The 66,656-nt window shown below is 42.3% G+C and overlaps 3 protein-coding genes across 3 annotated transcripts in view; all 3 read left to right on the top strand.

The window, feature by feature from the left end:
• The window catches only part of slc12a4 (solute carrier family 12 member 4), a 52,300-nt gene extending 49,961 nt beyond the window's left edge, over nt 1-2,339 (top strand). The window contains exons 22-24 of the mRNA XM_083759895.1: nt 55-242; nt 740-873; nt 1,434-2,339. Of these exons, the coding sequence (XP_083616021.1) occupies nt 55-242; nt 740-873; nt 1,434-1,525 (414 nt within the window). The 3' untranslated portion in view covers nt 1,526-2,339. The remainder of the gene's footprint in view (nt 1-54; nt 243-739; nt 874-1,433) is intronic.
• Nucleotides 2,340-2,407: 68 nt separating this feature from the next.
• LOC310877267 (solute carrier family 12 member 4-like) lies at nt 2,408-6,229 on the top strand (the record flags this gene model as incomplete). Its single annotated transcript, XM_083791075.1, has 5 exons — nt 2,408-2,416; nt 3,719-3,826; nt 4,014-4,201; nt 4,679-4,812; nt 5,365-6,229. The coding sequence occupies 5 exons, from the start codon at nt 2,408-2,410 to the stop codon at nt 5,454-5,456; spliced, it is 531 nt and encodes a 176-aa protein (XP_083647201.1). The 3' UTR covers nt 5,457-6,229.
• A 24,699-nt stretch (nt 6,230-30,928) lies between these two features.
• Nucleotides 30,929-48,426, top strand: LOC310877277 (uncharacterized protein; the record flags this gene model as incomplete). The annotated part of the gene is made up of 5 exons (XM_083791089.1): nt 30,929-31,060; nt 37,201-37,269; nt 39,188-39,259; nt 40,733-40,786; nt 48,335-48,426. Exons 1-5 carry the CDS (start codon nt 30,937-30,939, stop codon nt 48,424-48,426), a joined length of 411 nt encoding a protein of 136 aa, XP_083647215.1. The 5' UTR covers nt 30,929-30,936.
• Between the last annotated feature and the right edge of the window lie 18,230 nt (nt 48,427-66,656).

Consider the following 66,656-nt stretch of genomic DNA (forward strand, 5'->3'; position numbering starts at 1 on the left):
CATTGCATTCAAAGTCACTCTGGAGAAAAGAACAGTTTGCTGTGTTCTCTGCAGGCCCAGCTGGTGAAGGACAGGCACTCGTTGGTGCGTATGGGCAGCCTGTACTCTGATGAAGAGGAGGAGGTGGTGGAGCCTCCTCCGGAGAAGGTCCAGATGACCTGGACCAAGGAGAAGTGTGAGGCAGAGAGGAGAAACAAGGCCCACGCGCCAGAGAACTTCAGAGAACTCATCAGTCTCAAACCGTGAGTCTGCCTGGTTTCCTCCTATGTATTTCTTTTTAATCACTAGGTGATTTAATTGTATTTATATGAAGTGATTTAAATGAAGTAATCAGTTTGACAAGGAATTATTCTTCAAAGCTGATGCTTGTAGATTGATTTCTTAGGTAAAAGTCAATAGAGTTATAATAGTAAAAGGTGCTCCTGGATCAGACGGGATAAGAAATCAGATTAAAACAAGAAAATGACTCTCAGTCATAACTGCCAGGTGCATGCTTTCCCTTTTGAGGGAAAGCATGCACAACTGAACCCACTGGGAAGTTTGATCTCAGACTTTTCTTTGCATCCTCCTCCAAATAGAATCACACGATTCAGCAATTTGACCATTTATTTACTATAAATGCCTTGAGCTTTGCTCAAGGACATGTTAACATGTCACAGGTTTTTATACTGTTGACTTGTGTCACTGAAGATGCATCGTTCTTTCTTTCTTTCTTTGTGCCCATCTGGCGGCCCGTCAGAGACCAGTCCAACGTGCGGCGGATGCACACAGCCGTGAAGCTGAATGAGGTGATAGTCAACAAGTCCCACGACGCCCGCTTAGTTCTGCTCAACATGCCCGGACCCCCACGGAACACAGACGGAGATGAGAACTGTATCCTTTGGCACATTTACAGGAAGTATATGTTATTATTTTATGGGGTTTACAATCGAAAACTCATGTTAATATGCAATGATGGTGTCTAAATCGTGTGCCATGCGATTGCCACGTTTTGCTTCCAACCACACATTACACTGCTGTTTTTATTATTGAGCAATCAAAGGAAAGGCACTGTAAAACCCTTATGTACGTCAGAGACTGTCATAGATACACTAACATACTGCTGTAGGGCTGCAACGATGAATTGTTTTTTAGCAGTCATTATAGGAAAATTAAAATCACAGAGATTGTGGAGAATTAGGAGAGGAGACCTCTCAATATTGTGCTGTTGTCGGCCCAACAGTCCGCCTCCAAACACGTCCATTACATTGCAGGCGCTTGCTCTACCAAAAGAATTTGGCATAGCGGGTGGTTTTAGAATGGGCTATGTCCTTTCCCAAATATGTGTGGGCAAGATAGCAATTTTAGGGATAATGCAACAACACTGCCACACCTCCAGGCGCTAATATTGGAGTCTGCATAATGTTGCCATTTTTCCATAACTTTTGGCTCAGATATGGAGTTCTTGGAGGTGTTGACCGAAGGCCTGGAGAGAGTGCTGCTGGTCAGAGGGGGAGGCCGGGAGGTCATCACTATATACTCTTGACCGACTACAAGCCACTATAAGTGGGTCAACAATATTTGGCCTTGACTACACTCATTATGCCACTGGACAGAAAGGGACAGTGTTCCAGACAGTTGTGAACTCTGGGCCAGGATTCTTACAAGTTTATTCCTTTTTTTTTGTAGCATACTGGTGAACAATAGGGGACCTGACACACATTTGCCATTCTATACCTTTTTTCCCCCTGAAAAGATGACTTCAAAACCCATTCATTTCATTGTGTGAACCCGTCAAATAGAATTTCACTTGTCAGTATTTTCATTGTGGTTGGAAGAAAAGACCGTTATCTGTTATCTAGTCACGAGAAGCAATCTTGGCTAGGGCACATGTATAGTTACTGCAATGGTTTTACAGTGCTAGGGCACATGTATAGTTACTGCAATGGTTTTCAAGTGCTGCCAAATGTAGAACCTCAAACAGCTCTTGATAGCACGTTTGTATTTATTTTATTATTTATTTTGTCCGTTTTCCCCAATGAGAGAGGCTGGGAACACGGGGCTGTAGATAATGAACAAAAGGAATAAAAGATGCTCTGCAGGTGGCACACATTTCATAAAGGTCTGTAAATGTCCATGCCAGAAGTTATCAAGAGATTTTTTTTAAAGGTCAATAATTTATGGTTTTGTTTTATTGTCTATAGGAAAGAGATTTGTATACGAATATGTGAATTGTTACCTTTGTATAATAGCAATTTTTTGACCGTCTGGAGAAGTACAATCCAGGTCACCATAGAGTACAGTACAGGAAACTACTGTATGTTTTGTATGACTCAATAAAACACGGAAGGTTATCAACATCATCTGACTTTCATTTTTCCCAAACAATCTTTTTTAATTAATTACCTGAAATCAGACAATGTAAATGATGTTACAAGTACATTTTATTTAGTTCAAATAAATAATTAAAATGCAGTAGTTAAAAAATGCTGCATGTAACAGTAATCATTTTGGTACATTTATTGTACCTGCAGTGAATTTGCATTTATTAAAGTTGGTTTTGAATGATAGTAAGTATTGGACTTTACTCCACCCATCCTCACGCCTACACCTGTTTACACCTTCACCTGTTTAGACCTACACCTGTTTACATCTACACCGGTTTACACCTACACCTGTTTACATCTACACCTGTTTACATCTACACCGGTTTACACCTACACCTGTTTACATCTACACCTGTTTACATCTACACCGGTTTACACCTACACCTGTTTACATCTACACCTGTTTACATCTACACCGGTTTACATCTACACCGGTTTACACCTACACCTGTTTACATCTACACCGGTTTACACCTACACCTGTTTACATCTACACCTGTTTACATCTACACCGGTTTACATCTACACCGGTTTACACCTACACCTGTTTACATCTACACCTGTTTACATGTAGTATTGGACTTTACTCCACCCGGCTATCCTCAGCCTACACCTGTTTACATCTACACGTTTACACCTACACCTGTTTAGACCTACACCTGTTTACATCTACACCTGTTTACATGAGCTATCCTCACGTTTACATGCAACAATGTTGCACATCTTTTCCCTGCTTTTTCTTTTACTGTTTTAAGTACTTATAATGCACTGTTCAAGTGATTCATGCTATGTGGCTATTTTGTTATTTCACTTTGATATTTTGAGCACACATATTTTTCAGCCAATTAATGTGCCTGTTATTGCACTTTATTGCCTCAATACCAAGTCAAGTTGCCTCAAACATTATGGAACAACCGAGATGTAACACACTGCATGTATTTAAACCACCACAAGATGGCGCTGTAGCAACAACAGACCACCTGTTACACTCCACACTGTGCAGATCAAGTCCCACGAGACTTTGGGATGGGAGTTGAGTTGATGAATGAGATCCAAGATGGCGGAATAAACAAACCTATAAGCCTGATACAGACAGCCTCACTCACGTCCTTGCGTTTAATAATATAAGTGTGACGGACGGACTAGTTGAACAGGTGACCGGATACAGTATTTAGAACAAGTATTTACCTTTGCATGTAAGTGCATTTGTAAATCAGTTTTTCGTGTCACAGTAGTGACATTTTTATTTTTATTTTTTTGTATTGGAGGGGCTAGCAAACAAAAAAAGTGGAAATATGGATACTGTATACAAGGTTTCTTCTGTATAATGGCTTCTTGTGGACTCTTCCCAGCATGACAGTGACATCTCGGCTTACACCTACGAGAGGACCCTGATGATGGAGCAGCGCTCCCAGATGCTCAGACAGATGAGGCTGTCCAGTGCAGAACGAGACAGAGAGGTGACTCATTGATATTACAGATCGACTTCTGGGCTAAATGTGATCGACTCCCACAGTTAAATAAATTGGTCTCAAATATGGTTTTCTGGCCGTATGAGATATGCGCTCATTGTCCTGTTCCACGGCAGTTAAGCATTGCATTCAAAGTCACTCTGGAGAAAAGAACAGTTTGCTGTGTTCTCTGCAGGCCCAGCTGGTGAAGGACAGGCACTCGTTGGTGCGTATGGGCAGCCTGTACTCTGATGAAGAGGAGGAGGTGGTGGAGCCTCCTCCGGAGAAGGTCCAGATGACCTGGACCAAGGAGAAGTGTGAGGCAGAGAGGAGAAACAAGGCCCACGCGCCAGAGAACTTCAGAGAACTCATCAGTCTCAAACCGTGAGTCTGCCTGGTTTCCTCCTATGTATTTCTTTTTAATCACTAGGTGATTTAATTGTATTTATATGAAGTGATTTAAATGAAGTAATCAGTTTGACAAGGAATTATTCTTCAAAGCTGATGCTTGTAGATTGATTTCTTAGGTAAAAGTCAATAGCTCCTGGATCAGACGGGATAAGAAATCAGATTAAAACAAGAAAATGACTCTCAGTCATAACTGCCAGGTGCATGCTTTCCCTTTTGAGGGAAAGCATGCACAACTGAACCCACTGGGAAGTTTGATCTCAGACTTTTCTTTGCATCCTCCTCAAAATAGAATCACACGATTCAGCAATTTGACCATTTATTTACTATAAATGCCTTGAGCTTTGCTCAAGGACATGTTAACATGTCACAGGTTTTTATACTGTTGACTTGTGTCACTGAAGATGCATCTTTCTTTCTTTCTTTCTTTGTGCCCATCTGGCGGCCCGTCAGAGACCAGTCCAACGTGCGGCGGATGCACACAGCCGTGAAGCTGAATGAGGTGATAGTCAACAAGTCCCACGACGCCCGCTTAGTTCTGCTCAACATGCCCGGACCCCCACGGAACACAGACGGAGATGAGAACTGTATCCTTTGGCACATTTACAGGAAGTATATGTTATTATTTTATGGGGTTTACAATCGAAAACTCATGCAATGATGGTGTCTAAATCGTGTGCCATGCGATTGCCACGTTTTGCTTCCAACCACACATTACACTGCTGTTTTTATTATTGAGCAATCAAAGGAAAGGCACTGTAAAACCCTTATGTACGTCAGAGACTGTCATAGATACACTAACATACTGCTGTAGGGCTGCAACCATGAATTGTTTTTTAGCAGTCATTATAGGAAAATTAAAATCACAGAGATTGTGGAGAATTAGGAGAGGAGACCTCTCAATATTGTGCTGTTGTCGGCCCAACAGTCCGCCTCCAAACACGTCCATTACATTGCAGGCGCTTGCTCTACCAAAATAATTTGGCATAGCGGGTGGTTTTAGAATGGGCTATGTCCTTTCCCAAATATGTGTGGGCAAGATAGCAATTTTAGGGATAATGCAACAACACTGCCACACCTCCAGGCGCTAATATTGGAGTCTGCATAATGTTGCCATTTTTCCATAACTTTTGGCTCAGATATGGAGTTCTTGGAGGTGTTGACCGAAGGCCTGGAGAGAGTGCTGCTGGTCAGAGGGGGAGGCCGGGAGGTCATCACTATATACTCTTGACCGACTACAAGCCACTATAAGTGGGTCAACAATATTTGGCCTTACACTCATTATGCCACTGGACAGAAAGGGACAGTGTTCCAGACAGTTGTGGACTCTGGGCCAGGATTCTTACAAGTTTATTCCTTTTTTTTTGTAGCATACTGGTGAACAATAGGGGACCTGACACACATTTGCCATTCTATACCTTTTTTCCCCCTGAAAAGATGACTTCAAAACCCATTCATTTCATTGTGTGAACCCGTCAAATAGAATTTAACTTGTCAGTATTTTCATTGTGGTTCGAAGAAAAGACCGTTATCTGTTATCTAGTCACGAGAAGCAATCTTGGCTAGGGCACATGTATAGTTACTGCAATGGTTTTCAAGTGGTGCCAAATGTAGAACCTCAAACAGCTCTTGATAGCACGTTTGTATTTATTTTATTATTTATTTTGTCCGTTTTCCCCAATGAGAGAGGCTGGGAACACGGGGCTGTAGATAATGAACAAAAGGAATAAAAGATGCTCTGCAGGTGGCACACATTTCATAAAGGTCTGTAAATGTCCATGCCAGAAGTTATCAAGAGATTTTTTTTTTAAAGGTCAATAATTTATGGTTTTGTTTTATTGTCTATAGGAAAGAGATTTGTATACGAATATGTGAATTGTTACCTTTGTATAATAGCAATTTTTTGACCGTCTGGAGAAGTACAATCCAGGTCACCATAGAGTACAGTACAGGAAACTACTGTATGTTTTGTATGACTCAATAAAACACGGAAGGTTATCAACATCATCTGACTTTCATTTTTCCCAAACAATCTTTTTTAATTAATTACCTGAAATCAGACAATGTAAATGATGTTATAAGTACATTTTATTTAGTTCAAATAAATAATTAAAATGCAGTAGTTAAAAAATGCTGCATGTAACAGTAATCATTTTGGTACATTTATTGTACCTGCAGTGAATTTGCATTTATTAAAGTTGGTTTTGAATGATAGTAAGTATTGGACTTTACTCCACCCATCCTCACGCCTACACCTGTTTACACCTACATCTGTTTAGACCTACACCTGTTTACATCTACACCGGTTTACACCTACACCTGTTTACATCTACACCTGTTTACATCTACACCGGTTTACACCTACACCTGTTTACATCTACACCTGTTTACATCTACACCGGTTTACACCTACACCTGTTTACATCTACACCTGTTTACATCTACACCGGTTTACATCTACACCGGTTTACACCTACACCTGTTTACATCTACACCTGTTTACATCTACACCGGTTTACACCTACACCTGTTTACATCTACACCTGTTTACATCTACACCGGTTTACATCTACACCGGTTTACACCTACACCTGTTTACATCTACACCTGTTTACATGTAGTATTGGACTTTACTCCACCCGGCTATCCTCAGCCTACACCTGTTTACATCTACACGTTTACACCTAGGCTACACCTGTTTAGACCTACACCTGTTTACATCTACACCTGTTTACATGAGCTATCATCACGTTTACATGCAACAATGTTGCACATCTTTTCCCTGCTTTTTCTTTTACTGTTTTAAGTACTTATAATGCACTGTTCAAGTGATTCATGCTATGTGCCTATTTTGTTATTTCACTTTGATATTTTGAGCACACATATTTTTCAGCCAATTAATGTGCCTGTTATTGCACTTTATTGCCTCAATACCAAGTCAAGTTGCCTCAAACATTATGGAACAACCGAGATGTAACACACTGCATGTATTTAAACCACCACAAGATGGCGCTGTAGCAACAACAGACCACCTGTTACACTCCACACTGTGCAGATCAAGTCCCACGAGACTTTGGGACGGGAGTTGAGTTGATGAATGAGATCCAAGATGGCGGAATAAACAAACCTATAAGCCTGATACAGACAGCCTCACTCACGTCCTTGCGTTTAATAATATAAGTGTGACGGACGGACTAGTTGAACAGGTGACCGGATACAGTGGACGGGTCTTTGGATTTAAATAGGATATGTTGTTTCCCAGCATGCTGTTTGGTTTGGGATCCAGGCTGATCACTGCATGCTGTCTGGGAGCCAAGCTGTTGTTCCAAGGTAAGAAGCGTTTGTTTGAGAAACACGGTTTGTCCTTTAACACTGTTATTGTTTAGACATTAGAGGATTTATAGGACTGTTTATTGTTCAAACATAAGAGGATTTATAGGACTGTTTATTGTTCAAACATAAGAGGATTTATAGGACTGTTTATTGTTCAAACATAAGAGGATTTATAGAACTGTTTATTGTTCAAACATAAGAGGATTTATAGGACTTTTTATTGTTCAAACATAAGAGGATTTATAGGACTGTTTATTGTTCAAACATAACAGGATTTATAGGACTGTTTATTGTTTAAACATTAGAGGATTTATAGGACTGTTGTTTATTGTGACACTAAATGGACGACAATGTCAGGAATGTTTGTCCTTTTAGGCCTCATTCACACATAAAGAACACTAGCCCTCCAAGCAGAACCCAATGCTACTGAAGTTTCTGACATTTGTTCGACCCAGTGCATTGGGTCCTGTTGCACCACTACCATGCCACCTGGTACGCAGCCATTCTTAAACATAAACAACATGTTTAGCGCCTGTCTGCGCTCTGTGACGACATTTGTTCGTGTGAGCGTTTCTGAATATGTTTAGTATAAGTACCCATACATGCCGCTGCGAATATCTCCTGTGGCGCGGAAGCCGTTAAGTATTTTTAATCTTTGTTTGACCGATTTGGTCGCTTTGATTCTTCTCTTCCTTCCTTGTTTATTGACACCTCATTGTACCGCCTATCTGGCTAGCTAGTGGCGCTATAGCTATGACAGAGCAGATCAGAGGCAGGGACGTAGCCGCACAAGCCAACCGCACACCGGGAGGCGGTACAATAAACGGTAAACAAACAAGAAGAAATAAAGCGACCAAATCGGTCAAACAAAGATTAAAAATACTTAACGGCTTCCGCGCCACAGGAGATATTCGCAGCGGGATGTATAGGTACTTAAAGTTCCCGAATTCAGAATAACTCAAGCAAAAAAAGACCGTCACACGGCGCAGATTCAATCTTAGAGAGCATGTATACTTCCGCGTTCCGGAATTCCCATACGAAAATATAGTTATGACCAGGGACCCAACATAAAACTCATCAAAATTTCAGAAAAGCTTTATGTAGGGTCCCGAAAGGGGCTAAAAGAACACATGTTCTGTTGCCCTGCCTGTGTTTGCTGGTCGCCTCAATGCTTTTCCAATGGGAGGCACATGGTTTGACCTAGCCCCTCTCGGAACCCCCTGGGTCAGCCCAATCGATTCGTGCCGAACCGGGCTACCCGTGGGGTCCCTGTGCGTATCTGTGTTTTCATATTGAAATTATAGAACGCGGACATAAATATCGTCGGATAAGTCGTGTCTGAGTCGTTTGACGGCTTCTTTTTGTTTGAGTTATTCTGAATGTGTCAACTTATATTACATGAATTTTACAATGTATGAAATCTGGATAAAGAGTGTAATGTTGTTTTTATGTATATGTCTTACAGGTTAATCATGTGACCTTGGTGTCATGTATGACCTTGGATGGGGTCATCAGGAGATGGCTGGTATAATAGAGTGTCTACTCGGCTGAGCTGAAACGGTGTCAACGAACGCTCTTCCTGAGATTGCGAGGCGAACGGTGCTCGAGACATTATGTGCTATACAACCTTCGTGGCTCTATTAATACCGGCTATCTTCAACCGAGCGACGGAAGGCCCCCCACGGTACGTACCTGGATATCGGACAGATCCGTCTTGAACACATGACTATAGACAGAAACGAATAGTTTTCATAATCCTCATGGGGGCCCATGCCTGGTTTAGCCAGGGGAGGGCGCTGTTGGACAGTGTCTTGACTGTCTTCAGTGCGGTTGGGTGCAATTCCCCGAAAATCCTCATGGGGGGGCCCTTGCCCTCCGCCCCCCACAGACTCTATGTCACTGACTATAGAGATAGGCCCTCATTTATCAACCGTGCGTACGCCAGAATATGGGTGTACGCCGAAATTACCCACATTTTTGGCATTTACCATTTCCGCCAAAGCTTGAAATTGAACTTGACAAAGTTCAAAACTCACGTCTGGTCGGGAGCTGTCGTACGCTTTGTCCTCACCTGTTTTTCTGTCGTAGAACAGCGGAGCAGCATTGTTTGACCAGCTGAGAGGCTGTCACAGGCATCTAAACATATGTTTTCACTCCTAAAATGTATAAAACTAATAATAGCCTACATGTATGTATGTAATATATATTTTGTAAAAGCAAGTCATATGAAATTGGTTTTCCAAGTGTGCAAGCTTATTAAAATCACGCAATTAAAAACAATGCTGCAAGTCATGCTTAACCCTCTAAGACCCAGTGTTGCTTTTTAGCAACAATTTTATTTTATTTAATTACTATATATATTATTTTTTTCCTGTTCTTTTTTCACCTAACCGTCATCAGTGATGTTCATTGCAATGCCATTTCAATGCCATTGGTCCCGTGGTGGGAGTTATGCTCTGGTTTTGGTGAAATGTCAAGTAGTTCCGGTCATTTTGTGGGCGGCACTGGGGCCATGCAGTACAAGTAAATGACCTATTTCTAAAATATTAGTGCAACTTTCGTTCATTTTTTACCCCTCTATCACACGGAACTATGCTTTTTGTGTCCATATCACTACGCCAAAGAAATAGTTCCATGTGATAGAGGGCTCAAAGTTGAACGAAAGTTCTGCTAATATTAAAAAATTAGGTCAACAATACAAATGACGCTAGTTTTGTGGATTAATTTACTTTTACTGCGTGGCCCCAGTAAGTAGTAGTAAGTAGCCTTGCCGAGCCATGAGGCCCACAGGGCAGGAGCCTATCTCCTGTTTCTGTAGCGTGAGGCAGCTTGGTGTACAAGTACACCCCCTGGACATGACGCTAGTATGTCGCAGGGACTTACCCCCAATCCATCCCTTGATGCTGAGTGTCAAGCAGGGAGGCACTAGGTCCCATTTTTACAGTCTTTGGTATGACCCGGCCGGGGATCGAACCCCAACCTCCCAGTCTCAGGGCGGACACTCTAACCACAAGGCCACTGAGCGTGGCCCCAGTGCCCCCCGCAAAATGACCGGAACTACTTAATATTCACCAGAACCAGAGCAGAACTACCGCCACGGGACTCAACCAATCAGAACCAGAGCAGAACTACCGCCACGGGACTCCACCAATAAGAACCAGAGCAGAACTCCCACCACGGGCAATCAATCAAACACAGTTGCAACCACTATATTAATGGAAAGTATTTCATGCAGCTTAATTAAAAAAAAATCTGAACTATCCCTTTAAATGTCCCTTCAAAGTGAAAAATGTCATTTCCATTTTCTGTGCAAGCCTATTCAATTTGTAAATCTATTTATTCTATATTCGTAAAATGTCAATCACAAAATTGCCTCATTTTAGCCCCTCCCTCTTAAATGCAAAGTGGTCTCATACTGGGGGTAGCAGTGGTTCAGCGGTAGAGTGGCCGGTAGGTCTCATACTGGGGGTAGCAGTGGATCAGCGGTAGAGTGGCCGGTAGGTCTCATACTGGGGGTGGCAGTGGCTCAGCGGTAGAGTGGCCAGTAGGTCTCATACTGGGGGTAGCAGTGGGTCAGCGGTAGAGTGGCCGGTAGGTCTCATACTGGGGGCTGCAGTGGGTCAGCGGTAGAGTGGCCGGTAGGTCTCATACTGGGGGTTGCAGTGGTTCAGCGGTAGAGTGGCCGGTAGAACAGCCGTATGGGAACCGTGAGGTTCCCAGAGAGGTTCCCGGTTCGATCCCTGTGGTTTCCCTCAGAGTTAGGGCTGTATTTTGCGTGTCTTAAGTACCAGGCTATTCTGAGTGGCCAAAGAGCATTGACCACGCCTCCAGGTCTTAAGTTAAGTAATAAGACCTGGTACTTAAGACACGCAAAATACAGCGCTTAGTGTCCAAGTGTCCTTGAGCAAGACTCTGAACCCCTGATTTCTCCTGATGTGCAGATTGGTGCCTTGCATGATTTCCTCCGCCATCGGAGAGAGTGTGTGTGTGTGTGTGTGTGTGTAATGCACAATATATGGAAAGGTGTGTGTGTGTGTGTGTGGAGAGAGAGAGAGAATGCAGAGTGCAAACACAAATTATATGGAAATCCCTTTGCATAAAAAGCGCTATATAAATGTATAATTTACCATTACATTTTACCTCAATGTGATTTTCCTTTTAAATGAAGGTTACCATGACATGGGGCAATGTTGTGATTGACCTTATTTTATTGAATGTATTTATTTTGAGCAGTGCTATCCCCTCCTATGGGGTGCTATCCCCTCCTATGGGGTGATATCCCCTCCTATGGGGTGATATCCCCTCCTATGGGGTGCTATCCCCTCCTATGCCCAGCATTGTGTGTGCGTGTGTACCCCATCACCCATGGCGATGATTTGATTGGCTGAGGGCTAAAGGCCCTGTAGAGCAGGGTATGCTCTGCTGTTGGCCTCTGCTGGTAGAATCTCAAGCATCAGCATCAGCCCCCTCTGCTGGTAGAATCTAAAGCAGCAGCATCAAATATTTGCAAGAAAACCATAATGGGTCAAAATGGGCATATTGTTTTACAGCCCATTGGCCTTCATTGAGTTGAGTGATTGACAGCTGACATGACAAGCCTCTGTTACAGGTCTCAGGGCTGCTGAGTACCTCATTAACAAAACAGAACCTGAATAAACAGGGATAAAGACAGAGCAATGAAAAGATTTGACGTGTTGCTTTTCTTTCCACAATGTAACTGAGGGGAACCGGAAGCTGCGCTCCTTATATTGGGACCCCAGAGAACCTGGGCTAGAACAAACGTTCCGTCCTCACTGCATGTTACACTTTGCTAGTGCAATTAATTCACAGTATTAATTGTAAACCTTCATTTAAACGAAATGATTAAATAATTAAACAGACTCTTAAAACACATTAAGTTGGGTCACACTCTCCTGGCGGTGCCACACCTCCGTTGATTTACTCAACATTGGGGCTAATATTTGTCAGCCCCAGAGCCTATAGAAGGCTCTGCTCAGCCCTCTGGCCCCGTGAGGTGCACTGGCTTTTGACTAATGACAGCTCCTCTGCTGTGGATGAATTTAAAATGAATTAATGAAGTTTATTATTTACTTTCTAATCCGTTTTCTCCATGTCAGTTGAGGAAAACATGAAGTTAAGAGATTGCATATCATCCAATGGATTAAAATAACGAAAGGAAAGATACAAATATACAATTTGTGGGTTTGAAATTCTTGCTTTTTGGGGCAGAGACAGACCGACATGGCTTGGACCCATAAAGATATAAGACACAAAGCTAAGAAACTAAATGGCCAATTCAATCACATTGGAAATGGCTCAGGAGGCATCCTTTGGTTAGACATGGTTGGTGAGGGGTGCGTTAAGACGACCAAATTAAGGTTGGTGAGGGGTGCGTTAAGGGTTGGGAGAGGGTTACGGTAAGATTTAGATGTGCTGTCCCGTGGGAGGTTAGGTTAGGGTGAGGGTTTGAGATGGTTAACATCGGTAGACAACTTGACTGCGTGTGCGTGCGTTTGTCTTGATTTGTGAGTTCTCTTGGCACAGTACCATGGGTGTGTACGCATAACAAAACCATGATGCTTCTATGCAACGATTGGTATGAAAAACAACATTGAAGCTGTGCCGGCTATGGGGATTAATGTGGTTGACACGCACTGTAGGCATCCTTTGAACTTAGGTTATTGCAGATGGCCTTTCAGAGAACAGTGTCACTTGGGGACATGAGGAGACGGGATGTTCTACAAGCTAAACTAGTTTTGTGTTTGTCAACGTAGCTTAAATAGTTGTGGTGTCAATTAAGGTACTCTATGTTGTTGAGAACTATACAGATGATTGACAATGGAAACATACCTGAGATTCAAAACAGATAATTAAGTACATGATGAGTGATGCATGAAGGGTCAGGATTTAAAGGAATGCAGTGTCACAATAGTAGTTTGATTGGGGTGCCCAACCTTGATCAGAGCTGAGGAGGAGGTATGTGGATCAAGGGTTTCCATAAATTATGCTTGTTGAGTGTTGTTATGATTTAATTGTTATTGTAATTTAACACTTTGAAACACTTTCTCTCAACTGACAAAAAAATATAACTATTTACCATGCCATGTTCATGATATTATTTCCGATTACCGATTAGTGGAGAATCAAAAAGCCAGATAGCCGATATTATGAACCGATATTAATTTAAGTAAAACATTATTTTTTACAGTAACATAAATTCTAACACAATATTTCCTTTAAATGCATTGGAGAACATTAATTATTGCTTATACAAAGTTAGTGCAACAAGCACCAACATCATTTTCAGTAACAATTACCCCCCCCCCCCCCCCCCCCCCATCAAATGCAGCTTTAATTTAATTAAAGTGCAAACATGTACTGTAGCAGATTATGGAACATAGTGCTGTATGAAGTGCAGGCACAGGCTTAAAACTTTTTTTTAAACAGGGAAAAATATTCAGTTTATTTATCCAAATTGGTGATCTACAAGCCCACAGCACATTGCAGCATGACATGTTGAGAGCTTGTAGATCTGCTGCCCAAACTCCCCAAAGCCATGTGACCTTGTTGTTTTTTACCACTTTCAAGATCATAATTTTATAGCAATACAAGACAATAGCCTTGTATGTCTCAAAACACTGGCCTACAGTTAAATTATTGTCAACTAAATAAATATGAATTAGAAATTAAGACAAATACTGACAATGCTACTGATTGGTTCATTCTTCTTTGGCTTGCATTTAGTTATTGCACATAGCCAAAATGCAATAATAATAATAGGCTGGTCAGGAATCAGGATGGGGGAAAAAAGTTGTCCTTTCAGTTGGCTCGCATGCACGCACGCACACACACACGCACACAGCATGCACGCACCCACGCACGCGAGCACACACACACACACACACACACACACACACACACACACACACACACACACACACACACACACACACAGTCACACACACACACAATCAAAGAACCGTTTACAGCTGCTGTAAGTTTGCAGCGTTAGCATAGGATCTAGCGTTGGCTAATGTAGCCTTGTAGGTCTACCACTGTTACACCTTCTGTCCCTCTCAGTGTGGATTTTATTTTTGTTAATGCAAGATGAAAACAGCAATGCTTATGGTTACAAGGTTACTCCTTCTAGCCCTGGTCCTCTCTCCCTTTACTCCGTGTGTGTGGAACTGGGAGGGAGGGAGGAGGCGGAGCAGGCAGAGCGTGCTGTGCCTCGGGAAGCACCCTATGATCTGACGGACCATTGCTCCGAAGGAGCTATGATCTGACGGACCATTGCTCCGAAGGAGCAATGGTCCGAGGTGTGCTGGGGGTCGGGACCGGGTTAAGGTTAGGTTTAGGTGTCTGCCCCGGGGGAGGTTAGGGTTAGGGTGAGGGTTTGAGGTTAGGTTTAGGTGTCTGCCCCGGGGGGGGTGAGGGTGAGGGTGAGGGTTAAGGTTAGGGTGAGGGTTAAGGTTAGGTTTAGGTGTCTGCCCCGGGGTAGGTTAGGGTTAGGGAGAGGGTTAAGGTTAGGTTTAGGTGTCTGCCCCGGGGGAGGTTAGGGTGAGGGTTTGAGGTTAGGTTTAGGTGTCTGCCCCGGGGGGGGGGGGGGGTTAGGGTTAGGTTGGGGTTAGGTTTAGGTGGCTGCCCCGGGGGGGAGGGTTAGGGTTAGGGAGAGGGTTTGAGGTTAGGTTTAGGTGTCTGCCCCGGGGGGGGTTAGGGTTAGGTTGGGGTTAGGTTTAGGTGGCTGCCCCGGGGGGGGGGGAGGGTTAGGGTTAGGGAGAGGGTTTGAGGTAGGTTGTCGATCGGACCAATGGACCGTCGGCATATTGACGCAGACCCCTGTGCCTCACAGTGCCTGTGCTCTGTGTCTACTCTGTTACAGAGACACGCAGCTAAGCTATACATCTCCTTACAACCGTACTCTACCGATTCTAGGTTTGGGAACTTCCTCAGATCCTTGCGCTGCATTTTTGATAACAACATTTTTAGTTCTCTTTTGAAACAGTTAACTGAGCAGACCCGACATTCCCCACACTTGAAAACAAGGCACTGCATTGTGGGGGGGTTTAAAGCCGCCGCCGCGTCGCCGCATGCCCGAGGCGAGGATTGTTTTTTTGTTTTTTTTTCATGGCAGGGCCAAGCGGTCTACCGGTCGACCGGTCGACCACCATCGACGTAATGGGCACCCCTGCCCTATAGTAACCTCTGTTCTTTGTATCCAATAGGATTGGGGAGCAGAGCTAATCATGATGATCAGCCTAAGTGGCTCGCACCTGGGCCCGGGTGTCGACGCCCTATAAATGCCTGCTTCCAAAGTCCTTCCCCAGGTCTGTTCCTTTCATTTGCCTCCTGCACTCCACCATGCACACTTCTCAACATGTCTGTTAATCCATACAACACGCACACACATACATCTCACTCATGCATACACACTACACCACTGACTACTGATCTCCACACTTCATCTGTTCAATCATGATTTATTCCTTACATTTACTATTTTTGTTTAGTTCATAAATTCTATTTCTTTGGTCAACTGCGTCTCCCCTGTTTTTTGTTGTGTATCTTGGCACCCCCTAGGCCAGGTACATAACAGGGAACATAGGGTTTTGATAGATTGAAATATTTATTAACAGTTTGCAGAATTACAGTACATTTCAAGCACAAACTCAATACAAAAACTGTTAACTGTGAGTGGACGACCCAATTAAGCATTACACTTGTTTACAACAGGGTCCACCATGTTCAATTCATCAAAACATTTAGAGACATACAAATAGACACTTCTATATAGTTAAAGAACAGAACAGAAATTCATCATAAAGGAAGGAAAAAGGAAAAAGAAACATATACAGTGAGGGGGAAAGGTGGGGGGGGATTCAGATTTTACAGGGGCCATTTTCGAATTGCAGCCGTCCATAGGTGCCCTTTGAGAGCAGTTTTGAAGGAGGAGTGAAAATAATTTACTCCCTTGTTTGTGCTGAATCTGGTTTGTACATGGTTTGTTGCACTCCCTCTGGTGTTGTGGGTGTGGACTTCGTTTACATTAAGGAAGTATTTAGACAGGTACATGGGTATCTTGGTGGTGTATCGAATCTTGTGGACCAGACCCATTGCAAGATGCTGTACTCTGTCGTCAACCCTAAGCCATCCCAGCCTGTCAAAGTGGGCATGGGTGAGGTGGGTTCGGGGGGTGAGGCGAAGTAGGAGCCTGACCAGTTTGTTTTGGGATGTCTGGAGCCTTGTTTTAAGGGCCTTTGAGGTGCTGTGGTACCAAGAGGTGCATGCATAGTCAAAGAAACCTTGTACGAGGGCTCCTGTTAAGGTCTTAAAGGTGTTTTTGTTGACCAGTGAGGAGATCCTCGAAAGGAATCTTGTTCTTTGATTGACTTTTTTGATTACGTTGGTGGCCATTTTATCACCGGAAAGATTGGCCTCCAGGATGGAACCTAGGTAGGTAATTTCATCTTTTCGTGTGATAATATTGTCACCCACTCTAACCAAGAAGCCATCTGCCTTGCTGAGATTACTATTTGATCCGAAGAGAATGGATTCAGTTTTTCCCAGGTGTAAGGATAGTTTGTTATCACCGAGCCAGGTGCAGATTCTACCGAGTTCAGAGCTGAGGGTCTTTTCAACCTGCAGTTTGTAGGGCTGAGGGAACATAGGGCTGAGGGAACATAGGGCTGGGGGAACTTGGGTACGGTCCCCTTCTCTCTCTCCTATCTCTTTTCTCTCTCACAGTACTGGACCTGTAACAATGACTCCTCAGGTCAGTACTGGGCCTGTAACAATGACTCCTCAGGTCAGTCATCAATTAAGCCTTCTCTATCCCTCTCTTTTTGTCTTTCTCTCTCCCTATCTCTGCCTGTCTGTCTCTCTCTCTCTGTGTGTGTGTGTGTGTGTGTGTGTGTGTAATCAGAGCGTGACTGACAGATGGCAATTAATATACACACACTCAGAAGGATGCATTCCAGGCTACGTGCTCCGTACAGAAACCTGTTTATTAATTGCTATGTTGACGATGCATTCTCTTAAACTCCTGGCACGGATACTGTTACAGTATTTCTTTGATGTTTCCGCAAGAAGCATTTAGCATGCAATTATTACGTCTCATAAATCAAGTCAAGTTTAGCTTGTAGGGTGTGTGTGTGTGTATTTCTCCATTGTTGCATCCTTCTTGCTCATCAACAGAGCACACACGCATGCACGCACACACACACACACAGACACACACACACACACACACACACACACACACACACACACACACACACACACACACACACACACACACACACACACACACACACCTGGAGGAGGGTGCATTCCAGATAGGCTACGTTAGCCATAATAGTTCATAACGTTCATCCCTACAGATGTACAGAAACTTGTTCATTAACCCTAGAACTGTGGTTCTCAAAGTGGGGTCCTTGAGGGAGTTCCAGGGGGTCCCCAGCTAAATGATAGTTCCAGGGGCTCCCCAGCTAAATGATAGTTCCAGGGTGTCCCTAGCTAAATGATAGTTCCAGGGGGTCCCCAGCTAAATGATAGTTCCAGGGGGTCCCCAGCTAAATGATAGTTTGGAACAAAATGGACCCTTATGGGTCTGTACCTCCGAGAGTGTACAAATGGAACCATTTTTACACTCAGAGTTAAATTAACATTGGTTTTACAATAATATAAATTGGGGGTCCCAGAGATAGAAATGCTGTTAAATGGAGGTCTGTACATTAATTCCCAATCGAACTGGAACCTTGTGGTTGCCATCCGGTCACTACCCTGGTCCCCTGAGCCACTGGTCACTACCCTGGTCCCCTGAGCCACTGGTCACTACCCTGGTCCCCTGAGACACTGGTCACTACCCTGGTCCCCTGAGCCACTGGTCACTACCCTGGTCCCCTACGCCACTGGTCACTACCCTGGTCCCCTGAGCCATCCGGTCACTACCCTGGTCCCCTGAGCCACTGGTCACTACCCTGGTCCCCTGAGCCACTGGTCACTACCCTGGTCCCCTGAGCCACTGGTCACTACCCTGGTCCCCTGAGCCACTGGTCACTACCCTGGTCCCCTGAGCCACTGGTCACTACCCTGGTCCCCTGAGCCACTGGTCACTACCCTGGTCCCCTGAGCCACTGGTCACTACCCTGGTCCCCTGAGCCACTGGTCACTACCCTGGTCCCCTGAGCCACTGGTCACTACCCTGGTCCCCTGAGCCACTGGTCACTACCCTGGTCCCCTGAGCCACTGGTCACTACCCTGGTCCCCTGAGCCACTGGTCACTACCCTGGTCCCCTGAGCCATCCGGTCACTACCCTGGTCCCCTGAGCCACTGGTCACTACCCTGGTCCCCTGAGCCACTGGTCACTACCCTGGTCCCCTACTGGTCACTACCCTGGTCCCGTGAGCCACTGGTCACTACCCTGGTCCCCTCAGGTCACACTTTTCAACATATCTTCATATAATTGGTCCTCACTAATTTAACACTTTTCAGGAATAGAAAGCCTGCAGTTTCTATTAGCTTGGATTCCCTTTAAAGTGATAATTTCCATTTTAAAGGGATAGTTCAGATAGTGGTTGCAACTGTATTAATTGATTGCCCGAGTCCCGTGGTGGGAGTTCTGCTCTGGTTTTGGTGAAATATGAAGTAGTTCCGGTCATTTTGTGCATGGCACTGGGGCGATGCAGTACAAGTAAATGACCTATTTCTAAAATATTAGTGCAACTTTCGTTCATTTTTTACCCCTCTATCACACGGAACTATGCTTTTTGTGTCCATATCACTACGCCAAAGAAATAGTTCCATGTGATAGAGGGCTCAAAGTTGAACGAAAGTTCCGCTAATATAAAAAAAATAGGTCAACAATACAAATGACGCTAGTTTTGTGGATTAATTTACTTTTACTGCGTGGCCCCAGTAAGTAATAGTAAGTAGCCTTGCCGAGCCATGAGGCCCACAGGGCAGGAGCCTATCTCCTGTTTCTGTAGCGTGAGGCAGCTTGGTGTACAAGTACACCCCCTGGACATGACGCTAGTATGTCGCAGGGACTTACCCCCAATCCATCCCTTGATGCTGAGTGTCAAGCAGGGAGGCACTGGGTCCCATTTTTACCGTCTTTGTTATGACCCGGCCGGGGATCGAACCCCAACCTTCAGTCTCAGGGCGGACACTCTAACCACAAGGCCACTGAGCGTGGCCCCAGTGCCCCCCGCAAAATGACCGGAACTACTTAATATGCACCAGAACCAGAGCAGAACTACCGCCACAGGACTCAACCAATCAGAACCGGAGCAGAACTACCGCCACGGGACTCCACCAATCAGAACCAGAGCAGAACTACCACCACGGGACTCCACCAATCAGAACCAGAGCAGAACTCCCACCACGGGCAATCAATCAACACAGTTGCAACCACTATATTAATGGAAAGTATATCATGCAGCTTAATTAAAAACAAATCTGAACTATCCCTTTAAATGTCCCTTCAAAGTGAAAAATGTCATTTCCATTTTCTGTGCAAGCCTATTCAATTTGTAAATCTATTTATTCTATTCGTAAAATGTCAATCACAAAATTGCCTCATTTTAGCCCCTCCCTCATAAATGCAAAGAGGTCTCATACTGGGGGTGGCAGTGGTTCAGCGGTAGAGTGGCCGGTAGGTCTCATACTGGGGGTAGCAGTGGATCAGCGGTAGAGTTGGCCGGTAGGTCTCATACTGGGGGGCGGCAGTGGTTCAGCGGTAGAGTGGCCGGTAGGTCTCATACTGGGGGTAGCAGTGGATCAGCGGTAGAGTTGGCCGGTAGGTCTCATACTGGGGGCTGCAGTGGTTCAGCGGTAGAGTGGCCGGTAGGTCTCATACTGGTGGCTGCAGTGGGTCAGCGGTAGAGTGGCCGGTAGGTCTCATACTGGGGGTGGCAGTGGATCAGTGGTAGAGTGGCCAGTAGGTCTCATACTGGGGGTTGCAGTGGATCAGCGGTAGAGTGGCCCGTAGAACAGCCGTATGGGAACCGTGAGGTTCCCAGAGAGGTTCCCGGTTCGATCCCTGTGGTTTCCCTCAGAGTTAGGGCTGTATTTTGCGTGTCTTAAGTACCAGGCTATTCTGAGTGGCCAAAGAGCATTGACCACGCCTCCAGGTCTTAAGTTAAGTAATAAGACCTGGTACTTAAGACACGCAAAATACAGCCCTTAGTGTCCAAGTGTCCTTGAGCAAGACTCTGAACCCCTGATGGCTCCTGATGTGCAGGTTGGTGCCTTGCATGGTTTCCTCCGCCATCGGAGAGAGTGTGTGTGTGTGTGTGTGTGTGTGTGTGTGTGTGTGTAATGCACAATATATGGAAAGGTGTGTGTGTGTGTGTGTGTGTGTGTGTGTGTGTGTGTGTGGAGAGAGAGAGAGAATGCAGAGTGCATACACAATATATGGAAATCCCTTCGCATAAAAAGCGCTATATAAATGTATAATTTACCATTTTACCTCAATGTGATTTTCCTTTAAAATGAAGGTTACCATGACATGGGGCAATGTTGTGATTGACCTTATTTTGTTGAATGTATTTATTTTGAGCAGTGCTATCCCCTCCTATGGGGTGCTGTCCCCTCCTATGGGGTGCTATCCCCTCCTATGGGGTGCTATCCCCTCCTATGGGGGTTGCCCAGCATTGTTTGTGCGTGTGTACTGTGTACCCCATCACCCATGGCGATGATTTGATTGGCTGAGGGCTAAAGGCCCTGCGTAGAGCAGGGTATGATCTGCTGTGGGCCTCTGCTGGTAGAATCTAAAGCAGCAGCATCAGCCCCCTCTGCTGGTAGAATCTAAAGCAGCAGCATCAAATATTTGCAAGAAAACCATAATGGGTCAAAATGGGCATATTGTTTTACAGCCCATTGGCCTTCATTGAGTTGAGTGATTGACAGCTGACATGACAAGCCTCTGTTACAGGTCTCAGGGCTGCTGAGTACCTCATTAACAAAACAGAACCTGAATAAACAGGGATAAAGACAGAGCAATGAAAAGATTTGACGTGTTGCTTTTCTTTCCACAATGTAACTGAGGGAAACCGGAAGCTGCGCTCCTTATATTGGGACCCCAGAGAACCTGGGCTAGAACAAACGTTCCGTCCTCACTGCATGTTACACTTTGCTAGTGCAATTAATTCACAGTATTAATTGTAAACCTTCATTTAAACGAAATTATTAAATAATTAAACAGACTCTTAAAACACATTAAGTTGGGTCACACTCTCCTGGCGGTGCCACACCTCCGTTGATTTACTCAACATTGGGGCTAATATTTGTCAGCCCCAGAGCCTATAGAAGGCTCTGCTCAGCCCTCTGGCCCCGTGAGGTGCACTGGCTTTTGACTAATGACAGCTCCTCTGCTGTGGATGAATTTAAAATTAATTAATGAAGTTTATTATTTACTTTCTAATCCGTTTTCTCCATGTCAGTTGAGGAAAACATGAAGTTAAGAGATTGCATATCATCCAATGGATTAAAATAACGAAAGGAAAGATACAAATATACAATTTGTGGGTTTGAAATTCTTGCTTTTTGGGGCAGAGACCCATAAAGATATAAGACACAAAGCTAAGAAACTAAATGGCCAATTCAATCACATTGGAAATGGCTCAGGAGGCATCCTTTGGTTAGACATGGTTGGTGAGGGGTGCGTTAAGACGACCAAATTAAGGTTGGTGAGGGGTGCGTTAAGGGTTGGGAGAGGGTTCCGGTAAGATTTAGATGTGCTGTCCCGTGGGTGGTTAGGTTAGGGTGAGGGTTTGAGATGGTTAACATCGGTAGACAACTTGACTGCGTGTGCGTGCGTTTGTCTTGATTTGTGAGTTCTCTTGGCACAGTACCATGGGTGTGTACGCATAACAAAACCATGATGCTTCTATGCAACGATTGGTATGAAAAACAACATTGAAGCTGTGCCGGCTATGGGGATTAATGTGGTTGACACGCACTGTAGGCATCCTTTGAACTTAGGTTATTGCAGATGGCCTTTCAGAGAACAGTGTCACTTGGGGACATGAGGAGACGGGATGTTCTACAAGCTAAACTAGTTTTGTGTTTGTCAACGTAGCTTAAATAGTTGTGGTGTCAATTAAGGTACTCTATGTTGTTGAGAACTATACAGATGATTGACAATGGAAACATACCTGAGATTCAAAACAGATAATTAAGTACATGAGTGATGCATGAAGGGTCAGGATTTAAAGGAACGCAGTGTCACAATAGTAGTTTGATTGGGGTGCCCAACCTTGATCAGAGCTGAGGAGGAGGTATGTGGATCAAGGGTTTCCATAAATTATGCTTGTTGAGTGTTGTTATGATTTAATTGTTATTGTAATTTAACACTTTGAAACACTTTCTCTCAACTGACAAAAAAATATAACTATTTACCATGCCATGTTCATGATATTATTTCCGATTACCGATTAGTGGAGAATCAAAAAGCCAGATAGCCGATATTATGAACCGATATTAATTTAAGTAAAACATTATTTTTTACAGTAACATAAATTCTAACACAATATTTCCTTTAAATGCATTGGAGAACATTAATTATTGCTTATACAAAGTTAGTGCAACAAGCACCAACATCATTATCAGTAACAATTAACCCCCCCCCCCCCCCCCACACATCAAATGCAGCTTTAATTTAATTAAAGTGCAAACATGTACTGTAGCAGATTATGGAACATAGTGCTGTATGAAGTGCAGGCACAGGCTTAAAACTTTTTTTTAAACAGGGAAAAATATTCAGTTTATTTATCCAAATTGGTGATCTACAAGCCCACAGCACATTGCAGCATGACATGTTGAGAGCTTGTAGATCTGCTGCCCAAACTCCCCAAAGCCATGTGACCTTGTTGTTTTTTACCACTTTCAAGATCATAATTTTATAGCAATACAAGACAATAGCCTTGTAGCCTATGTCTCAAAACACTGGCCTACAGTTAAATTATTGTCAACTAAATAAATATGAATTAGAAATTAAGACAAATACTGACAATGCTACTGATTGGTTCATTCTTCTTTGGCTTGCATTTAGTTATTGCACATAGCCAAAATGCAATAATAATAATAGGCTGGTCAGGAATCAGGATGGGGGAAAAAAGTTGTCCTTTCAGTTGGCTCGCATGCACGCACGCACACACACACGCACACAGCATGCATGCACGCACCCACGCACGCACGCGAGCGCACACACACACACACACACACACACACACACACACAGTCACACACACACACACACAATCAAAGAACCGTTTACAGCTGCTGTAAGTTTGCAGCGTTAGCATAGGATCTAGCGTTGGCTAATGTAGCCTTGTAGGTCTACCACTGTTACACCTTCTGTCCCCCTCAGTGTGGATTTTATTTTTGTTAATGCAAGATGAAAACAGCAATGCTTATGGTTACAAGGTTACTCCTTCTAGCCCTGGTCCTCTCTCCCTTTACTCCGTGTGTGTGGAACTGGGAGGGAGGGAGGAGGCGGAGCAGGCAGAGCGTGCTGTGCCTCGGGAAGCACCCTATGATCTGACGGACCATTGCGGTCCGAGGTGCGCTGGGGGTCGGGACCGGGTTAAGGTTAGGTTTAGGTGTCTGCCCCGGGGGAGGTTAGGGTTAGGGTGAGGGTTTGAGGTTAGGTTTAGGTGTCTGCCCCGGGGGAGGTTAGGGTGAGGGTGAGGGTTAAGGTTAGGGTGAGGGTTAAGGTTAGGTTTAGGTGTCTGCCCCGGGGTAGGTTAGGGTTAGGGAGAGGGTTAAGGTTAGGTTTAGGTGTCTGCCCCGGGGGAGGTTAGGGTGAGGGTTTGAGGTTAGGTTTAGGTGTCTGCCCCGGGGGGGGGGGTTAGGGTTAGGTTGGGGTTAGGTTTAGGTGTCTGCCCCGGGGGGGGGGGGGGAGGGTTAGGGTTAGGGAGAGGGTTTGAGGTAGCTTGTCGATCGGACCAATGGACTGTCGGCATATTGACGCAGACCCCTGTGCCTCACAGTGCCTGTGCTCTGTGTCTACTCTGTTACAGAGACACGCAGCTAAGCTATACATCTCCTTACAACCGTACTCTACCGATTCTAGGTTTGGGAACTTCCTCAGATCCTTGCGCTGCATTTTTGATAACAACATTTTTAGTTCTCTTTTGAAACAGTTAACTGAGCAGACCCGACATTCCCCACACTTGAAAACAAGGCACTGCATTGTGGGGGGGTTTAAAGCCGCCGCCGCATGCCCGAGGCGAGGATTGTTTTTTTGTTTTTTTTTCATGGCAGGGCCAAGCGGTCTACCTGCGCAGCGCTTGCGATCGACTGGTCGACCACGATCGACGTAATGGGCACCCCTGCCTTATAGTAACCTCTGTTCTTTGTATCCAATAGGATTGGGGAGCAGAGCTAATCATGATGATCAGCCTAAGTGGCTCGCACCTGGGCCCGGGTGTCGACGCCCTATAAATGCCTGCTTCCAAAGTCCTTCCCCAGGTCTGTTCCTTTCATTTGCCTCCTGCACTCCACCATGCACACTTCTCCACATGTCTGTTAATCCATACAACACGCACACACATACATCTCACTCATGCATACACTCACTACACCACTGACTACTGATCTCCACACTTCATCTGTTCAATCATGATTGGTTCCTTAATTTACTATTTTTGTTTAGTTCATAAATTCTATTTCTTTGGTCAACTGCGTCTCCCCTGTTTTTTGTTGTGTATCTGGGCACCCCCTAGGCCAGGTACATAACAGGGAACATAGGGTTTTGATTGATTGAAATATTTATTAACAGTTTGCAGAATTACAGTACATTTCAAGCACAAACTCAATACAAAAACTGTTAACTGTGAGTGGACGACCCAATTAAGCATTACACTTGTTTACAACAGGGTCCACCATGTTCAATTCATCAAAACATTTAGAGACATACAAATAGACACTTCTATATAGTTAAAGAACAGAACAGAAATTCATCATAAAGGAAGCAAAAAGGAAAAAGAAACATATACAGTGAGGGGGAAAGGTGGGGGGGGATTCAGATTTTACAGGGGCCATTTTCGAATTGCAGCCGTCCATAGGTGCCCTTTGAGAGCGGTTTTGAAGGAGGAGTGAAAATAATTTACTCCCTTGTTTGTGCTGAATCTGGTTTGTACATGGTTTGTTGCACTCCCTCTGGTGTTGTGGGTGTGGACTTTGTTTACATTAAGGAAGTATTTAGACAGGTACACGGGTATCTTGGTGGTGTATCGAATCTTGTGGACCAGACCCATTGCAAGATGCTGTACTGCTGTCGTCAACCCTAAGCCATCCCAGCCTGTCAAAGTGGGCATGGGTGAGGTGGGTTCGGGGGGTGAGGCGAAGTAGGAGCCTGACCAGTTTGTTTTGGGATGTCTGGAGCCTTGTTTTAAGGGCCTTTGAGGTGCTGTGGTACCAAGAGGTGCATGCATAGTCAAAGAAACCTTGTACGAGGGCTCCTGTTAAGGTCTTAAAGGTGTTTTTGTTGACCAGTGAGGAGATCCTCGAAAGGAATCTTGTTCTTTGATTGACTTTTTTGATTACGTTGGTGGCCATTTTATCACCGGAAAGATTGGCCTCCAGGATGGAACCTAGGTAGGTAATTTCATCTTTTCGTGTGATAATATTGTCACCCACTCTAACCAAGAAGCCATCTGCCTTGCTGAGATTACTATTTGATCCGAAGAGAATGGATTCAGTTTTTCCCAGGTGTAAGGATAGTTTGTTATCACCGAGCCAGGTGCAGATTCTACCGAGTTCAGAGCTGAGGGTCTTTTCAACCTGCAGTTTGTAGGGCTGAGGGAACATAGGGCTGAGGGAACATAGGGCTGGGGGAACTTGGGTACGGTCCCCTTCTCTCTCTCCTATCTCTTTTCTCTCTCACAGTACTGGACCTGTAACAATGACTCCTCAGGTCAGTCATCAATTAAGCCTTCTCTATCCCTCTCTTTTTGTCTTTCTCTCTCCCTATCTCTGCCTGTCTGTCTCTCTCTCTCTGTGTGTGTGTGTGTGTGTGTGTGTGTGTGTGTGTGTGTGTGTGTGTGTGTGTAATCAGAGCGTGACTGACAGATGGCAATTAATATACACACACTCAGAAGGATGCATTCCAGGCTACGTGCTCCGTACAGAAACCTGTTTATTAATTGCTATGTTGACGATGCATTCTCTTAAACTCCTGGCACGGATACTGTTACAGTATTTCTTCTGTAATTTAACTTTGATGTTTCCGCAAGAAGCATTTAGCATGCAATTATTACGTCTCATAAATCAAGTCAAGTTTAGCTTGTAGGGTGTGTGTGTGTGTGTGTGTATTTCTCCATTGTTGCATCCTTCTTGCTCATCAACAGAGCACACACGCATGCACGCACACACACACACACACAGACACACACACACACACACACACACACACACACACACACACACACACACACACACCTGGAGGAGGGTGCATTCCAGATAGGCTACGTTAGCCATAATAGTTCATAACGTTCATCCCTACAGATGTACAGAAACTTGTTCATTAACCCTAGAACTGTGGTTCTCAAAGTGGGGTCCTTGAGGGAGTTCCAGGGGGTCCCCAGCTAAATGATAGTTCCAGGGGCTCCCCAGCTAAATGATAGTTCCAGGGTGTCCCCAGCTAAATGATAGTTCCAGGGGGTCCCCAGCTAAATGATAGTTCCAGGGGTCCCCAGCTAAATGATAGTTCCAGGGGCTCCCCAGCTAAATGATAGTTCCAGGGGGTCCCCAGCTAAATGATAGTTCCAGGGGGTCCCCAGCTAAATGATAGTTTGGAACAAAATGGACCCTTATGGGTCTGTACCTCCGAGAGTGTACAAATGGAACCATTTTTACACTCAGAGTTAAATTAACATTGGTTTTACAATAATATAAATTGGGGGTCCCAGAGATAGAAATGCTGTTAAATGGAGGTCTGTACATTAATTCCCAATCGAACTGGAACCTTGTGGTTGCCATCCGGTCACTACCCTGGTCCCCTGAGCCACTGGTCACTACCCTGGTCCCCTGAGCCACTGGTCACTACCCTGGTCCCCTGAGCCACTGGTCACTACCCTGGTCCCCTGAGCCACTGGTCACTACCCTGGTCCCCTGAGCCACTGGTCACTACCCTGGTCCCCTGAGCCACTGGTCACTACCCTGGTCCCCTGAGCCATCCGGTCACTACCCTGGTCCCCTGAGCCATCCGGTCACTACCCTGGTCCCCTGAGCCACCCGGTCACTACCCTGGTCCCCTGAGCCACTGGTCACTACCCTGGTCCCCTGAGCCACTGGTCACTACCCTGGTCCCCTGAGCCACTGGTCACTACCCTGGTCCCCTGAGCCACTGGTCACTACCCTGGTCCCCTGAGCCATCCGGTCACTACCCTGGTCCCCTATTGGTCACTACCCTGGTCCCCTGAGCCACTGGTCACTACCCTGGTCCCCTGAGCCACTGGTCACTACCCTGGTCCCCTGACCCACTGGTCACTACCCTGGTCCCCTGAGCCACTGGTCACTACCCTGGTCCCCTGAGCCATCCGGTCACTACCCTGGTCTCCTACTGGTCACTACCCTGGTCCCCTGAGCCACTGGTCACTACCCTGGTCCCCTGAGCCACTGGTCACTACCCTGGTCCCCTGAGCCACTGGTCACTACCCTGGTCCCCTGAGCCACTGCCGCTGCATTGAGACTTCATCTCAGAATTTTATTTAACGGATACCTTGAGATGCAGCATCTCATTTTAGAGGGGGTCCAAAACACAGTACAGTGCAGTTACACAAATAGGCAATACAGACATGTACAGATACAGTAAGCTTGCTCATCCTCTCCCACCCACTCCCCCATCCCCCCCAACTCTCTCTGGACACATTGAGAGTACAGTACAGTGACTTGAAACAGGGGTCAGAAGTAAACAGCAGTACGGGCAGTGTTAGTAGCATGAACAAGTTGTTTTGTCTGGGGCGATATGCATTGAGAGGGGCCAGACTTAATCTGCCCCCTGGGGCGATATGCATTGAGAGAGGCCAGACTTAATCTGTCTGGGGCGATATGCATTGAGAGAGGCCAGACTTAATCTGCCCCCTGGGGCGATATGCATTGAGAGAGGCCAGATTTAATCTGTCTGGGGCGATATGCATTGAGAGAGGCCAGACTTAATCTGTCTGGGGCGATATGCATTGAGACAGGCCAGACTTAATCTGTCTGGGGTGATATGCATTGAGAGAGGCCAGACTTAATCTGCCCCCTGGGGCGATATGCATTGAGAGAGGCCAGACTTAATCTGCCCCCTGGGGTGATATGCATTGAGAGAGGCCAGATTTAATCTGTCTGGGGCGATATGCATTGAGAGAGGCCAGACTTAATCTGCCCCCTGGGGTGATATGCATTGAGAGAGGCCAGATTTAATCTGTCTGGGGTGATATGCATTGAGAGAGGCCAGATTTAATCTGTCTGGGGCGATATGCATTGAAACAGGCCAGACTTAATCTTAATCTGAGAGGCCTCTCAGGTCATGGTGTGTTCCGTCCTGCTCATATGTTGCGCACGGACACACGGATATTATGTGATGATGCTGTTGTTTAGCGCAACAGATGTTACACACACACACACACACACACACACACACACACACACACACACACACACACACACACACTAACACACACACTATAGAGTTCTTCCTTATTCCTTATGAGTGGATCCCAACAGGAATTATGTCAAATATATTGAAGCGAGCCGTCTGTTTTTAACGTACGTGGCTTTCGCCTATATTTTATATATTTTTTATACAATTTACAATTTACAATTTAGGCATTTAGCAGACGCTCTTAATCCAGAGCGATTTACATTTAAGCAAGAACAAAAGCATGGGAATACATCACATAAAAGCATTTATCATGAAACATGCGTAAGCTAAGAAGGTAACAGTGGAATATCTATATGATGAAACTATACATACACTATACATAATAAACTATACATATTCACTACTATGCTATACATATGTACTATGGCGTGCTATGACTATATACAATACAATTATAGTGCTGTCTACATAACATGCTGTAAGTCTGTGTCAAATGCTGTGTCTGTGTCAAATGCTTTATAGAGCAGTGGTCCTCAACAGGTGGACCGCGGTCCACGACCGGACCGTGGCACACCTCTCTGCGGACCCTGGAGAAAAGGCCTGGGCCGCTGCTCAGCGGGAGTGACCCCCCATCTGTCTCCTCATTTCCTGTCAGCCTACTGTCTGTCCCTCCATAAAACATATAAACATATAAACATATACAAATAAAGGCGAAAGCCACAAAAAAACATTTAAAAAAAAGAATAAAGAGAAGAAAAAAAGTCACCGCAACCGCGAGTTGAATTATCTGTTGTATTCGATCAATGCCGAGAAACGCAATTAATTAATTAACACTCTGAATGTGTGTCTTATGGGCCGGCATGTCATGATGACAATGTTGCGCTGACTGGCTCACTAGCAGTGACACATTCACACATTCAGTTGAATGAACAAAATTGGATTTTTGGAGGTGTGAAAAAATATATTTTCATACTCTGCCACCCCAGTGTTGGTTGGGATGGGACCCGGTTTGTATAGCTTGGTTTGACTGTACTAAACAGGCATAGTTGTTTCTAGGGGTGGGGGGGCGAGGGGGGCAGCCCCACCCCATGGGGCCCGCGACCCGCAATTTTATTTGCGTGTGCATGAGACTGGACCATGGTTTTATTCAAAGAAATGTTGTGGACCTTCAGCATTTCTAGTTGAGGACCCCTGTTATCGAGGGACAGACAGTAGGCTGACAGGAAATGGGGAGAGAGATGGGGGGGGGGGGTGACACGACATAGTAATTCCTACACAGGTTGTGTTTATAACCACGCCCCCGGACAAGTTAAGTTTACTGAGTTTAAGGTTATAGTTTCTGGTTCAATCAAGAGGGGGGTGTGTGTGTGTGTGTGTGTGTGTGTGTGTGTGTGTGTGTGTGTGTGTGTGTGTGTGTGTGTGTGTGTGTGTGTGTGTGTGTGTGTGTGTGTGTGTGTGTGTGTGTGTGTGTGTGTGTGTGTGTGTGTGTGTGTGTGTGTGTGTGTGTGTGTGTGTGTGTCTTCATTATTGCATCTGCATGCCTGCGTGATGACTGCTGTCAAGCTGTCATATGCAGGCGTGGAATGGAAAAGCGCATGGAATGCAAAGCATGTTCTAAATGTCTGCCAGGTCAAATCTGCCTAAGGCATCAAATCACTCAGGGCGGGCACTGCCAATGCGGGTCTGTGGGGGGAAAAAAAAGGTTACCAGTAGCCAGGTAGTGTATATAAGACGCAGCTTGGCACAGCATAGACACACACCTTCCAGAGGGAGACTGCAGCCATGTTCCTGATCGTCCTCTTCTGCCTGTGTTCAGCCGACACCAACCTGGAGTTCCTGAACATCAACCACCTCGAGGTCAACCTCAACCACCACGATGATGACCAGCCCTTAAACCACCTCACAGGTAAGAATGATGGAGAGGCTGTTACTTCTAGACCACCAGGTTCTAGGGCTGCTTTTTGACCGTTTTCAAGTTCAGATTAGCTGGGTTTAATTCAGTTTATTTAATTTATTATTGACCCTTATGCCTTGCTAAAAAAATCACACCCGTGTGAAGTGAGTGTCACTCTTATCATTAGGCCAGTCAATCTAAGCTAAAAAGAATATTTTTATAAATAAATAAATTGCAATAATAATTCATGTTTTTTTATGATCCTTAGTGTCATCCAAATAACATTTTAAAATTGATTATTTACATTTTGGATTATGGTCAATTCAGGGGTTGACCTTTTGTTGAAAACCTATTGTGAAGACGGCTATATGTCCATTTTTAGCCCAAGGAGTGTTTTTCGTGTAAAACTAATGTGTGCAATGGATTCAGATCATGAATAACCCCTATAGTTTGACACGTCACATGCTACTAAAAGCATATTTCAAATATTTTGCCTTACCTAGAGGTTTTCAATATGGTAGGCTACTGGCGGCCGCGGGACCCAACGTAGACGTTGGCGGTATTAAAATGCCTGCGGGCGGGCACGGGCGGTCAAAGAAAAAACAGCGGCCCCCCCGCAAATCCCTCATCCTCCCGCAAATTAACCAGATACAGATCTTATATAGCCTAAACAGTTTAGCAAAATATAAATGTCTGAGAACGGTATAATTTCCATGCGCTGGACAAGCACCGTGGAGTCAGTCTCACTCTCTCCAACAGACATCAGGCACGCTCCCAAAGCGGCTGCACCTGTCAATCATTATTAAGTAGGCTAATCGCTCTGAGAAGTGCATGCATGGATCGAGTTCCTTTTCCCCGCAATGGACATTTTCGCTTCTAAACCCCTTGTTGCTTTTCCCTGTGTGCGTCAACGTCACTCACTCAGCAATAACGTGAAACAGAACAATTACACAACGATGAGTAAACTTGGTTTTTAACACGCAGTCTCTCTCTCTCTCTTTTTCTTTCTGCCTCTCTCTCTCTCTCCCCACCCAGCATGCATGCGCGCGCTGCTGCGCAATATCTGTGACTGTGACACAATAATATATAGCATAAATAATAGGCCTATATAACAATAACACTTTCACTCTATCTGTGACCAGCTCCTCACAGACATAACTGTTTGGGTAAATGTATTTTTTTGGTCTGAAATTCAACGTTCAACCCCTGCATTTAACATGATCCAAAATGTATATAACAATCAATCTTGAATCTGTTATTGGGATCATAAAAACCTCTTACTATTGCAATTTATTTTGGGTCAAATCTTCCATTGACTGAACCTACATCACACATCATCTCAATCTGGACAATCACAAATTGCGTCCTCACTTTTCAATGTTTGTGTTTACACACTTTTGTCTGAGGCCTCATTCGCACGTATACCAAACACCAATCAAGCAAATGTTTGTGTTTGATTGCTGAATGCTGGTGGTGTTCTGCCCCCCCCCCCCCCCCCCTCATCAAACACAAATGTTTGGTCAAACCATGTGAGTCCCGTTGGAAAAGCATTGTGGTGGCCCAAAAAAACCACCAAACATTTGCTTGATTGGTTTCCTCCGCCGTGTGTGTGTGTGTGTGTGTGTGTGTGTGTGTGTGTGTGTGTGTGTGTGTGGAGAGATAATGCAGAGTGCATACACAATATATGGAAAGCCCTTTGCATAAAAAGCGCTATTTAAATGTATAATTTACCATTTTGCCTCAATGTGATTTTCCTTTTAAATGAAGGTTACCATGACATGGGGCAATGTTGTGATTGACCTTATTTTATTGAATGTATTTATTTTGAGGGGTGCTATCCCCTCCTATGGGGCGCTATCCCCTCCTATGGGGTGCTATCCCCTCCTAGGCCCAGCATTGTGTGTGCGTGTGTACCCCATCACCCATGGCGATGAGTTGATTGGCTGAGGGCTAAAAGGACCACTTCCCCACTTGTGGCCATTTTTGACTGAGGGACTGCCATTGGATTCTTTTTTTAATTTTCGTTTTCTCAAGTCATATATGAAAGCAGGGAATCATAGCTTCAAATTGACATTGGTTGTTCAGTTTGACCCTCCAGTTTTGGAGATATGGCTTATAGAGTAATGTGTAATGAGTTGAGAAAACAGGCTTGAAAAGGTTCACTTCTGTGGTCTCTAACATTACACCTAGCTACATGTTTAAGCATTTATTTCATATTTACATGTCAATTTCAGCTCTGATATTTATTTCAGACATGCTCTAGTATCTGAATTGCTATTATTGCATTTTGGATAAAATATAAATAAACATTCAGTTTTTCTCTGGTGAAAAGCTGGAGTTTGCACGATGGCAGGCTCTCAGTCAAATCTGGTCACACTTTTCAACCTATCTTCATATAATTGGTCCTCACTAATTTAACACTTTTCAGGAATAGAAAGCCTGCAGTTTCTATTAGCTTGGATTCCCTTTAAAGTGATAATTTCCATTTTAAAGGGATAGTTCAGATTTGTTTTGACTTAACATTAATAATAGTGGTTGTAACTGTATTAATTTATTGCCCGAGTCCCGTGGTGGGAGTTCTGCTCTGGTTTTGGTGAAATATCAAGTAGTTCCGGTCATTTTGTACTGGGGCCACGCAGTAAAAGTAAATGACCTATTTCTAAAATATTAGTGCAACTTTCGTTCATTTTTTACCCCTCTATCACACGGAACTATGCTTTTTGTGTCCATATCACTACGCCAAAGAAATAGTTCCATGTGATAGAGGGCTCAAAGTTGCTAATATTAAAAAATTAGGTCAACAATACAAATGACGCTAGTTTTGTGGATTAATTTACTTTTACTGCGTGGCCCCAGTAAGTAGTAGTAAGTAGCCTTGCCGAGCCATGAGGCCCATAGGGCAGGAGCCTATATCTCCTGTTTCTGTAGCCATGAGGCCCATAGGGCAGGAGCCTATGTCCTGTTTCTGTAGCCATGAGGCCCATAGGGCAGGAGCCTATCTCCTGTTTCTGTCAAGCAGGGAGGCACTGGGTCCCATTTTTACCGTCTTTGTTATGACCCGGCCGGGGATCGAACCCCAACCTCCCAGTCTCAGGGCGGACACTCTAACCACAAGGCCACTGAGCGTGGCCCCAGTGCCCCCCGCAAAATGACCGTAACTACTTAATATTCACCAGAACCAGAGCAGAACTACCGCCACGGGACTCAACCAATCAGAACCAGAGCAGAACTCCCACCACTGGACTTGGGCAATCAATCAATACAGTTGCAACCACTATATTAATGGAAAGTATTTCATACACCTTAATAAAAAAAAAAAACGGAACTATCCCTTTTAATGTCCCTTCAAAGTGAAAAATGTCATTTCCATTTTCTGTGCAAGCCTATTCAATTTGTAAATCTATTTATTCTATTCGTAAAATGTCAATCACAAAATTGCCTCATTTTAGCCCCTCCCTCATAAATGCAAAGAGGTCTCATACTGGGGGTAGCAGTGGATCAGCGGTAGAGTGGCCGGTAGGTCTCATACTGGGGGTTGCAGTGGATCAGCGGTAGAGTGGCCGGTAGGTCTCATACTGGGGGTTGCAGTGGATCAGCGGTAGAGTGGCCGGTAGCTCTCATACTGGGGGCTGCAGTGGATCAGCGGTAGAGTGGCCGGTAGGTCTCATACTGGGGGTAGCAGTGGTTCAGCGGTAGAGTGGCCGGTAGGTCTCATACTGGGGGTAGCAGTGGATCAGCGGTAGAGTGGCCGGTAGGTCTCATACTGGGGCTGGCAGTGGTTCAGCGGTAGAGTGGCCGGTAGGTCTCATACTGCGGGCGGCAGTGGATCAGCGGTAGAGTGGCCGGTAGGTCTCATACTGGGGGTAGCAGTGGGTCAGCGGTAGAGTGGCCGGTAGGTCTCATACTGGGGTGGTTCCCGGTTCGATCCCTGTGGTCTCCCTCAGAGTTAGGGCTGTATTTTACGTGTCTTAAGTACCTGGCTATTCTGAGTGGCCAAAGAGCATTGACCACGACTCCAGGTCTTAAGTTAAGTAATAAGACCTGGTACTTAAGACACGCAAAATACAGCCCTTAGTGTCCAAGTGTCCTTGAGCAAGACTCTGAACCCCTGATTGCTCCTGATGTGCAGGTTGGTGCCATCAGTGTGTGTGGGTGTGGGTGTGTGTGTGTGTGTGTGTGTGTGTGTGTGTGTGTGTGGGTGTGTGTGTGTGTGTGTGTGTGTGTGTGTGTGTGTGTGTGTGGAGAGCGAGATAATGCAGAGTGCATACACAATATATGGAAATCCCTTTGCATAAAAAGCGCTATATAAATGCATAATTTACCATTTTACCTCAATGTGATTTTCCTTTTAAATGAAGGTTACATTGACATGGGGCAATGTTGTGATTGACCTTATTTTATTGAATGTATTTATTTTGAGCGTTGCTATCCCCTCCTATGGGGTGCTATCCCCTCCTATGGGTTGCTATCCCCTCCCATTAGCTAAATTCCAGTGTCACACAGCTGGATCACTGGAACTCCGAACAGAGCTGTACAGTCTACAGAATAGACAATTCATAATTTTGTACATGTAACCGAGGGTCCGACTCCAAGGCCAATGTGTATGTATTGGTAACATGTGCAAGGCTATTTATTCCTGAAATAGTGAATAAGCGCCAGGATGCGCACACGTATAAATCACCCCCTCCTCCGACATGTAGTCAGTCCTCCTCCGCGGTCTTTGCAAATAACGGACACTATAACAGGAATTAGGTATAGTCTCTCTGACTTACATATTCATAGCAGTTGTGCATTCAGGCATGCACAGAGATAAATTAACTATAGCTTTTGAGGTGCGCACAATATAGCCGGCCTAATTTATATATCCTACTTGTATTATGCTTAATCACACAACGCAATAAAGCCAGTGGCTTGTTGTGGTCCTTTCACTTGTAGGCTAGATAGGCTACTTTATCATTCTGAAGCTCTATTCATTCATCGAAAATGTGTCTCTTCAACAAACAGTTGAACAGTGCGTGCATGTGTGTGTTGGCCGTTGGGTCAGCGACTTCAGCCATTCAGCCGGCCGGCAGCTAGTGGATGGGGTGGGGTGGGGGGGTGCATAGTATCGGGTTTCAGCAGTGTTTTTGTGCCACATGTGGAGGAGGCGGACTTATGTCACTGGAGAAGGAAAAAAAACATGTACACGTGATGCGGAAATCCGCTGCGAGGAGACAAAATACCCCACCGAGCCTGCACCTGATGTACACTCGCTCTATGCGGTCTCGGAGAGCCCACTCGGCACCTCCACTCGACTCCACTCCACTCTCCTCCTCGATGGAGAACTTTAACAAATGGAACGTTAACCATTTCCGGGTCACGCTGGAATGACCCCGAGTGAGCGAGTGGGAGTGAGCGAGTGGCCGAGATTTTGGGTATATTGGAATTCAGCTATTGGGTGCTATCCCCTCCCATGGGGTGCTATCCCCTCCTTTGGGGTGCTATCCCCTAATATGGGGTGCTATCCCCTCCTATGCCCAGCATTGTGTGTGCGTGTGTACCCCATCACCCATGGCGATGATTTGATTGGCTGAGGGCTGAAGGCCCTGCGTAGAGCAGGGTATGCTCTGCTGTGGGCCTCTGCTGGTAGAATCTAAAGCAGCAGCATCAAATATTTGCAAGAAAAACATAATAGGTCAAAATGGGCATATTGTTTTACAGCCCATTGGCCTTCATTGAGTTGAGTGATTGACAGCTGACATGACAAGCCTCTGTTACAGGTCTCAGGGCTGCTGAGTACCTCATTAACAAAACTGAACCTGAATAAACAGGGATAATGACGGAGCAATGAAAAGATTTGACGTGTTGCTTTTCTTTCCACAATGTAACTGATGGGAACCGGAAGCTGCGCTCCTTATATTGGGACCCCAGAGAACCTGGGCTAGAACAAACGTTCCGTCCTCACTGCATGTTACACTTTGCTAGTGCAATTCATTCACAGTATTAAATGTAAACCTTCATTTAAACGAAATTATTAAATAATTAAACAGACTCTTAAAACGCATTAAGTTGGGTCACACTCTCCTGGCGGTGCCACACAACCGTTGATGAAGTGAGTGAGTTTGTTTTCTACGTTTGTTTGACATGATGTGATTTTGTTGTATATTTTCCAGAAAAGGACAACAAATGTAATTCCAGTAAGAATGAGGTGGAAGCACCAGGAGGAGGTTCTGTGAATGAAGGTGAGAACGTCAATGTTTTAATTATTATTTGGTAACATTTGCTATGCATCCCATGTTTAAAACGTATTTATGAACACACTTATAAGACATTATAATCTTCTCATAAACAGGTATAATTATATTTATAGGCACTGATAAATAATCATTATACGTTATAAGCTTAATCATAACACATTATAAACTTTATTATAATGACTTATAATATCAAGTATTATAATACTATACTATGGGCTAAGTGTCTATGGCCTAATTCAGCCCAAGGAGTGTTTTTGTGCAAAAATAATGCTTGAAATCAGAATCATGAAAACCCCGTAATTTGACATGTCACATGCTACTTAACGCATAATAAAATGTAGAACATTTTGCCTTATAATGGTTGTATGGTACCCCAACTTTCAGCAGCTGTCAAAAAGTACAAAGGGGGGTTGAATAGAAAACAATGTGGGATATGTTAGTAGATACCTTTACAAACACATTGGTGACTATAGATATGTTAGTAGACACCTTTACAAACACATTGGTGACTATAGATATGTTAGTAGACACCTTTACAAACACATTGGTGACTATAGATATGTTAGTAGACACCTTTACAAACACATTGGTGACTATAGATATGTTAGTAGATACCTTTACAAACACATTGGTGACTATAGATATGTTAGTAGACACCTTTACAAACACATTGGTGACTATAGATATGTTAGTAGACACCTTTACAAACACATTGGTGACTATAGATATGTTAGTAGACACCTTTACAAACACATTGGTGACTATAGATATGTTAGTAGACACCTTTACAAACACATTGGTGACTATAGATATGTTAGTAGATACCTTTACAAACACATTGGTGACTATAGATATGTTGGTAGACACCTTTACAAACACATTGGTGACTATATATATGTTAGTAGACACCTTTACACACACATTGGTGACTATAGATATGTTAGTAGACACCTTTACAAACACATTGGTGACTATATATATGTTAGTAGACACCTTTACACACACATTGGTGACTATAGATATGTTAGTAGACACCTTTACAAACACATTAGTGAAGAACATTCTTGGTAAGAAATGTATTCCCAGATTATATTAAAGGAGAATTCTATGCTAGAAGGCTTTCTTACCTTTATTTGTAGTTGTTACGTCCCCACCAAAGAGGTCCAGGTGTTATGGGGCTATGGGGTGTTGTACTAATTCGCTTATTTCCATCGCTCAAAATCATTATATTTTTGTATATATCCTCTCTTCATAATGTAAATAATAACCCAAGCGGCACACTTTACTACTTATTTTGATGGAAATAAGCGAATTAGCACAACACCCCATAGCCCCATTCAATTCCCATTCAATTCAATGCAATTCATTAAGGGCTTATGGTAGGGGAAATAGCCAATAAGGAGGTTTTGTACAAAAAAACACCTGGACCTCTTTGGTGGGGACGTAACAACTATGAAGAAAGGTAAGAAAGCCTTCTAGCATGGAATTCTCCTTTAATATCCCCTGACTATTATAATTAATTATATTATAATTATTATATATATTATATATATATATATATATTATAATTATTATTAGAAAACACTCATAGACTCTATATATATATGCTCTATAATATAGAGCATACCCATGCATGAAGTGAGTGGCAAATCGAGTGGCAAAGTGAGTTTAACCTTTGTGTGGATGTAAGGGCTGTCAATCAGATAGGACCTTTATGTGTGGATGTAAGGGCTATCAATCAGATAGGACCTTTATGTTTGGATGTATGGGCTGTCAATCAGATATAGGACCTTTATGTTTGGATGTATGGGCTGTCAATCAGACAGCTTACAGATAGATGTGTTTTTAAATGAAACTATTTAGTATTTATGATTGACTGAATGTTATGCTCTTGTGTTTTCAGCCCTCCTTGCTAAACTGACAGCCATGGAAACCAGGCTGGCTGCAAGTGAAGAAGCAAACCAACAGCTTGAAGGTTTATAAATTCACATTGTTTTAATTCAGGGGAGACACTACACAGCTGCATCTCAAAACATTACAATATTCATTCAGGGGAGATGGAGAGAGACACTACACAGCTGCATCTCAAAACATTACAATATTAATTTTGTTAAATGTATTACTTTCTTCCATAATATAATTCAAAAAGTGAAACTTTTAAAAACGTTTAAAATACAGAAATGTCGACCATCTGAAAAGTACATTTATTTATGCACTCAATACGTGGTCTGAGCTACTTTTAAACACATTATTTCATAAATGGGGCGTGGCATGGAGGTGATCAGCCTGTGGTACTGTTGAGGTGTTATGGAAGCCCATGTTTGCTTTCATAACAGCTTTAAACTAATTTGTATTGTTGAATATAGTGTCTCACTCCTTCCTCTTGACAATACAATATAAATTATCTGTGATTCAGGTCAGGCCAGTTGGCTGGTCAGTTAAGCACAGTATTACCATGGTCAGTACACCAGTTAATAGTAGTTTTGTGTCTGTGGGCAGGTGCCAAATCACCATGCACATTTATGTATGTGATTAATAAAACGAAATTAACTGCTAGAAGGTCCTACATTAACTTAATTAAGCAGTCACCGTCTCTGTGACATGATGTTCTTTCTAATTTTAGACATCGACTACTATGCAATCAAATAAATCTGTATACAAGATCATTTCAGAGAAGGAGGGAAATACTAAATTAATTGTTAACTACATTAAAAAAAGTTGGTAAAGGGGCGAGCAGTCTCGTATTCGCTCATAGCATGTCTATGGTGGATTTATATGAAACAAAAGTCAATGGAGGGTATTGCAACTCTGGACAATCTAGAGTTGCAAATTGCGGCTAGGGGTTTTCATGATTCTGACGATGGAGAGGGACACTATACAGCTGCATCTCAAAACATTAGAATATTCATTTTATTAAATGTATTAATTATCTTCCATAATATAATTAAAAAAGTGAAACTTTCATATATTCTAGATTAATTGTGCATAAAGTGAAATATTTAAAACTTTGTTTTGTTTTAATCTTGATCATTCTGGCATACAGCTCGTGAAAATCAAAAAATACTACAACTTGTATCTCAAAATATTAGAGGTTGAGGTGTTATGAAAGCCCAGATTTGCTTTGATAGCAGTTTTAAACTAATTTGTATTGTTGAATATATATATATATATATATATATATATATATATATATATATATATATATATATCTGTGGGGTTCAGGTCAGGCTGGTCAGTTAAGCACAGTAATACCATGGTCAGTATACCAATTACTAGTAGTGTATATTACATCTGATTAAATTAGTGATGGTGTTACAAAAGTTGGGTTTAGTGTTCTTCTAGGGTTAATAAACACTCAACTTATTGCTGCGTTTTAAAATTTAACTTTTTAGTATTTATGATTGACTGAATGTTAATGTTCTGTTTATTCTGTTTGTTCTGTTTTCAGCTAAACGGACAGCCATGGAAGCCCGGCTGGCTGCAAGTGAAGAAGTGAATGAAGGTTTATAACTTCACATTGTTCTACTGAATATTGACCAGACACAATAGGCCATATTCAGACCACAGACATCTTGCCAGCAAGGTGTTACCTAGCTGACACCCATAGACAGCCCATTCATCCACACAGAGGATAATTCAAGCTTTCCCTACAGCTGCAATGTTGATGATTTTGACATTGTTTAATATAATTAGAGAGGACTTTTCTGTTTGGATGAAAGAGCCGTCTATGGGAAGTATCACCTAGGTGTCACGTTGCTGGCAAGATGGCTGCGGTCTCAATATGGCCAATAGCCACTATAGTTCCACACTCACTCCAGAGGGCCACTATAGTTCCACATTCACTCCAGAGGGCCACTATAGTTCCACATTCACTCCAGAGGGCCACTATAGTTCCACACTCACTCCAGAGGGCCACTATAGTTCCACATTCACTCCAGAAGGCCACTATAGTTCCACCCTCACTCCAGAGGGCCACTATAGTTCCACATTCACTCCAGAAGGCCACTATAGTTCCACTCACTCCAGAGGGCCACTATAGTTCCACATTCACTCCAGAGGGCCACTATAGTTCCACACTCACTCCAGAGGGACACTATAGTTCCACACTCGCTCCAGAGGGCCACTATAGTTCCACACTCACTCCAGAGGGCCACTATAGTTCCACACTCACTCCAGAGGGCCACTATAGTTCCACACTCGCTCCAGAAGGCCACTATAGTTCCACACTCACTCCAGAGGGCCGCTATAGTTCCTCACTCACTCCAGAGGGCCACTATTTACGTTAACTTTATTAACTTAAATACAAAAACATTGGACATAAATGGCGTAGGAGCTAAATTAATTTAACCCTTTGCTTGAGCCGAATCTGGCTTGCACATTGTTTGTTGAACTTCCTCTTGTGAGTGTGGACTTTGTTGACATTAAGGAAGTATTTAGACAGCTACAAGGGTATCTTAGTTAACTATTTAGACAGGTACATGGGTATCTTAGTGAAGTATTTAGACAGGTACATGGGTATCTTAGTGAATTGTATTTAGACAGGTACATGGGTATCTTAGTGAAGTATTTAGACAGGTACATGGGTACCTTAGTGAATTGTATTTAGACAGGTACATGGGTATCTTAGTGAAGTATTTAGACAGGTGCATGGGTATCTTAGTGAGTATTTAGACAGGTACATGGGTATCTTAGTGAGTATTTAGACAGGTACATGGATATCTTAGTGAAGTATTTAGACAGGTACATGGGTATCTTAGTGAAGTATTTAGACAGGTACATGGGTGTCTTAGTGAATTGTATTTAGACAGGTACATGCTTATCTTAGTGAGTATTTAGATGGGTACATGGGTATCTTATTCTTAGTGAAGTATTTAGACAGGTACATGGGTATCTTATTCTTAGTGAAGTATTTAGACGGGTACATGGGTATCTTAGTGAAGTATTTAGACAGGTACATGGGTATCTTATTCTTAGTGAAGTATTTAGACAGGTACATGGGTATCTTAGTGAAGTATTTAGACAGGTACATGGGTATCTTATTCTTAGTGAAGTATTTAGACAGGTACATGGGTATCTTAGTGAAGTATTTAGACAGGTACATGGGTATCTTAGTGAGTATTTAGACAGGTACATGGGTATCTTAGTGAAGTATTTAGACAGGTACATGGGTATCTTAGTGAAGTATTTAGACAGGTACATGGGTATCTTAGTGAGTATTTAGACAGGTACATGGGTATCTTAGTGAGTATTTAGACAGGTACATGGGTATCTTAGTGAAGTATTTAGACAGGTACATGGGTATCTTAGTGAGTATTTAGACAGGTACATGGGTATCTTAGTGAGTATTTAGACAGGTACATGGGTATCTTAGTGAGTATTTAGACAGGTACATGGGTATCTTAGTGAAGTATTTAGACAGGTACATGGGTCTCTTAGTGAAGTATTTAGACAGGTACATGGGTATCTTAGTGGTGTACTGTATATTACATCTGATTAAATATACCCGGGTTTAGTGATGGTGTGACAAAAGTTGGGTTTAGTGTTCTTCTAGGGTTAATAAACACTCAACTTATTGCTGCATTTTAATGTCCTGTTTGTTCTGTTTGTTCTGTTTTCAGCGAAGCGGACAGCCATGGAAGCCCGGCTGGCTGCAAGTGAAGAAGTGAATGAAGGTTTATAACTTCACATTGTTCTACTGAATATTGACCAGACACAATAGGCCATATTCAGACCGCAGACATCTTGCCAGCAGCGTGATACCTAGGTGATACTTCCCATAGACACCCCATTCATCCAAACAGAAAAGTCCTCTCTAATTATTTTAAACAACGTCAAAATCACCAACATTGCAGCTGTAGGGAAAGCTTGAATTATCGTCTTTCAATCTGTAAAGTTTTTGTTTAATACAAATCCACCCTAGACATGTTATGAGCTACTTCCTGTCAATAAATTCCTTACAGATGATTATGTTCTAGTATCAGAGTATGGAAGCGCTCGTTATCAGTAAAGGAACCTCCTGCTGCCTGCTGCACTATGTGCACATTCAAAACAGGTGGTACGCCTGGGCTGTTGAGTGATACTCAACGAGCTCTTCCAAACTCCAACACTTGCAAGGAATTTATTGACAGGAAGTAGCTCATAAAATGTCTACGGTGGATTTTTTATGAAAGAAAACACTTTATAGATTGAAAGACGATAATTCAAGCTGTCCCTACAGCTGCAATGTTGGTGATTTTGACGTTGTTTAATATAATTAGAGGGGACTTTTCTGTTTGGATGAAAGAGCCGTCTATGGGAAGTATCACCTAGTATCACGTTGCTGGCAAGATGGCTGCATGTCTGAATATGGCCAATAGCCACTATAGTTCCACATTCACTCCAGAGGGCCACTATAGTTCCACACTCGCTCCAGAGGACCACTATAGTTCCACACTCGCTCCCGAGGGCCACTATAGTTCCACACTTGCTCCAGAGGGCCACTACAGTTCCACAGAGAGAATCGTGTAGACCAGGCCCATTGCAAGTTGTTGTAGGTTACTCTGTCATCAACCCTAAGCTATTCCAGCCTATCAAAATGGGCAGGGGTGAGGTGGGTTCTGAAATATTAAAATCTTGAATCAAGCAACATGAAAAGTGTCTGGGGTGAAACACAAAGGCCAGAGTTCTCATATGTCCCAGGAATACAATAGGTTCTAGGGAAAAAAATAGTATATATATATATATACTGCATATTTTTATATATTTTCATGTGTGCGGCCTAGAGGGCATCTGAGCATGTGCTACACTATACCTCTTACACCATGTGTCCTTTGGGAAACCGGGCCAATATCAGTCACCAGAAGCAGAGACGTGTGTTTTCAATTAGTCTAACATGGTTAAAATGGATTTTCAAGTCACAATAGGATCAAATAGGATGTCGTAAGACATGAATGAATTTGCAACAAAATACATGATCTTTAGGATAAATTCAGGGTCAACAGAAATCTCTCCCTCAACCATATTTGATTAATAGCATTCAGAAACATTATTTAACGTTAATGTTCTGTTTGTTCTGTTTTCAGCTAAACGGACAGCCATGAAAGCCCAGCTGGATGCAGAGAATGAAGGTTAATAACTTCACATTGTTCTAATGAATATTGACCAGACACAATAGCCACTATAGTTCCACACTCACTCCAGAGGGCCACTATAGTTCCACACTCACTCCAGAGGGCCACTATAGTTCCACACTCACTCCAGAGGGCCACTATAGTTCCACACTCACTAGTCCAGAGGGCCACTATAGTTCCACACTCGCTCCAGAGACCCACTATAGTCCCACACTCACTCCAGAGGGCCACTATAGTTCCACACTCGCTCCAGAAGGCCACTATAGTTCCACACTCACTCCAGAGGGCCGCTATAGTTCCTCACTCACTCCAGAGGGCCACTATTTACGTTAACTTTATTAACTTAAATACAAAAACATTGGACATAAATGGCGTAGGAGCTAAATTAATTGTCTCCACCAGGCCGAAGGCATGTGGGGAGAGTATGTTTTGCACTCCGTCCGTCCGTGTGTCCGTCCGTCCGTCCATTTGTGTGTCCGTGTGTCCGTCCGTCCGTCCGTGTGTCCGTGAGCAGCTAATCTCGGCCACCGTTAATCCGCTCGATGCCACATTTTGCACACACACTCCCTGGATGCCAACGATGAACCTCTGCCCCAAACTTTCCAGAACGGCCTGTTATAGCGCCACCAGGAGGCCGCTTTGTGCAAAACAAGTTTTTGCACAGTACACCTACAGATTTTGTCCAAACATCGCGCAAATTGGTACACAGTCTCTCTAGAGCCATTCAACGAAACGGCTCTTTCAGATTTCTCAGACTCCATCCTGATTGGTTAACATTGGCTTCCAAAGTTCACAGGAGTGCTCAGTTTCAAACAAAATGCTGCAAATCATGAACACATCGCGTGATTTCCGTGAAATTGTGCACCCACATTCCCACTAGGCCGAGGACGAAATGACACATGAACAATTTCAACTCAGCCTCAAGGTGGCGCTATAACTGGCCCAAAAGTGTTTTTACCTCTAACTGCACGGATCTGTGGATAACTTTGTATGCCAACTCCCTAGAGGCCAAGGAAAAACCTTTGCCTGGAATTTTTCACATCTGCTCTTTATAGCGCCACCAGGAGGCCGACATATGTAAAACACATTTTCTATTATTACTCCTTCAGATTTTATCAAAATTTCATGCAAATCGGTACACATGATCTCCATAGTCATGTGATCAAGACAGGTTTTTTTGATTTCTCATATTCCATCCTGATTGGCCACGATTGGCTCCTACACTTTTCAGGAGTAGCCCGCTTTGTACAAATCGCCACAACTCCTCAACGCAGCGTCCGATTGCGATGAAACTGTGCACGCATATTCCCACTAGGCTGAGGAAGAAATGCCACTTGACAGTTTTCAACAGCCTGATGGTGGCGCTACAACAAGCCAAGTCGCGTCATGCACTCGCACACACACACACACACACACACACACACACACACACACACACACACACACACACACACACACACACAACCGCTCAATGCCAAATTTTGCACACACACTCCCTGGATGCCAACGATGAACCTCTGCCCCAAACTTTCCAGAACGGCCTGTTATAGCGCCACCAGGAGGCCGCTTTGTGCAAAACAAAAACATTGTACCTGCATCCCTCCAACACCAACCTCCGGCCCAAATCTTCCTCAACAGCCTGTTATAGCACCACCATGAGGCCACAACCTGACCTGCCCTGGTGGAGACCTGTGCCGATTGGCACTTTATCTAGTTTAACCCTTTGCTTGAGCCGAATCTGGCTTGCACATTGTTTGTTGAACTTCCTCTTGTGAGTGTGGACTTTGTTGACATTAAGGAAGTATTTAGACAGCTACAAGGGTATCTTAGTTAACTATTTAGACAGGTACATGGGTATCTTAGTGAAGTATTTAGACAGGTACATGGGTATCTTAGTGAATTGTATTTAGACAGGTACATGGGTATCTTAGTGAAGTATTTAGACAGGTACATGGGTACCTTAGTGAATTGTATTTAGACAGGTACATGGGTATCTTAGTGAAGTATTTAGACAGGTGCATGGGTATCTTAGTGAGTATTTAGACAGGTACATGGGTATCTTAGTGAGTATTTAGACAGGTACATGGATATCTTAGTGAAGTATTTAGACAGGTACATGGGTATCTTAGTGAAGTATTTAGACAGGTACATGGGTGTCTTAGTGAATTGTATTTAGACAGGTACATGCTTATCTTAGTGAGTATTTAGATGGGTACATGGGTATCTTATTCTTAGTGAAGTATTTAGACAGGTACATGGGTATCTTATTCTTAGTGAAGTATTTAGACGGGTACATGGGTATCTTAGTGAAGTATTTAGACAGGTACATGGGTATCTTATTCTTAGTGAAGTATTTAGACAGGTACATGGGTATCTTAGTGAAGTATTTAGACAGGTACATGGGTATCTTAGTGAAGTATTTAGACAGGTACATGGGTATCTTATTCTTAGTGAAGTATTTAGACAGGTACATGGGTATCTTAGTGAAGTATTTAGACAGGTACATGGGTATCTTAGTGAGTATTTAGACAGGTACATGGGTATCTTAGTGAAGTATTTAGACAGGTACATGGGTATCTTAGTGAAGTATTTAGACAGGTACATGGGTATCTTAGTGAGTATTTAGACAGGTACATGGGTATCTTAGTGAGTATTTAGACAGGTACATGGGTATCTTAGTGAAGTATTTAGACAGGTACATGGGTATCTTAGTGAGTATTTAGACAGGTACATGGGTATCTTAGTGAAGTATTTAGACAGGTACATGGGTATCTTAGTGGTGTATATTACATCTGATTAAATATACCCGGGTTTAGTGATGGTGTAGCCTCGATAGCCAGGCTTTCATTTCGTCTGCGCGAAAGATGAAAGCCTGGAAAAAGCTGTGGGCTGAACAAGTCTAAAAGTGGGAGTCAACCCTTCCGGGTGGGCGTCGCTCTAAATGATGTGACGTAGCGCTGCACTAGGGGGGAGAGGAGGGGCCGGGGGTGACGGACAGATCGATGAGAGCCAATCAGGGTGCGCGCATTTCTGAGGCGCGACCCGCCCCTCTAGACGAGAAATGTCTCGCTCTGGGTCAGGCTAGTGATGGTGTGACAAAAGTTGGGTTTAGTGTTCTTCTAGGGTTAATAAACACTCAACTTATTGCTGCTCTTTTAAATGAAACTATTTAGTATTTATGATTGACTGCATTTTAATGTCCTGTTTGTTCTGTTTGTTCTGTCAACAGAAATCTCTCCCTCAACCATATTTGATTAATAGCATTCAGAAACATTATTTAACGTTAATGTTCTGTTTGTTCTGTTTTCAGCTAAACGGACAGCCATGAAAGCCCAGCTGGATGCAGAGAATGAAGGTTAATAACTTCACATTGTTCTAATGAATATTGACCAGACACAATAGCCACTATAGTTCCACACTCACTCCAGAGGGCCACTATAGTTCCACACTCACTCCAGAGGGCCACTATAGTTCCACACTCACTCCAGAGGGCCACTATAGTTCCACACTCACTAGTCCAGAGGGCCACTATAGTTCCACACTCGCTCCAGAGACCCACTATAGTCCCACACTCACTCCAGAGGGCCACTATAGTTCCACACTCACTCCAGAGCGTCACTAGAGTTCCACACTCGCTCCAGAGGGCCACTATAATGATGAGTGAGAACCTTCTAAATGAGGATAAGACAGAAGTTCTCATAATAGGTTCTAGTGACATCGGAACAACCCTAGCATTAACACGTTAACTGCCCAGGATGGCAGTTCTGTCTTTTGAAGCTTAACTACTGTAATATATTTGATTCATATAATTCAAGAGCTAAGGTTTTAAAAATCATATTGTAATGTCGAATCAGATTAACTATAATCACTAGTGGTGTTTTAATCAAACTGCATACATTAAATTAATGATAGATTTAATGTTAATATTGTGATTATTTCAGCCAACCTTGCTCAGCTGTCCAGCATAGAAATGAGGATGAATCACAGCGAGAGTCGAGTGGAGCAACTGGCCAATAAGACTGACGGTAAATAACTTCACATGTTTCGCTGTTGTTGAAAAGTGTCTGTGATTATTTACATTCAATGGTTTTTCTTACAATTTAGGCATTTAGCAGATGCTCTTAATCCAGAGCGATTTTCAGTCAGCAAGAACAAAACATGGTAATACATAATATACATAAAACAGTCATTATGAATCATATTATACATAAAACAGTCATTATTAATCATAATATACATAAAACAGTCATTATTAATCATAATATACATAAAACATAGTCATTATGAATCATACGTAAGCTAAGAGCCTAACAGTGAATATCTATATAATGAACCTATGCATATATAGAGGGTATGTGCGTGACATCATCATCAAACCAGGGAACGCCTACTGAGTGCCAAAAAACTACTTTCTAGCCTCGACATCCAAACAGAAAAGTCCAATATGATTGCATTAAACAACGCTAAACAACATTACACTCACTTTGCCACTCGATTTGCCTTTCACGTTTTGCATGCTATACCCTCTATAGTGATATGTCTACATAAAATGCTATCTCATTTGGTAATCTAAGATCTATATAATCTAAGATCTATTTATATATATAATTGAAGTAGGTAATATTTAGAGTATTAAGAGTTTGTTGCTTCCACCAACTTTCAACCTCATCTGAGTTTGTTGCTTCCATCAATGTGGAGTTATTTTTGCATACATGAAGATAGATAATAAAGAATAAAGAATGTATAAAGAATGCATGAGGGTCAATTAAAATTACAACTCTTCTATGCAACAATGAGTTAATCTGAGTTTATTTAAATCAATCTTGACATTATGTGCATCAATCAATTAAAACTACCCCAACAAGTAATAATAGTGACACAAGTTAAAACACTCTGTTTTCCCAAGAATGAGCTCTTACCTTCACTTTGGTATTCTTCATTCAACGTTAAGAAATATTGAAAACTGAAAGACTGAAATACATCACCGGGAAAAGCACATGATAGAAATAAAGTCAATGGCTGGGTTTCCCAAACGCATATGGCGTAAGACTTGTAGTGCCGCACATGCTCAGATGCCCTCTAGGCCGCACACAGAAGCCTGTGAACATAGACATTCCGTGCATAGATGTGCCACGAAATGGTAGGCCTCAGGCCTTTCTGACATTTAATTTAATAATATTTGGACTGCTGGACAGCTGACAGGCTCTCTTTACTCTTAAAAATAATAGTATATATATATTTATACTGAGCATGTGCTACATCATACCTCTTACAGTAGACGGTAATATAATATAATGCACAGTGTCTCTCTTTCAGTAGACGGCAATATAATATAATGCACAGTGTCTCTCTTTCAGTAGACTGCAATATAATATAATGCACAGTGTCTCTCTTTCAGTAGACGGCAATATAATATAATGCACAGTGTCTCTCTTTCAGTAGACGGCAATATAATATAATGCACAGTGTCTCTCTTTCAGTAGACGGTAATATAATATAATGCACAGTGTCTCTCTTTCAGTAGACGGTAATATAATATAATGCACAGTGTCTCTCTTTCAGTAGACGGCAATATAATATAATGCACAGTGTCTCTCTTCCAGTAGACGGTAATATAATATAATGCACAGTGTCTCTCTTTCAGTAGACGGCAATATAATATAATGCACAGTGTCTCTCTTCCAGTAGACGGTAATATAATATAATGCACAGTGTCTCTCTTCCAGTAGACGGTAATATAATATAATGCACAGTGTCTCTCTTCCAGTAGACGGTAATATAATATAATGCACAGTGTCTCTCTTTCAGTAGACGGCAATATAATATAATGCACAGTGTCTCTCTTCCAGTAGACGGTAATATAATATAATGCACAGTGTCTCTCTTCCAGTAGACGGTAATATAATATAATGCACAGTGTCTCTCTTCCAGTAGACGGTAATATAATATAATGCACAGTGTCTCTCTTTCAGTAGACGGTAATATAATATAATGCACAGTGTCTCTCTTCCAGTAGACGGTAATATAATATAATGCACAGTGTCTCTCTTTCAGTAGACGGTAATATAATATAATGCACAGTGTCTCTCTTCCAGTAGACGGTAATATAATATAATGCACAGTGTCTCTCTTTCAGTAGACTGCAATATAATATAATGCACAGTGTCTCTCTTCCAGTAGACGGCAATATAATATAATGCACAGTGTCTCTCTTTCAGTAGACGGTAATATAATATAATGCACAGTGTCTTTCTTTCAGTAGACGGCAATATAATATAATGCACAGTGTTTCTTCCAGTAGACGGTAATATAATATAATGCACAGTGTCTCTCTTCCAGTAGACGGTAATATAATATAATGCACAGTGTCTCTCTTTCAGTAGACGGTAATATAATATAATGCACAGTGTCTCTCTTCCAGTAGACGGCAATATAATATAATGCACATGGTCTCTCTTCCAGTAGACGGTAATATAATATAATGCACAGTGTCTCTCTTCCAGTAGACGGTAATATAATATAATGCACAGTGTCTCTCTTCCAGTAGACGGCAATATAATATAATGCACAGTGTCTCTCTTCCAGTAGACGGCAATATAATATAATGCACAGTGTCTCTCTTCCAGTAGACGGCAATATAATATAATGCACAGTGTCTCTCTTCCAGTAGACGGCAATATAATATAATGCACAGTGTCTCTCTTCCAGTAGACGGCAATATAATATAATGCACAGTGTCTCTCTTTCAGTAGACGGCAATATAATATAATGCACAGTGTCTCTCTTTCAGTAGACGGCAATATAATATAATGCACAGTGTCTCTCTTTCAGTAGACGGTAATATAATATAATGCACAGTGTCTCTCTTCCAGTAGACGGCAATATAATATAATGCACAGTGTCTCTCTTCCAGTAGACAGCAATATAATATAATGCACAGTGTCTCTCTTCCAGTAGACGTTAATATAATATAATGCACAGTGTCTCTCTTTCAGTAGACGGCAATATAATATAATGCACAGTGTCTCTCTTCCAGTAGACGGTAATATAATATAATGCACAGTGTCTCTCTTCCAGTAGACGTTAATATAATATAATGCACAGTGTCTCTCTTCCAGTAGACGGCAATATAATATAATGCACAGTGTCTCTTTCAGTAGACTGCAATATAATATAATGCACAGTGTCTTTCTTTCAGTAGACGGTAATATAATATAATGCACAGTGTCTCTCTTTCAGTAGACGGTAATATAATATAATGCACAGTGTCTCTCTTTCAGTAGACGGTAATATAATATAATGCACAGTGTCTCTCTTTCAGTAGACTGCAATATAATATAATGCACAGTGTCTCTCTTTCAGTAGACTGCAATATAATATAATGCACAGTGTCTCTCTTTCAGTAGACGGCAATATAATATAATGCACAGTGTCTCTCTTTCAGTAGACGGTAATATAATATAATGCACAGTGTCTCTCTTCCAGTAGACGGCAATATAATATAATGCACAGTGTCTCTCTTCCAGTAGACGGTAATATAATATAATGCACAGTGTCTCTCTTTCAGTAGACGGCAATATAATATAATGCACAGTGTCTCTCTTTCAGTAGACGGCAATATAATATAATGCACAGTGTCTCTCTTTCAGTAGACGGTAATATAATATAATGCACAGTGTCTCTCTTCCAGTAGACGGCAATATAATATAATGCACAGTGTCTTTCTTCCAGTAGACGGCAATATAATATAATGCACAGTGTCTCTCTTCCAGTAGACGGCAATATAATATAATGCACAGTGTCTCTCTTCCAGTAGACGGCAATATAATATAATGCACAGTGTCTCTCTTTCAGTAGACTGCAATATAATATAATGCACAGTGTCTCTTTCAGTAGACTGCAATATAATATAATGCACAGTGTATTTCTTTCAGTAGACGGTAATATAATATAATGCACAGTGTCTCTCTTTCAGTAGACGGTAATATAATATAATGCACAGTGTCTCTCTTTCAGTAGACGGTAATATAATATAATGCACAGTGTCTCTCTTTCAGTAGACTGCAATATAATATAATGCACAGTGTCTCTCTTTCAGTAGACTGCAATATAATATAATGCACAGTGTCTCTCTTTCAGTAGACGGCAATATAATATAATGCACAGTGTCTCTCTTTCAGTAGACGGTAATATAATATAATGCACAGTGTCTCTCTTCCAGTAGACGGCAATATAATATAATGCACAGTGTCTCTCTTCCAGTAGACGGCAATATAATATAATGCACAGTGTCTCTCTTTCAGTAGACGGCAATATAATATAATGCACAGTGTCTTTCTTTCAGTAGACGGTAATATAATATAATGCACAGTGTCTCTTTCAGTAGACTGCAATATAATATAATGCACAGTGTCTCTTTCAGTAGACGGCAATATAATATAATGCACAGTGTCTCTCTTTCAGTAGACGGTAATATAATATAATGCACAGTGTCTCTCTTTCAGTAGACGGTAATATAATATAATGCACAGTGTCTCTCTTCCAGTAGACGGCAATATAATATAATGCACAGTGTCTCTCTTCCAGTAGATGGCAATATAATATAATGCACAGTGTCTCTCTTTCAGTAGACGGCAATATAATATAATGCACAGTGTCTCTCTTCCAGTAGACGGCAATATAATATAATGCACAGTGTCTCTCTTCCAGTAGACGGCAATATAATATAATGCACAGTGTCTCTCTTTCAGTAGACGGCAATATAATATAATGCACAGTGTCTCTCTTTCAGTAGACGGTAATATAATATAATGCACAGTGTCTCTCTTCCAGTAGACGGTAATATAATATAATGCACAGTGTCTCTCTTTCAGTAGACGGCAATATAATATAATGCACAGTGTCTCTCTTCCAGTAGACGGTAATATAATATAATGCACAGTGTCTCTCTTCCAGTAGACGGTAATATAATATAATGCACAGTGTCTCTCTTTCAGTAGACGGCAATATAATATAATGCACAGTGTCTTTCTTCCAGTAGACGGTAATATAATATAATGCACAGTGTCTCTCTTTCAGTAGACGGTAATATAATATAATGCACAGTGTCTCTCTTCCAGTAGACGGCAATATAATATAATGCACAGTGTCTCTCTTTCAGTAGACGGTAATATAATATAATGCACAGTGTCTTTCTTTCAGTAGACGGCAATATAATATAATGCACAGTGTCTCTTCCAGTAGACGGTAATATAATATAATGCACAGTGTCTCTCTTCCAGTAGACGGTAATATAATATAATGCACAGTGTCTCTCTTCCAGTAGACGGTAATATAATATAATGCACAGTGTCTCTCTTCCAGTAGACGGTAATATAATATAATGCACAGTGTCTCTCTTCCAGTAGACGGCAATATAATATAATGCACAGTGTCTCTCTTCCAGTAGACGGCAATATAATATAATGCACAGTGTCTCTCTTCCAGTAGACGGCAATATAATATAATGCACAGTGTCTCTCTTCCAGTAGACGGCAATATAATATAATGCACAGTGTCTCTCTTTCAGTAGACGGCAATATAATATAATGCACAGTGTCTCTCTTTCAGTAGACGGCAATATAATATAATGCACAGTGTCTCTCTTTCAGTAGACGGTAATATAATATAATGCACAGTGTCTCTCTTCCAGTAGACGGCAATATAATATAATGCACAGTGTCTCTCTTCCAGTAGACGGCAATATAATATAATGCACAGTGTCTCTCTTCCATTAGACGTTAATATAATATAATGCACAGTGTCTCTCTTTCAGTAGACGGCAATATAATATAATGCACAGTGTCTCTCTTCCAGTAGACGGTAATATAATATAATGCACAGTGTCTCTCTTCCAGTAGACGTTAATATAATATAATGCACAGTGTCTTTCTTTCAGTAGACTGCAATATAATATAATGCACAGTGTCTCTCTTTCAGTAGACGGCAATATAATATAATGCACAGTGTCTCTCTTTCAGTAGACGGTAATATAATATAATGCACAGTGTCTCTCTTCCAGTAGACGGCAATATAATATAATACACAGTGTCTCTCTTCCAGTAGACGGCAATATAATATAATGCACAGTGTCTCTCTTTCAGTAGACGGCAATATAATATAATGCACAGTGTCTTTCTTTCAGTAGACGGTAATATAATATAATGCACAGTGTCTCTTTCAGTAGACTGCAATATAATATAATGCACAGTGTCTCTTTCAGTAGACGGCAATATAATATAATGCACAGTGTCTCTCTTTCAGTAGACGGTAATATAATATAATGCACAGTGTCTCTCTTTCAGTAGACGGTAATATAATATAATGCACAGTGTCTCTCTTCCAGTAGACGGCAATATAATATAATGCACAGTGTCTCTCTTCCAGTAGACGGCAATATAATATAATGCACAGTGTCTCTCTTTCAGTAGACGGCAATATAATATAATGCACAGTGTCTCTCTTTCAGTAGACGGTAATATAATATAATGCACAGTGTCTTTCTTTCAGTAGACGGCAATATAATATAATGCACAGTGTCTCTTCCAGTAGACGGTAATATAATATAATGCACAGTGTCTCTCTTCCAGTAGACGGTAATATAATATAATGCACAGTGTCTCTCTTCCAGTAGACGGTAATATAATATAATGCACAGTGTCTCTCTTCCAGTAGACGGTAATATAATATAATGCACAGTGTCTCTCTTCCAGTAGACGGCAATATAATATAATGCACAGTGTCTCTCTTCCAGTAGACGGCAATATAATATAATGCACAGTGTCTCTCTTCCAGTAGACGGCAATATAATATAATGCACAGTGTCTCTCTTCCAGTAGACGGCAATATAATATAATGCACAGTGTCTCTCTTTCAGTAGACGGCAATATAATATAATGCACAGTGTCTCTCTTTCAGTAGACGGCAATATAATATAATGCACAGTGTCTCTCTTTCAGTAGACGGTAATATAATATAATGCACAGTGTCTCTCTTCCAGTAGACGGCAATATAATATAATGCACAGTGTCTCTCTTCCAGTAGACGGCAATATAATATAATGCACAGTGTCTCTCTTCCAGTAGACGTTAATATAATATAATGCACAGTGTCTCTCTTTCAGTAGACGGCAATATAATATAATGCACAGTGTCTCTCTTCCAGTAGACGTTAATATAATATAATGCACAGTGTCTCTCTTCCAGTAGACGGCAATATAATATAATGCACAGTGTCTCTCTCCCAGTAGACGGCAATATAATATAATGCACAGTGTCTCTCTTTCAGTAGACTGCAATATAATATAATGCACAGTGTCTCTTTCAGTAGACTGCAATATAATATAATGCACAGTGTCTCTTTCAGTAGACTGCAATATAATATAATGCACAGTGTCTTTCTTTCAGTAGACGGTAATATAATATAATGCACAGTGTCTCTCTTTCAGTAGACGGTAATATAATATAATGCACAGTGTCTCTCTTTCAGTAGACGGTAATATAATATAATGCACAGTGTCTCTCTTTCAGTAGACTGCAATATAATATAATGCACAGTGTCTCTCTTTCAGTAGACTGCAATATAATATAATGCACAGTGTCTCTCTTTCAGTAGACGGTAATATAATATAATGCACAGTGTCTCTCTTTCAGTAGACGGTAATATAATATAATGCACAGTGTCTCTCTTTCAGTAGACGGTAATATAATATAATGCACAGTGTCTCTCTTTCAGTAGACGGCAATATAATATAATGCACAGTGTCTCTCTTTCAGTAGACGGTAATATAATATAATGCACAGTGTCTCTCTTCCAGTAGACGGCAATATAATATAATGCACAGTGTCTCTCTTCCAGTAGACGGTAATATAATATAATGCACAGTGTCTCTCTTTCAGTAGACGGCAATATAATATAATGCACAGTGTCTCTCTTTCAGTAGACGGCAATATAATATAATGCACAGTGTCTCTCTTTCAGTAGACGGTAATATAATATAATGCACAGTGTCTCTCTTCCAGTAGACGGCAATATAATATAATGCACAGTGTCTCTCTTCCAGTAGACGGCAATATAATATAATGCACAGTGTCTCTCTTCCAGTAGACGGTAATATAATATAATGCACAGTGTCTCTCTTTCAGTAGACGGTAATATAATATAATGCACAGTGTCTCTCTTTCAGTAGACGGTAATATAATATAATGCACAGTGTCTCTCTTTCAGTAGACTGCAATATAATATAATGCACAGTGTCTCTCTTTCAGTAGACTGCAATATAATATAATGCACAGTGTCTCTCTTTCAGTAGACGGCAATATAATATAATGCACAGTGTCTCTCTTTCAGTAGACGGTAATATAATATAATGCACAGTGTCTCTCTTCCAGTAGACGGCAATATAATATAATGCACAGTGTCTCTCTTCCAGTAGACGGTAATATAATATAATGCACAGTGTCTCTCTTTCAGTAGACGGCAATATAATATAATGCACAGTGTCTCTCTTTCAGTAGACGGCAATATAATATAATGCACAGTGTCTCTCTTTCAGTAGACGGTAATATAATATAATGCACAGTGTCTCTCTTCCAGTAGACGGCAATATAATATAATGCACAGTGTCTCTCTTCCAGTAGACGGCAATATAATATAATGCACAGTGTCTCTCTTCCAGTAGACGGCAATATAATATAATGCACAGTGTCTCTCTTCCAGTAGACGGCAATATAATATAATGCACAGTGTCTCTCTTTCAGTAGACTGCAATATAATATAATGCACAGTGTCTCTTTCAGTAGACTGCAATATAATATAATGCACAGTGTCTCTCTTTCAGTAGACGGTAATATAATATAATGCACAGCGTCTCTCTTTCAGTAGACGGTAATATAATATAATGCACAGTGTCTCTCTTTCAGTAGACTGCAATATAATATAATGCACAGTGTCTCTCTTTCAGTAGACTGCAATATAATATAATGCACAGTGTCTCTCTTTCAGTAGACGGCAATATAATATAATGCACAGTGTCTCTCTTTCAGTAGACGGTAATATAATATAATGCACAGTGTCTCTCTTCCAGTAGACGGCAATATAATATAATGCACAGTGTCTCTCTTCCAGTAGACGGCAATATAATATAATGCACAGTGTCTCTCTTTCAGTAGACGGCAATATAATATAATGCACAGTGTCTTTCTTTCAGTAGACGGTAATATAATATAATGCACAGTGTCTCTTTCAGTAGACTGCAATATAATATAATGCACAGTGTCTCTTTCAGTAGACGGCAATATAATATAATGCACAGTGTCTCTCTTCCAGTAGACGGCAATATAATATAATGCACAGTGTCTCTCTCCCAGTAGACGGCAATATAATATAATGCACAGTGTCTCTCTTTCAGTAGACGGCAATATAATATAATGCACAGTGTCTCTCTTCCAGTAGACGGCAATATAATATAATGCACAGTGTCTCTCTTCCAGTAGACGGCAATATAATTTAATGCACAGTGTCTCTCTTCCAGTAGACGGCAATATAATATAATGCACAGTGTCTCTCTTTCAGTAGACGGCAATATAATATAATGCACAGTTTCTCTCCTTCAGTAGACGGTAATATAATATAATGCACAGTGTCTCTCTTCCAGTAGACGGCAATATAATATAATGCACAGTGTCTCTCTTCCAGTAGACGGTAATATAATATAATGCACAGTGTCTCTCTTCCAGTAGACGGCAATATAATATAATGCACAGTGTCTCTCTTTCAGTAGACTGCAATATAATATAATGCACAGTGTCTCTCTTCCAGTAGACGGCAATATAATATAATGCACAGTGTCTCTCTTCCAGTAGACGGCAATATAAAATAATGCACAGTGTCTCTCTTTCAGTAGACTGCAATATAATATAATGCACAGTGTCTCTTCCAGTAGACGGCAATATAATATAATGCACAGTGTCTCTTCCAGTAGACGGCAATATAATATAATGCACAGTGTCTCTCTTCCAGTAGACGGTAATATAATATAATGCACAGTGTCTTTCTTTCAGTAGACGGTAATATAATATAATGCACAGTGTCTCTCTTTCAGTAGACTGCAATATAATATAATGCACAGTGTCTCTCTTTCAGTAGACGGTAATATAATATAATGCACAGTGTCTCTCTTCCAGTAGACGGCAATATAATATAATGCACAGTGTCTCTCTTCCAGTAGACGGCAATATAATATAATGCACAGTGTCTCTCTTCCAGTAGACGGCAATATAATATAATGCACAGTGTCTCTCTTCCAGTAGACGGCAATATAATATAATGCACAGTGTCTCTCTTTCAGTAGACTGCAATATAATATAATGCACAGTGTCTCTTTCAGTAGACTGCAATATAATATAATGCACAGTGTCTTTCTTTCAGTAGACTGCAATATAATATAATGCACAGTGTCTCTCTTCCAGTAGACGGTAATATAATATAATGCACAGTGTCTCTCTTTCAGTAGACGGTAATATAATATAATGCACAGTGTCTCTTTCAGTAGACGGTAATATAATATAATGCACAGTGTCTCTCTTTCAGTAGACTGCAATATAATATAATGCACAGTGTCTCTCTTTCAGTAGACTGCAATATAATATAATGCACAGTGTCTCTCTTTCAGTAGACGGCAATATAATATAATGCACAGTGTCTCTCTTTCAGTAGACGGTAATATAATATAATGCACAGTGTCTCTCTTCCAGTAGACGGCAATATAATATAATGCACAGTGTCTCTCTTCCAGTAGACGGCAATATAATATAATGCACAGTGTCTCTCTTTCAGTAGACGGCAATATAATATAATGCACAGTGTCTTTCTTTCAGTAGACGGTAATATAATATAATGCACAGTGTCTCTTTCAGTAGACTGCAATATAATATAATGCACAGTGTCTCTTTCAGTAGACGGCAATATAATATAATGCACAGTGTCTCTCTTTCAGTAGACGGTAATATAATATAATGCACAGTGTCTCTCTTTCAGTAGACGGTAATATAATATAATGCACAGTGTCTCTCTTCCAGTAGACGGCAATATAATATAATGCACAGTGTCTCTCTTCCAGTAGACGGCAATATAATATAATGCACAGTGTCTCTCTTTCAGTAGACGGCAATATAATATAATGCACAGTGTCTCTCTTCCAGTAGACGGCAATATAATATAATGCACAGTGTCTCTCTTCCAGTAGACGGCAATATAATATAATGCACAGTGTCTCTCTTCCAGTAGACGGCAATATAATATAATGCACAGTGTCTCTCTTTCAGTAGACGGTAATATAATATAATGCACAGTGTCTCTCTTTCAGTAGACGGCAATATAATATAATGCACAGTGTCTTTCTTTCAGTAGACGGTAATATAATATAATGCACAGTGTCTCTTTCAGTAGACTGCAATATAATATAATGCACAGTGTCTCTTTCAGTAGACGGCAATATAATATAATGCACAGTGTCTCTCTTTCAGTAGACGGTAATATAATATAATGCACAGTGTCTCTCTTTCAGTAGACGGTAATATAATATAATGCACAGTGTCTCTCTTCCAGTAGACGGCAATATAATATAATGCACAGTGTCTCTCTTCCAGTAGACGGCAATATAATATAATGCACAGTGTCTCTCTTTCAGTAGACGGCAATATAATATAATGCACAGTGTCTCTCTTCCAGTAGACGGCAATATAATATAATGCACAGTGTCTCTCTTCCAGTAGACGGCAATATAATATAATGCACAGTGTCTCTCTTCCAGTAGACGGCAATATAATATAATGCACAGTGTCTCTCTTTCAGTAGACGGCAATATAATATAATGCACAGTGTCTCTCTTTCAGTAGACGGTAATATAATATAATGCACAGTGTCTCTCTTCCAGTAGACGGCAATATAATATAATGCACAGTGTCTCTCTTCCAGTAGACGGCAATATAATATAATGCACAGTGTCTCTCTTCCAGTAGACGGCAATATAATATAATGCACAGTGTCTCTCTTCCAGTAGACGGCAATATAATATAATGCACAGTGTCTCTCTTCCAGTAGACGGTAATATAATATAATGCACAGTGTCTCTCTTCCAGTAGACGGCAATATAAAATAATGCACAGTGTCTCTCTTTCAGTAGACTGCAATATAATATAATGCACAGTGTCTCTTCCAGTAGACGGCAATATAATATAATGCACAGTGTCTCTTCCAGTAGACGGCAATATAATATAATGCACAGTGTCTCTTTCAGTAGACTGCAATATAATATAATGCACAGTGTCTCTCTTCCAGTAGACGGTAATATAATATAATGCACAGTGTCTTTCTTTCAGTAGACGGTAATATAATATAATGCACAGTGTCTCTCTTTCAGTAGACTGCAATATAATATAATGCAGTGTCTCTCTTTCAGTAGACGGTAATATAATATAATGCACAGTGTCTCTCTTCCAGTAGACGGCAATATAATATAATGCACAGTGTCTCTCTTCCAGTAGACGGCAATATAATATAATGCACAGTGTCTCTCTTTCAGTAGACGGCAATATAATATAATGCACAGTGTCTCTCTTCCAGTAGACGGTAATATAATATAATGCACAGTGTCTCTCTTCCAGTAGACGGCAATATAATATAATGCACAGTGTCTCTCTTTCAGTAGACGGCAATATAATATAATGCACAGTGTCTCTCTTCCAGTAGACGGTAATATAATATAATGCACAGTGTCTCTCTTCCAGTAGACGGTAATATAATATAATGCACAGTGTCTCTCTTTCAGTAGACGGTAATATAATATAATGCACAGTGTCTCTCTTCCAGTAGACGGTAATATAATATAATGCACAGTGTCTCTCTTCCAGTAGACGGCAATATAATATAATGCACAGTGTCTCTCTTCCAGTAGACGGCAATATAATATAATGCACAGTGTCTCTCTTCCAGTAGACGGCAATATAATATAATGCACAGTGTCTCTCTTTCAGTAGACGGCAATATAATATAATGCACAGTGTCTCTCTTCCAGTAGACGGTAATATAATATAATGCACAGTGTCTCTCTTCCAGTAGACGGTAATATAATATAATGCACAGTGTCTCTCTTTCAGTAGACGGTAATATAATATAATGCACAGTGTCTCTCTTCCAGTAGACGGTAATATAATATAATGCACAGTGTCTCTCTTCCAGTAGACGGCAATATAATATAATGCACAGTGTCTCTCTTCCAGTAGACGGTAATATAATATAATGCACAGTGTCTCTCTTTCAGTAGACGGCAATATAATATAATGCACAGTGTCTCTCTTCCAGTAGACGGCAATATAATATAATGCACAGTGTCTCTCTTCCAGTAGACGGCAATATAATATAATGCACAGTGTCTCTCTTTCAGTAGACTGCAATATAATATAATGCACAGTGTCTCTCTTCCAGTAGACGGTAATATAATATAATGCACAGTGTCTCTCTTTCAGTAGACGGTAATATAATATAATGCACAGTGTCTCTCTTTCAGTAGACGGTAATATGCTTGCAAAAGGTTGGTTTTGCCTTTTTTCTTTGTCAAATTTTAAAAAGACTCACATTGTGTTGTCGGCTATATTCATTCATATATGGGCCGGGGGTAGCTCTGGTCCATAGCTCTAATGCGTTGCATTAGAGCTATGTTACTCTCAACTTCCGCCGCTCGCATTAATGCAGACCAGCCTCTCCTCTTTAGCGTAAATAAAAAGAACGCTTTTGCTACTCACCAAAACAAAGGCGAGTTGTGTCATTAGAAAGCCTACTTTCCTTAGTGGACGCACTCTGAGCCCCCCACCACATGTATAAACTGTACTTTTTGGCCAAAAGGGGATTTGAGAACTGTAGTATAGAGAACTGCCCCATAGAGAATATTGTTCCTCCGGTGAAAGAAAATCCCTTTCTGGCCAAAAAGTACAGTTTATACGGGTGGTGGGGGACTCAGAGTGCGTCCACTAAGGAAAGTAGGCTTTCTAATGACACAACTCGCCTTTGTTTTGGTGAGTAGCAAAAGCGTTCTTTTTATTTACGCTAAAGAGGAGAGGCTGGTCTGCATTCATGCGAGCGGCGGAAGTTGAGAGTAACATAGCTCTAAATGAAACGCATTAGAGCTATGGACCAGAGCTAGGCCGGGGACATTCCCATGTATGGGGATTATAAGCTACTATAATTCAGATGGAAGTTAATTAAAGTGGGTTATGTTTGGAATTGTAACAGCTGAAATCAATTAAAGGAGCCTTTTCTGCTTACCTAATCATTAAAGGACCACTTCACCACTTTTCAACCGTCTTCCAGTGACATCATCATTAGGCATATTCTTTTTTAAACAAGATCTTTTTACAAAAAGGTTTAGATTTTCATTATCGTGAAAACGATATAAACGATAACCATTTTCGCATTGCAACTTTTCAGGACTAGAAAGCCTGCGGTTTCTATTAGCTTGTATTCCCCATTGATGATGTCACTGGAAGACGGTTTCTAAACTGCCCACAGCCCTCCTATGAGACACAGAGTAGAAAAAAATTGAGACATTTTTTCATGATTATTAGTGAGGACCTATTATATGAAGATAGGTTGAAAAGTGGTTAAGTGGTCCTTTAAGGGAACACTCCTGCCTACCAGTGACATCATTGTCCCCCTGACAATGATGTCACTGGTGAGCAGGAGTGAATCTGAAGAGCAAGTGAGCAACCAGGAGTGAAGGACTCCTGTGACCTCGCTGGTTTGGAAAACCAGGAGCTGAAGTGGGACTGGAGGTGTTGAGTCAAAACTCAGGAGTAGGCATCTTCCATATGTGGCCAACACTACACTTCCCAGAGTGCAGCAGCAAAATGGCTGCTGCTAATTAGGAGCACCTGAAGGGTTTAAAAAAAAAAAACAGAAACCAGAGAGAAGAAGCTCCAATTTATTGAATTAAATTCTGAATCAAATTCTTATTAGGACTCTTATTAGGCCTCCTGTGTGATATAGCTGAATATGGGTAGGCCGGAAGTCTGCTCTACTGTATTTTAACATTAAGTTATAATGGTGGTGCCTGGAGAGGTAGTACTTGGTTTACAAGTGGCTCGGGAGCCACATGCGGCCTGCAGGTTAATATCGGAATACTGATACTGGCTATTATTGATTTCAGCTGTTACAATTGCAAACATGACCCACTTTAACTTCCGTCTAAATTAGTACATGGGAATTAAGGATTATATGAATATAGCCGAGAACATGTGTGTGTGAGTGGGGAACATAGAACCTTTATTTAGAGGAAAATGAGGAACATAGAACCTTTTTTAGTTGAGTGGGGAACATAGAACCTGGGGAACATAGAACCTGGGGAACATAGAACCTGGGGAACATAGGGATGACCCCAGACTGGCCACTCACAGCGCACCCTCTTCTCAAACGCGCTGAAGGTCCCATGCTCGCCTATTTTGAGCTATTGCGCGTCTCGTTACGCGCAACATGAACCACCCGAATGTTTGTTTACTTTAGAACGTTGTATGTATTTAAACAAGATGAAGAAACTCTCTCACAATACTCTGTTACAACATACAGGCCTGTAAAAGTACAACAGTGTTGTCATGAAAACATACCTACAGTACTCATTATGCACTATTTCACTTTGTCAAAATCTTTCACAAATATCATAGAATGAGCTGCCACGCCCCCCCTCTCTCTCTCTCTCTTCTCTCTCTCTCTCTCTCTCTCTCTCTCTCTCTCTCTCTCTCTCTCTCTCTCTCTCTCTCTCTCTCTCTCTCTCTCTCTCTCTCTCTCTCTCTCATGTAATTAATAATCTAATGAATGTTTTTATAATCATATGAATAATGTGATAATCTCTTGTGTTGACAGACCAACCAAAGGTGGCCTTCGGTGCTTATTATTTGGGTCATGGATATATTGGACCATATAGTTCTACAACCACTCTGGTTTATCAGAGAGTCTTCAGTAACATCGGCAACGCCTACAATCCATCTACAGGTAGGTGGTGATTAACTTCATTATGCTAATGAGATTTACATTAAGTGATTAAGGTGATTAATGAGCTTTATGACCCTTGCCTGTGTGTGTGTGTGTGTGTGTGTGTGCGTACATGTGTAAACATGACCCCAACATGACCCCTGCGTGTGCGTGCGTGCGTCCGTCCGTGCGTGCTAACATGACCCCAAAATGACCCCTGTGTGTGTGTGTGTGTGTGTGTGTGTGTGTGTGTGTGTGTGTGTGTGTGTGTGTGTGTGTGTGTGTGTGTGTGTGTGTGTGTGTGTGTGTGTGTGTGTGTGTGTGTGTGTGTGTGTGCGAACATGACCCCAACTTGACCCCTGTGTGTGTGTGCGTGTGTGCGAACATGACCCCAAAATGACCCCTGTGTGTGTGTGTGCGTGCGTGCGAACATGACCCCTGCGTGTGCGTGCGTGTGAACATGACCCCAACATGACCCCTGCGTGTGTGTGTGTGTGCGTGCGAACATGAGCCCAACATGACCCCAACATGACCCCTGTGTGTGTTGCAGGCTTTTTTCACGCTCCATCCAGAGGTGTTTATTTCTTCAGATTCACTGCAGCTACCTATGGATCATCACAGTTTATGAGGATCTTCATGTATAAAAATAATCAGAGACTCATTCATAACTGGGTAAAAACTAATCGTGAATACTTTGAATACATGTCTAATGCAGTGGTGGTGGAGATGGAGCAGGGAGACACAGTAGACCTGAGGTTATATGGTCATAGTGGTAGTCCCTACAGGCTCTATGATGACTCATGGAACCACAACACCTTCAGTGGTTTCCTGCTCTATGCTCTGTAACTTCGGGTTACTTCAGTAACCTCAGTTGTATAAGTGACTCGAAGAAGAGAGTCATATGGGTCCGAGACACTTGGTGGCGCTGGAGCACAGAACAAAACATAAACTCACGAGCTAATTTATTGGTTCGTGGAGCTGTCACTCAGGGCGGCGCCCCCGGTCCCAACCCGCAGGTATAAAACCGGTGGGCGTGAACGCCGAGTCATTCCTATCAACCATTTTTCTGCCGCCTGCCAAAGCAGACGGGCAGTTCGATGACTCTCTTCTTCGAGTCACTTATACAACTGAGGTTACTGAAGTAACCCGAAGTTGTCTTAAGTGCCTCTCTCGAAGAGAGTCATATGGGTCATCATAAAACTCCCGTATGATCACCCCGGCTGACAGGACCGCTCCACGGTCCCCCTTTTCCCAGAGAGACGTCACCATCAGGTGAATGTACGTCCCTCCCGCAAGGGAGACTGAGAAGGCTAGCCGGGTCATATACCCGGTGGCCCAGAGTCCCTCTAACAGGTAAAAATCTAAAAAAAAACACTGATAGAGAGGTGAGGGGACAAAGAATCCTGGGAAGCCAACAGTACCACTGTCCGCTGCCATCCAGGAAGTTTCCCCAACCCCACAGACGCAACCCCTCCAAGAGGGCGGGATCCCAGGAACCCCCACCAGGCTCTGCCTGGCGGTCAAAGGATCCCCAAGAGGAGCCGACAGCTATGCTGCCTTATGTGCTCCTCGCAGTCTGCAGAGTTCATGTCTTACCTGACTAATGTGCGGCAGCTCCCAGGACTGCATGGGCCAGGTTCACGGGAGCCACATCAAGATTGTAGTATGTGGCGAAAGTCGACGGAGTCGACCAACTCGCCGCCGCACACACATCCTGTATAGGAACGCCCTTCGCTAAGGCCCAGGATGCTGACATGCCCCTTGTGGAGTGAGCACGCAGTCCCTCAGGGAGATCCACTCCACCGGTAGCGTAAGCCAGTTGTATGGCCTCCACAATCCATTGTGAGAGCCGTACTTTCGTGACGGGTTTCCCCTTCCGCTGTGCCTGAGGGGCCCAAGCAACGAAAAGCTGATCCCCCTTCCTGAAGGGGGCTGTCCTGGCCTTGTACAGTTTCAGTGCCCTGACTGGACACAGGCGATGTAACCGCCCATCCTCCTCCGAGGCAAAGGGCGGTGGATGGAAAGCCACCAATTCCACTGGCTCACAGCCAGAAGGAAAATTCTTCGGCAGGAACGACAGGTTCGGCCTGACCGTAACCCTAGTGTCATCGCCACTGAATCTCATGCAGCTCACGTTAACCGAAAGCGCGTGAATGTTGCTCGACCTCTTAGCTGTCGTCAATGCGACCAGCAAAACGGTCTTTA

The sequence above is a fragment of the Protomyctophum parallelum genome (assembly GCF_964188405.1).
Source record: "Protomyctophum parallelum genome assembly, chromosome: 2".
Classification (NCBI taxonomy): domain Eukaryota; kingdom Metazoa; phylum Chordata; class Actinopteri; order Myctophiformes; family Myctophidae; genus Protomyctophum; species Protomyctophum parallelum.